General features: G+C 42.9%; 9 non-coding genes and 1 pseudogene across 9 annotated transcripts; 5 read left to right on the forward strand and 5 right to left on the reverse strand.

Annotated features, from left to right (window-relative positions):
• The first annotated feature begins 35,286 nt into the window (after positions 1 to 35,286).
• LOC140306217 (U2 spliceosomal RNA) lies at positions 35,287 to 35,468 on the forward strand. The gene has a single exon (XR_011915566.1). It is a non-coding gene; the product is annotated as a U2 spliceosomal RNA (small nuclear RNA).
• Positions 35,469 to 35,856: 388 nt separating this feature from the next.
• On the forward strand, positions 35,857 to 35,970 carry LOC140306304 (U5 spliceosomal RNA). Its single transcript, XR_011915624.1, has one exon. It is a non-coding gene; the product is annotated as a U5 spliceosomal RNA (small nuclear RNA).
• A 275-nt stretch (positions 35,971 to 36,245) lies between these two features.
• Positions 36,246 to 36,436, forward strand: LOC140306049 (U2 spliceosomal RNA). The gene has a single exon (XR_011915413.1). It is a non-coding gene; the product is annotated as a U2 spliceosomal RNA (small nuclear RNA).
• Positions 36,437 to 36,824: 388 nt separating this feature from the next.
• LOC140306381 (U5 spliceosomal RNA) lies at positions 36,825 to 36,938 on the forward strand. The gene has a single exon (XR_011915695.1). It is a non-coding gene; the product is annotated as a U5 spliceosomal RNA (small nuclear RNA).
• A 275-nt stretch (positions 36,939 to 37,213) lies between these two features.
• Positions 37,214 to 37,401, forward strand: LOC140306176 (U2 spliceosomal RNA). The gene has a single exon (XR_011915529.1). It is a non-coding gene; the product is annotated as a U2 spliceosomal RNA (small nuclear RNA).
• A 4,168-nt stretch (positions 37,402 to 41,569) lies between these two features.
• On the reverse strand, positions 41,570 to 41,757 carry LOC140306115 (U2 spliceosomal RNA). The gene has a single exon (XR_011915474.1). It is a non-coding gene; the product is annotated as a U2 spliceosomal RNA (small nuclear RNA).
• Positions 41,758 to 42,024: 267 nt separating this feature from the next.
• Positions 42,025 to 42,138, reverse strand: LOC140306313 (U5 spliceosomal RNA). The gene has a single exon (XR_011915632.1). It is a non-coding gene; the product is annotated as a U5 spliceosomal RNA (small nuclear RNA).
• A 411-nt stretch (positions 42,139 to 42,549) lies between these two features.
• Positions 42,550 to 42,740, reverse strand: LOC140306078 (U2 spliceosomal RNA). Its single transcript, XR_011915440.1, has one exon. It is a non-coding gene; the product is annotated as a U2 spliceosomal RNA (small nuclear RNA).
• Positions 42,741 to 43,015: 275 nt separating this feature from the next.
• On the reverse strand, positions 43,016 to 43,129 carry LOC140306340 (U5 spliceosomal RNA). Its single transcript, XR_011915657.1, has one exon. It is a non-coding gene; the product is annotated as a U5 spliceosomal RNA (small nuclear RNA).
• A 388-nt stretch (positions 43,130 to 43,517) lies between these two features.
• On the reverse strand, positions 43,518 to 43,693 carry LOC140306209 (U2 spliceosomal RNA; annotated as a pseudogene).
• Between the last annotated feature and the right edge of the window lie 19,317 nt (positions 43,694 to 63,010).

The following is a 63,010-nucleotide window of genomic DNA, read 5'->3' on the forward strand; positions in this document are numbered from 1 at the left end:
GATGGTGTGAGGGTCCTCGTTTGGCTGACGTTCGCTGATATGCTCGCCATGCTCAGAACCAAGTTGAGACGCGTAAGACAACCAAAAGGGACAAGTGTGAAAAGGAGCTGCATTTGGCAACCATGACCATGTATTACGCAGTTGGTGTAAACAGAGGACGAGGCCGAAGTCGAAGACGTGGACGTGTGGGAGAGGAGGTCGAAATGGGCCACGCCAGAGCTATGATCCGAATATTTGTTTTTACTGTGGCCAGACTGGACACTGGAAGAAGGACTGTCCACAGCTGAAAAGTGATGAAATTGGGCAAAAGACTGACTGAGGGTGGGAGGCAGGTTCTGGACGTCACGCGGCAGCGGAGCCTCCACTAATGGGTGATAGCACAAACACACTCACACATTTTTCCTGCTCTGTGTAGTGAAGCAACGCTTGCCGACTGTGATTCACGTAGTAAAGTTTTGCATGCTATTTCCGTCCTAGAGCAAAGATATTTCTCTCAGAATATAGGAACTTATGTTCATCAGTAGTGACGTCAGGGGAGTTTGATTGTCCTCCAAAGTTAAGTGGAAACCACGTTTACTGTATGTCTGCATCAGGCCAGGTTGTGAAGGAGAAAATGACAATGCCCATTGCGTGTTGTCACTGAGCTCTCCTTCAAACACTCATTTTTGTTATCAGAGTTGTGTCCCATTAACCTGATGGGCTGTGATCTCATGTGTAAATTAGGCATTATTTTAACTTCTACACCAGAGGGTGTTAAGGTTATGTTACAGCCTGACAAAGTTTTCACAGCAGTGCAGTTTGATTCATCGGCACTTACATATGCTTATGAGTGGAAACTTCCCAGCTCTCCTTTTTCACAACAACTAGTGGAAGAAGCAAAAGCGTTAGTTTCACCCCTTTCTGATTTCATGCAACCTACTGATTTGCACTGTACATCACACATTTCTTTGGGGCCTGACAATGACTATGAGAAGAAGTGAAAAAATATGTGCGCCTACTTTATTGACTCCAGAGCACTTCGATTTTTTTAATGTTTGTGGTACTCGCCCTCACATTTCCTTGGCCAAACGTACACACAGGCAGTGACAAGGTGTGGGAGAGTTTGTTGCTACATGTCAGAAAGAAATGGAGTGGACCGTTTCACCTGCTGATCCAAATTTGATGTTTTCTGAACGATTGTCAGCATACAAAAAAACATTTTTGAGTACAATGCATTGTCAAAGAACTGTGGACTTAATTCCTACCACAGAATCACATTTTGAAGCATGTTTTTTATCTGAAACAGATTTGTCTTCGATACCCATGTTGGCTGAAGTGCCCAATGATCTTTGGGCTAAGAGCAAATATGATGTGGGGTTGATAAAAGGCTGTGAACCAGTAATTGTCACCCCTAAATCAGACTTTTGTCCATGTAAAAAACAATACCCTTTTAAGCCTGAAGCAATTAAAGGGATTAAACCTGTTTTTCAATCTTTTCAGAAAACAGGCGTTATTGTTCCTTTTGAAAATTCACCTGTGCTTACTCCATTGATTCCTGTTAAAAAGATTAAAGATGCTGGCCAGCCAGATGAATGGCGTTTTGTACAGGACCTCCAAGCGGTGAATGCTGCAGTTCAGCCACATGCTCCTACTGTGCCCAACCCACACACTATTTTGTCTCAAATTACATCAGATGCACAGTTTTTCTCAGTGGTTGACTTGTCGCCAGTGCACCCTGATAGCCCATTTTGGTTTGCTTTTTAGTTTGAAGGGAGATCTTGGACTTTTACCCGGTTATGCCAGGGGTACTGTGAAAGTCCCACTATTTACAATGCTGCCCTCAAAGCTAGTCTGGATTAACTTCAATCAACCACAGGCTCTGCTCTTTTGCAGTATGTGGATGACATCCTTTTATGTAGTCCATCTAAACAACAGTGTGAAAAAGACCAAATGACTCAAATAACTTTCTTGCTTTCAAAATTTTTCCTCTAGTGACGCTGACTTAGAGAGGGATGAAGATAATCATGTTTAATTGTTCATGTTTTGATTGTTTATCATTGGACCCTTTATTACTATGATGCCTCCATTTTAAACTCATGTTGTGTGCAAATGCAGGCTGATGTTTTACAGATAAAGTTATTATTTTCCTTGTTTCTTTTGGGTTGATTAATATAATGGTATTATTATAATCAAAAGGGAGGAATGTAATGGAAAATAATTCTTATATGCATTGTATTGAGTGTTACTATGTATAACCTGCAAATGACCGAGCTGCAAGGTACCACCCTGCCCTGTTTTCTTAAATTCCTCTTTACAATGGTGGGCTTGTTATAATGAGATAGCTGCACTTTAGGGGGGACAGGGTTAGGCTGGTATTTACGAGTGTGTCTGGGTAACCTCAACTGATGGTTGGGGAGGAAAGTTAGAAGAACAATCAATTATACCCAAAAACAGATGACGTGATGAGCGGGCAATATAACTGTGTGTTTTTGCTTCAGTGGTCAGAGCAACTCTGTATTCTGTACTGTGTTGTTCTCTCTTGCAAGATATTATTATTAAAGCCTCTTATCTCCTCACAAGAAAATAACTGACTCCCCAAATGCAAGTGTCAGGACAAATGATCAAACTTCTCCAAGCTTCAGTCTGCAGAGAAGTACAAGACAGGGTTGCTCACTTTCTCCCTCACTTTTTGCTATTTTCATCAAACCTTAAGCAGCTGCTATCAGACAAGATAGAAATATTAAAGACAACCAACCCCAAAATATTGAGCATAAAATAAGTCTTTATGCTGATGATGTATTACTTTTCCTTCAGAACTCACAGACGTCTCTCACTCACACGATCACACTCATAAATAAATTCTCAGCACTTTCTGACTACTCTATCAATTGGTCTAAGACCACAGTTCTGCCCATTAACTGTAGGGTCCAGAATATACCTGCGATCACTTTACAGTCAGGAAATATTAGATATTTAGGCATAAACATTTCCTCCAGGCTCTCAGAGCTAACAAAGCTAATTTATGTGCAATTATTAAAGACAGTAGAGGACAATCTCTCTCGTTGCAAGTCCTTACCTATATCAATTATGGGGAGAGTTACAACCATTAAAATGATGATACTACCAAAAGTTAACTATTTGTTCTCAATGATCCCCATAAAACCAACCTGCTACTTGGTTTAAGTCACTAGATTCATGCATCTCCAAATTTCTGTGGAAAAACAAACCACCACGTATTAGTTTAAAAACCCTACAGAAGACCAAGGACAGTGGTGGATTAGATTTACCTAATTTTCAGCACTATTCCTTAGCCAATAGGTTACGGTATATATCAAAATGGTTTAAACCTAGCCCAATAGATGAACATGGATAAATATAGAACAAGCATTGTGTGATAATCTGGAAATCTCTGACCTGCCACTTATTAGTCAAAACGTAAAAAATCACAAATGTTTCAAAAGCATTAACATCAGCACCTCTCTGACAGCCTGGTGGGAATTTCTTAAAATAACAAAGTCTTCACTTGTCCCGTGTAAGCTTACACCCATCTGGAACAATCCTGACATCCTGCAAAACAAAAAAATGCTAAACTTTACTCTGTGGAAGATCAAAGGAATCAAACATCTGGAACATATAATCCAAAATGGACATTTTATTTCATTTGATGAGCTCATATCACAACATGAGATAGGCAGCAATAAATTCCTAGAATATCAACAACTTAAGTCTATAATAACAAAGAAATATATCCTCCACCAACCAGACTTACAACTCCCGATTAGGGTAGCAGAATTTCTAAGCATCTGCACCCCAAAACTACTATCAAAAATATATAAATTATTGTCTAAGATAGATGACACAATGTCTCTACCGTCCTCAAAATGGGAGGCAGATTTATCCATCAGTTCTAGTCATAGCTTCTGGCCACAAATATGTTTGAACACCTTCAGAATGACTCAAAATCCTAATTTACAGCTCATACAATACAAAATTCTTCATAGAACACACTATACAGGACAAAGGATGTTCAGGATGGGTCTAACACACTCAAACATCTGCTCACATTGCACAGATAACACATCTGATGATTATGCACACGCTTTGTGGTTTTGTGCGCCTGTCCAGAAGTTCTGGCTTGAAGTCTGTGCGGACCTATCAACATGGCTAAAGTGTAGCATTCCTGCATGCCCCACACTGTGCATACTGGGTGACTTAGACAACATCAACGTGGAATTTAGCTTAGCACACATGATCCTCACAGTGTTATGTATAGCAAAGAAAACTATTCTCATGAACTGGAAAGCGAAGAACAATCTGTGTATTAACCAGTTTAAAAATCGCTCTGGGCGGTTGGGTGTGTGCTGGGGGGGGCTGTGTGGCTTCGGGCGTCTGGTGGTCTCTCGGGTCGTGGGGACCGGGTTGGTCATTGCTAGGGGGGACTGTGTGTCGGGCTTGGAGGGCAGTTTTGGGGGCTTGCGGGTTGGGCTGTCTTGCGGTGTGGGGCGGGGTCCCTTAGGGGCCTTGGGGTGGTGGCTGCTGGCTCTGTACCGGGTGACCGGGCCGCTCTGGCGTGGGTGGTGGAGCTGGGCCTTGACCTGGTGGCTTGCTGCTGCCTTGTGCCCGGGGCGGGGCCCTGCCTGTGCCTGGGGGGTCTGGGTTGCCCTGGACATGCCACAGTATGCGTGGGTTGGTGCAGGTCCTGGTGCCGGGCTTGTTGCTCTGGGAACTCCAAGGTGTCCGCAGGTGGTTGTTTTTTTTAGGGTGTTGGGGCGTGCGGTGAGGGGGAGGGGATCGGTGTGGGGGTGTGCTTTTCCCCTGTTGGGAGGGGCCTGGGGGGGCCTGGGTGATGGTGGGTCTCAGGCCCGGGCTGCTGCGACTGGTGTGACCAGGTGATTTGTTTGTTTGTTTGTTTGATTTTTGTTGTTGTTTGTTTGTTTTTGTAGAGGTCCTCCGGGGTGGGGTTGGGTTGAGTGGTGTGGGGCGGGATTGGTTCCTTCTGGGGGTACAGTAGCTCCCGGAATATGGTGACTGCAGGCCCTGAGCCTGATGGACATCAGGCCCTCCTGCCCTGTGTTGGGTCCCAGGTAGCGGGGATGCCTATTGCAGCCAGTATCTGTAAACATAAACAATAAACATTTATAAAACTTCCCTTGGCAAAGCAAATCTGTTTGGCATAAAGGTATTCAGACTACAATTCTGCTGCCAACAACACTAAACCTTTAGGAATCCGAGAATAAGCTTATTTTCACGAGTTCTACACAATTTCGGATTTTGATATAAAATGAATTCCTTCACTCAAACCAAGTTAAAACTGCTTTGTCCTTCATATTTATCCATGTCTAAATAGCTTTAAACAAAAAAGAACGTTGTACTTTTCAGGATAGGAAAGAACAACACTAAACCTTGTCAGGAATCCGAGAATAAGCGTCGTTTGACGAGTTCTACACAATATCGGATTTTGATATAAAATGAATTCCTTCACTCAAACCAAGTTAAAACTGCTTTGTACTTCATATTTATCCATGTCTAAATAGCTTTAAACAAAAACAAACGTAGTACTTTTCAGGATAGGAAACAACAACACTAAATTTTTTCAGGAATCCAAGAATAAGCTTCTTTTCACGAGTTCTACACAATTCCGGATTTTGATATAAAATTAATTCCTTCACTCAAACCAAGTTAAAACTGCTTTGTCCTTCATATTTATCCATGTCTAAATAGCTTTAAACAAAAAAGAACGTTGTACTTTGCAGGATAGGAAAGAACAACACTAAACCTTTAGGAATCCGAGAATAAGCTTATTTTCACGAGTTCTACACAATTTCAGATTTTGTTATAAAATGAATTCCTTCACTCAAACCAAGTTAAAACTGCTTTGTCCTTCATATTTTTGCATGTCTAAATAGGTTTCAGGCATAAAATTCTTCATATTACCCTGTATGTGAAAGAAGCATACTTGTGATGGAGCAATACACTCCTTTTGGGTAACCTAAACTGATGGTTGGGGAGGAAAGTTAGAAGAACAATCAACTATCAACCAAAGACAGATGACGTGATGAGCGGGCAATATAACTGTGTTTTTACTTCAGTGGTCAGAGCAACTCTGTATTCTGTACTGTGTTGTTCTCTCTTTCAAGATATTATTATTAAAGCCTCTTATCTCCTCAGAAGAAAATAACTGACTCTGTGCGTTACTAAATTTCCACCACAATTTTGGCGTCACGAACAGGATCCCTCGACTGGTGTCTCTGGACCGGATCGCAGTGCATGGCCAGCCTGGACTGAAGTAGCTGTTCCAGCCTCATACCTCCAAGGCCTTTTCTGAGAGAGAGGACTGGCAGGTCCTTTTCCTGAATACCAGCGCTGGGATCATTTTTGAAATATGATAGTCTGAGACGATAGGACTGCCTTTTAGTTTTTATTTGAATAAAAGAGGGTTTCCCGGTTGTGTCATTAGTGAGACAGAGATTTCATGGGTAAGTGAAACTTTTGAAGCAGTCCGAAGAAGTGTGAAGTACTCCAAAGAAGTGTGAGTACAGATTAAGGTCCTCTTTGGAGACGTCCTTTGAGTGAAGGAATATATTTCCCCATTCCAAGTCTGAGAATGGGAAACAGTAGATCTCAGACTTTTGACCCTACCGGGGGACCTGAGCATCATGAAATGAAAAAGACATATGGTCCAGAGGTTTTCCACCTGAAGGTTCTTTTAGTATGTTAGAAATAAGAAAATTAGAAGAAAAGTTTTGCAAATATGAGAAAGAGATGAAGCAAAAAAAAGAAAATTAAGTTTAAATAAGAAGTAAGAAAGGTATAGAATTTTGGAAAAAATAAAGTGTATTAAGAGAAAGAAAGGAAAATGTTAAACAAATGCCATGACGGAATGATGATAATAATTTAGTATTAGCTGTGCCGGATCCAGACCTGGACTCCTGCCCTCCACGACACCTGCAACAACAACAGCCAGCCCTGCCACAAGCCTCTGGCTCTCGGGAAGAAGGGACTTCTTCCATCCTCCCTCGGGAAGAAATTCCATCATTCTCACAACATCAGTTACATAGGTCTGATGATGAGGAAAAGGAAGACGTTTGGTTCTCCAGCGTACCTGCCCAAGAACTTTTAACGCAAGTGACAAAAATTCTTTACCCACAATCTGGACTTCAGAGATCTAAACGTGAGAAAAAACAAAACCAGATTCAAACCATGCCTATGGTTAAAGTTGCAGTTCCCACTGGACCATTACTGGTTTATCGACCCTGGACTGAGACTGACATCATGGAAGCATAACAATGCTTACCAGATCCAGAGATTTCTGGACCCCATTTTGCTGACGAGTTGCGAGATTTCTGCGCACAATTCTGCCTGACTGGGGTTGAATTGCGTCGCATATTGGCAAAAAAGTTCAAACCGACCGACCTCGGCAAAATAGAGGCCAGTATGCTACAACTGGATTTGCGACCTACCAACAGTGAACGAGGACATAATGATAACGCTCAATATGAAGCAGCCATCCAAAGACTGTGTCAAGCCATCACCACTCAATTTCCAACCAAAATCAATATGTCCCACATTTACACCTGCAAACAGAAACCTGGTGAAGGGACTGATGATTTTGTACACCGCATCCTTGAGAAAGTCAGCAAGCACAGCGGTCATCAGAGACCAAGGGATTTGGGTAAAGAATCAGGACCATGGGAGAGTATTGCATGCAATGGAATGTCCGACCATAGTTGGTAAAAAGCGGGTAAGAAAAGGTTAAAATACCCGACTGTACACAATCAATAGTGGGAGCGTATGTGTTCGGCTACAAGAAGGTGTGAAAGTCCGACCATGGTTTGTAAAAAGCGGGTAAGAAAAGGTGCGAATGCCCGACAATGTATGATCAAAAGAGGGAGCGGAGGTTTTCGGCTGCAAGAAGGTCTGAATGTCCAACCATAATTTTTTTAAAAACGGGGAAGAAAATAATCGAAAGCCCGACTATACACCATCAAAAGCGGGAGCGGAGGTGTTCAGCTGCAAGAAGGTCTGAATGTCCATCAATAATTGCTAGAAAACATGAAAGAAAATTTTCGAATATCAAACCGCACATGATCATAAGCGGGAGAGGAGGTGTTCAGCTGCAGGAAGGTTTGAATGTCCACTCATAATTCCTGAAAAATGGGTGAAAAAAAAGGTAAGAATGCCCAACCATACATCATCAAAAGCAGGTGTGAATGTTAGATCATAATTTGCAAAAAGCTGATGAGAAAGGGTGAGAATGCCCGACTATACACCTTCAAATGCAGGAGCGGAGGTGTTCGGCTGTAAGGAGGTGTGAATCTCCGACCATAATTGCTGAAAAATGTGTTAGAAAAGGTAAGAATGCCGGAGCATACATCATCAAAAGCGGGAGAGGTGGTGTTCGGCTGCAAGTAGGTGTGAATGTCCAGCCATAATTACTCACAAACGGGTAAGAAAAGGTAGTATTGCCAGACCATACATGATCAAAACAGGGAGCGGAGGTGGTTCGGCTGAGAGAAGGTGTGAATGTCCGACTAAAGTTCAAATATATTAACAAAAGCGGGAGGAGAGGTCTTCGGATGAGAGTGGTTGAGAATTTCCAACCATAATCTATAAAATGCGGTGAAAAAAAAGGTGTGATAGAACACTAAAAGGTGGAGCGGAAGTGTTCGGCTGCAAGAAGGTGTGAATGTCCGACTATATTTGGTGAAAAGCAGGTGAAGCAAGGTCTGAATGCCCAACCTTACATCATGAAAAGCGAGATCAGAGGTGTTTGGCTGAGAGAAGGCCACAGTTTGCGATGCAATAATTAAAGGCCTCATGCCAGATGTCGCCACTGAAGTAAAGAACATTTACGTGGGATGGTGTGAGGGTCCTCGTTTGGCTGACGTTCGCCGATATGCTCGCCATGCTCAGAACCAAGTTGAGACGCGTAAGACAACCAAAAGGGACAAGTGTGAAAAGGAGCTGCATTTGGCAGCCATGACCATGTATTACGCAGTTGGTGTAAACAGAGGACGAGGCCGAAGTCGAAGACGTGGACGTGTGGGAGAGGAGGTCGAAATGGGCCACGCCAGAGCTATGATCCGAATATTTGTTTTTACTGTGGCCAGACTGGACACTGGAAGAAGGACTGTCCACAGCTGAAAAGTGATGAAATTGGGCAAAAGACTGACTGAGGGTGGGAGGCAGGTTCTGGACGTCACGCGTCAGCGGAGCCTCCACTAATGGGTGATAGCACAAACACACTCACACATTTTTCCTGCTCTGTGTAGTGAAGAAACGCTTGCCGACTGTGATTCACGTAGTAAAGTTTTGCATGCTATTTCCGTCCTAGAGCAAAGATATTTCTCTCAGAATATAGGAACTTATGTTCATCAGTAGTGACGTCAGGGGAGTTTGATTGTCCTCCAAAGTTAAGTGGAAACCACGTTTACTGTATGTCTGCATCAGGCCAGGTTGTGAAGGAGAAAATGACAATGCCCATTGCGTGTTGTCACTCCTTCAAACACTCATTTTTGTTATCAGAGTTGTGTCCCATTAACCTGATGGGCTGTGATCTCATGTGTAAATTAGGCATTATTTTAACTTCTACACCAGAGGGTGTTAAGGTTATGTTACAGCCTGACAAAGTTTTCACAGCAGTGCAGTTTGATTCATCGGCACTTACATATGCTTATGAGTGGAAACTTCCCAGCTCTCCTTTTTCACAACAACTAGTGGAAGAAGCAAAAGCGTTAGTTTCACCCCTTTCTGATTTCATGCAACCTACTGATTTGCACTGCACATCACACATTTCTTTGGGGCCTGACAATGACTATGAGAAGAAGTGAAAAAATATGTGCGCCTACTTTATTGGCTGTGTCGCTCACTCCAGAGCACTTCGATTTTTTTAATGTTTGTGGTACTCGCCCTCACATTTCCTTGGCCAAACGTACACACAGGCAGTGACAAGGTGTGGGAGAGTTTGTTGCTACATGTCAGAAAGAAATGGAGTGGACCGTTTCACCTGCTGATCCAAATTTGATGTTTTCTGAACGATTGTCAGCATACAAAAAAACATTTTTGAGTACAATGCATTGTCAAAGAACTGTGGACTTAATTCCTACCACAGAATCACATTTTGAAGCATGTTTTTTATCTGAAACAGATTTGTCTTCGATACCCATGTTGGCTGAAGTGCCCAATGATCTTTGGGCTAAGAGCAAATATGATGTGGGGTTGATAAAAGGCTGTGAACCAGTAATTGTCACCCCTAAATCAGACTTTTGTCCATGTAAAAAACAATACCCTTTTAAGCCTGAAGCAATTAAAGGGATTAAACCTGTTTTTCAATCTTTTCAGAAAACAGGCGTTATTGTTCCTTTTGAAAATTCACCTGTGCTTACTCCATTGATTCCTGTTAAAAAGATTAAAGATGCTGGCCAGCCAGATGAATGGCGTTTTGTACAGGACCTCCAAGCGGTGAATGCTGCAGTTCAGCCACATGCTCCTACTGTGCCCAACCCACACACTATTTTGTCTCAAATTACATCAGATGCACAGTTTTTCTCAGTGGTTGACTTGTCGCCAGTGCACCCTGATAGCCCATTTTGGTTTGCTTTTTAGTTTGAAGGGAGATCTTGGACTTTTACCCGGTTATGCCAGGGGTACTGTGAAAGTCCCACTATTTACAATGCTGCCCTCAAAGCTAGTCTGGATTAACTTCAATCAACCACAGGCTCTGCTCTTTTGCAGTATGTGGATGACATCCGTTTATGTAGTCCATCTAAACAACAGTGTGAAAAAGACAGTGAATCTGTTGAAACATCTTCATTCTTATGGCCATAAAGCCAGCCTTTCTAATTTACAGTTTGTACGGGACGAAGTCACCTTTTTGGGTCATGTGATTTCTAAGGATGGGCGCTCACTTTCTCCTAAACGTGTTGCTGCAGTTCAGATCATTCCTAAACCGGTTACTAAAAAACAGCTTATGTCATTCTTAGGTATAACATCTTACTGCAGGAACTTTATTCCTAACTACTCTTTTCTCGAAGCTCTCTTAGGTGCTCTTATCCATGGTAAAGGCCTCCAGTCAGCTGATCGTGTTCCATGGACTCCTGAGGCTGAATCAGCCTTTAGTCAGCTTAAGCTGGCTCTTCAAACAGCACCAACACTTGGCATTCCAGATCCTCATAAACCTTTCATACAGGCAGTTGATGAGAAGCATGGTTGTATGACATCTGTTCTTATGCAGGAACATGGGGCAGGCAAAGGCCAGTGGCTCATTTCTCAGCAAAACTGGACTCTGTGGCTGCAGGCCTGCCTGGTTGTCTTCGTGTTGTTGCAGCTGCAGAGAAAGCTGTCCTGGCCTCCCAAGATATTGTGGGCTACGCTAATTTGACTGTTTTGGTTCCTCATGCTGTTGCCATTATTCTTCTCGAGCAGAAAACTTCACATCTTTCAACTGCTCGTTGGCTCAGATACACCTCTGTGATATGCCAAATGTCACTGTTAAACGTTGTACTGTTCTGAATCCTGCTACTTTGCTTCCGACTCCTGAGGATGGGGAGCCTCATGACTGTGAAGCTGTTTTGGAACAAGTTTGTACACCCCGACCTGATCTTTTAGAGACTCCTCTTCCAAACTCTGACATGAAAAAATATGTGCGCCTACTTTATTGACTCCAGAGCACTTCGATTTTTTTAATGTTTGTGGTACTCGCCCTCACATTTCCTTGGCCAAACGTACACACTGGCAGTGACAAGGTGTGGGAGAGTTTGTTGCTACATGTCAGAAAGAAATGGAGTGGACTGTTTCACCTGCTGATCCAAATTTGATGTTTTCTGAACGATTGTCAGCATACAAAAAAACATTTTTGAGTACAATGCATTGTCAAAGAACTGTGGACTTAATTCCTACCACAGAATCACATTTTGAAGCATGTTTTTTATCTGAAACAGATTTGTCTTCGATACCCATGTTGGCTGAAGTGCCCAATGATCTTTGGGCTAAGAGCAAATATGATGTGGGGTTGATAAAAGGCTGTGAACCAGTAATTGTCACCCCTAAATCAGACTTTTGTCCATGTAAAAAACAATACCCTTTTAAGCCTGAAGCAATTAAAGGGATTAAACCTGTTTTTCAATCTTTTCAGAAAACAGGCGTTATTGTTCCTTTTGAAAATTCACCTGTGCTTACTCCATTGTTTCCTGTTAAAAAGATTAAAGATGCTGGCCAGCCAGATGAATGGCGTTTTGTACAGGACCTCCAAGCGGTGAATGCTGCAGTTCAGCCACATGCTCCTACTGTGCCCAACCCACACACTATTTTGTCTCAAATTACATCAGATGCACAGTTTTTCTCAGTGGTTGACTTGTCGCCAGTGCACCCTGATAGCCCATTTTGGTTTGCTTTTTAGTTTGAAGGGAGATCTTGGACTTTTACCCGGTTATGCCAGGGGTTCTGTGAAAGTCCCACTATTTACAATGCTGCCCTCAAAGCTAGTCTGGATTAACTTCAATCAACCACAGGCTCTGCTCTTTTGCAGTATGTGGATGACATCCTTTTATGTAGTCCATCTAAACAACAGTGTGAAAAAGACCAAATGACTCAAATAACTTTCTTGCTTTCAAAATTTTTCCTCTAGTGACGCTGACTTAGAGAGGGATGAAGATAATCATGTTTAATTGTTCATGTTGTGATTGTTTATCATTGGACCCTTTATTACTATGATGCCTCCATTTTAAACTCACGTTGTGTGCAAATGCAGGCTGATGTTTTACAGATAAAGTTATTATTTTCCTTGTTTCTTTTGGGTTGATTAATATAATGGTATTATTATAATCAAAAGGGAGGAATGTAATGGAAAATAATTCTTATATGCATTGTATTGAGTGTTACTGTGTATAACCTGCAATTGACCGAGCTGCAAGGTACCACCCTGCCCTGTTTTCTTAAATTCCTCTTTACAATGGTGGGCTTGTTATAATGAGATAGCTGCACTTTAGGGGGGACAGGGTTAGGCTGGTATTTACGAGTGTGTCTGGGTAACCTCAACTGATGGTTGGGGAGGAAAGTTAGAATAACAATCAATTATACCCAAAAACAGATGACGTGATGAGCGGGCAATATAACTGTGTGTTTTTGCTTCAGTGGTCAGAGCAACTCTGTATTCTGTACTGTGTTGTTCTCTCTTGCAAGATATTATTATTAAAGCCTCTTATCTCCTCACAAGAAAATAACTGACTCCCCACTGTTATGTATAGCAAAGAAAACTATTCTCATGAACTGGAAAGCGAAGAACAATCTGTGTATTAACCAGTTTAAAAATCGCTCTGGGCGGTTGGGTGTGCGCTGGGGGGGGCTGTGTGGCTTCGGGCGTCTGGTGGTCTCTCGGGTCGTGGGGACCGGGTTGGTCATTGCTAGGGGGGACTGTGTGTCGGGCTTGGAGGGCAGTTTTGGGGGCTTGCGGGTTGGGCTGTCTTGCGGTGTGGGGCGGGGTCCCTTAGGGGCCTTGGGGTGGTGGCTGCTGGCTCTGTACCGGGTGACCGGGCCGCTCTGGCGTGGGTGGTGGAGCTGGGCCTTGACCTGGTGGCTTGCCGCTGCCTTGTGCCCGGGGCGGGGCCCTGCCTGTGCCTGGAGGGTCTGGGTTGCCCTGGACATGCCACAGTATGCGTGGGTTGGTGCAGGTCCTGGTGCCGGGCTTGTTGCTCTGGGAACTCCAAGGTGTCCGCAGGTGGTTGTTTTTTTTAGGGTGTTGGGGCGTGCGGTGAGGGGGAGGGGATCTGTGTGGGGGTGTGCTTTTCCCCTGTTGGGAGGGGCCTGGGGGGGCCTGGGTGATGGTGGGTCTCAGGCCCGGGCTGCTGCGACTGGTGTGACCAGGTGATTTGTTTGTTTGTTTGTTTGATTTTTGTTGTTGTTTGTTTGTTTTTGTAGAGGTCCTCCGGGGTGGGGTTGGGTTGAGTGGTGTGGGGCGGGATTGGTTCCTTCTGGGGGTACAGTAGCTCCCGGAATATGGTGACTGCAGGCCCTGAGCCTGATGGACATCAGGCCCTCCTGCCCTGTGTTGGGTCCCAGGTAGCGGGGATGCCTATTGCAGCCAGTCTCTGTAAACATAAACAATAAACATTTATAAAACTTCCCTTGGCAAAGCAAATCTGTTTGGCATAAAGGTATTCAGACTAAAATTCTGCTGCCAACAACACTAAACCTTTAGGAATCCGAGAATAAGCTTATTTTCACGAGTTCTACACAATTTCGGATTTTGATATAAAATGAATTCCTTCACTCAAACCAAGTTAAAACTGCTTTGTCCTTCATATTTATCCATGTCTAAATAGCTTTAAACAAAAAAGAACGTTGTACTTTTCAGGATAGGAAAGAACAACACTAAACCTTTTCAGGAATCCGAGAATAAGCGTCGTTTGACGAGTTCTACACAATATCGGATTTTGATATAAAATGAATTCCTTCACTCAAACCAAGTTAAAACTGCTTTGTACTTCATATTTATCCATGTCTAAATAGCTTTAAACAAAAACAAACGTAGTACTTTTCAGGATAGGAAACAACAACACTAATTTTTTTCAGGAATCCAAGAATAAGCTTCTTTTCACGAGTTCTACACAATTCCGGATTTTGATATAAAATTAATTCCTTCACTCAAACCAAGTTAAAACTGCTTTGTCCTTCATATTTATCCATGTCTAAATAGCGTTAAACAAAAAAGAACGTTGTACTTTGCAGGATAGGAAAGAACAACACTAAACCTTTAGGAATCCGAGAATAAGCTTATTTTCACGAGTTCTACACAATTTCAGATTTTGTTATAAAATGAATTCCTTCACTCAAACCAAGTTAAAACTGCTTTGTCCTTCATATTTTTGCATGTCTAAATAGGTTTCAGGCATAAAATTCTTCATATTACCCTGTATGTGAAAGAAGCATACTTGTGATGGAGCAATACACTCCTTTTGGGTAACCTAAACTGATGGTTGGGGAGGAAAGTTAGAAGAACAATCAACTATCAACCAAAGACAGATGACGTGATGAGCGGGCAATATAACTGTGTGTTTTTACTTCAGTGGTCAGAGCAACTCTGTATTCTGTACTGTGTTGTTCTCTCTTTCAAGATATTATTATTAAAGCCTCTTATCTCCTCAGAAGAAAATAACTGACTCTGTGCGTTACTAAATTTCCACCACAATTTTGGCGTCACGAACAGGATCCCTCGACTGGTGTCTCTGGACCGGATCGCAGTGCATGGCCAGCCTGGACTGAAGTAGCTGTTCCAGCCTCATACCTCCAAGGCCTTTTCTGAGAGAGAGGACTGGCAGGTCCTTTTCCTGAATACCAGCGCTGGGATCATTTTTGAAATATGATAGTCTGAGACGATAGGACTGCTTTTTAGTTTTTATTTGAATAAAAGAGGGTTTCCCGGTTGTGTCATTAGTGAGACAGAGATTTCATGGGTAAGTGAAACTTTTGAAGCAGTCCGAAGAAGTGTGAAGTACTCCAAAGAAGTTTGAGTACATATTAAGGTCCTCTTTGGAGACGTCCTTTGAGTGAAGGAATATATTTCCCCATTCCAAGTCTGAGAATGGGAAACAGTAGATCTCAGACTTTTGACCCTACCGGGGGACCTGAGCATGATGAAATGAAAAAGACATATGGTCCAGAGGTTTTCCACCTGAAGGTTCTTTTAGTATGTTAGAAATAAGAAAATTAGAAGAAAAGTTTTGCAAATATGAGAAAGAGATGAAGCAAAAAAAAGAAAATTAAGTTTAAATAAGAAGTAAGAAAGGTATAGAATTTTGGAAAAAATAAAGTGTATTAAGAGAAAGAAAGGAAAATGTTAAACAAATGCCATGACGGAATGATGATAATAATTTAGTATTAGCTGTGCCGGATCCAGACCTGGACTCCTGCCCTCCACGACGCCTGCAACAACAACAGCCAGCCCTGCCACAAGCCTCTGGCTCTCGGGAAGAAGGGACTTCTTCCATCCTCCCTCGGGAAGAAATTCCATCATTCTCACAACATCAGTTACATAGGTCTGATGATGAGGAAAAGGAAGACGTTTGGTTCTCCAGCGTACCTGCCCAAGAACTTTTAACGCAAGTGACAAAAATCCTTTACCCACAATCTGGACTTCAGAGATCTAAACGTGAGAAAAAAACAAAACCAGATTCAAACCATGCCTATGGTTAAAGTTGCAGTTCCCACTGGACCATTACTGGTTTATCGACCCTGGACTGAGACTGACATCATGGAAGCATAACAATGCTTACCAGATCCAGAGATTTCTGGACCCCATTTTGCTGACGAGTTGCGAGATTTCTGCGCACAATTCTGCCTGACTGGGGTTGAATTGCGTCGCATATTGGCAAAAAATTTAAACCGACCGACCTCGGCAAAATAGAGGCCAGTATGCTACAACTGGATTTGCGACCTACCAACAGTGAACGAGGACATAATGATAACGCTCAATATGAAGCAGCCATCCAAAGACTGTGTCAAGCCATCACCACTCAATTTCCAACCAAAATCAATATGTCCCACATTTACACCTGCAAACAGAAACCTGGTGAAGGGACTGATGATTTTGTACACCGCATCCTTGAGAAAGTCAGCAAGCACAGCGGTCATCAGAGACCAAGGGATTTGGGTAAAGAATCAGGACCATGGGAGAGTATTGCATGCAATGGAATGTCCGACCATAGTTGGTAAAAAGCGGGTAAGAAAAGGTTAAAATACCCGACTGTACACAATCAATAGTGGGAGCGTATGTGTTCGGCTACAAGAAGGTGTGAAAGTCCGACCATGGTTTGTAAAAAGCGGGTAAGAAAAGGTGCGAATGCCCGACAATGTATGATCAAAAGAGGGAGCGGAGGTTTTCGGCTGCAAGAAGGTCTGAATGTCCAACCATAATTTTTTTTAAAACGGGGAAGAAAATAATCGAAAGCCCGACTATACACCATCAAAAGCGGGAGCGGAGGTGTTCAGCTGCAAGAAGGTCTGAATGTCCATCAATAATTGCTAGAAAACATGAAAGAAAATTTTCGAATATCAAACCGCACATGATCATAAGCGGGAGAGGAGGTGTTCAGCTGCAGGAAGGTTTGAATGTCCACTCATAATTCCTGAAAAATGGGTGAAAAAAAAGGTAAGAATGCCCAACCATACATCATCAAAAGCAGGTGTGAATGTTAGATCATAATTTGCAAAAAGCTGATGAGAAAGGGTGAGAATGCCCGACTATACACCTTCAAATGCAGGAGCGGAGGTGTTCGGCTGTAAGGAGGTGTGAATCTCCGACCATAATTGCTGAAAAATGTGTTAGAAAAGGTAAGAATGCCGGAGCATACATCATCAAAAGCGGGAGAGGTGGTGTTCGGCTGCAAGTAGGTGTGAATGTCCAGCCATAATTACTCACAAACGGGTAAGAAAAGGTAGTATTGCCAGACCATACATGATCAAAACAGGGAGCGGAGGTGGTTCGGCTGAGAGAAGGTGTGAATGTCCGACTAAAGTTCAAATATATTAACAAAAGCGGGAGGAGAGGTCTTCGGATGAGAGTGGTTGAGAATTTCCAACCATAATCTATAAAATGCGGTGAAAAAAAAGGTGTGATAGAACACTAAAAGGTGGAGCGGAAGTGTTCGGCTGCAAGAAGGTGTGAATGTCCGACTATATTTGGTGAAAAGCAGGTGAAGCAAGGTCTGAATGCCCAACCTTACATCATGAAAAGCGAGATCAGAGGTGTTTGGCTGAGAGAAGGCCACAGTTTGCGATGCAATAATTAAAGGCCTCATGCCAGATGTCGCCACTGAAGTAAAGAACATTTACGTGGGATGGTGTGAGGGTCCTCGTTTGGCTGACGTTCGCCGATATGCTCGCCATGCTCAGAACCAAGTTGAGACGCGTAAGACAACCAAAAGGGACAAGTGTGAAAAGGAGCTGCATTTGGCAGCCATGACCATGTATTACGCAGTTGGTGTAAACAGAGGACGAGGCCGAAGTCGAAGACGTGGACGTGTGGGAGAGGAGGTCGAAATGGGCCACGCCAGAGCTATGATCCGAATATTTGTTTTTACTGTGGCCAGACTGGACACTGGAAGAAGGACTGTCCACAGCTGAAAAGTGATGAAATTGGGCAAAAGACTGACTGAGGGTGGGAGGCAGGTTCTGGACGTCACGCGTCAGCGGAGCCTCCACTAATGGGTGATAGCACAAACACACTCACACATTTTTCCTGCTCTGTGTAGTGAAGAAACGCTTGCCGACTGTGATTCACGTAGTAAAGTTTTGCATGCTATTTCCGTCCTAGAGCAAAGATATTTCTCTCAGAATATAGGAACTTATGTTCATCAGTAGTGACGTCAGGGGAGTTTGATTGTCCTCCAAAGTTAAGTGGAAACCACGTTTACTGTATGTCTGCATCAGGCCAGGTTGTGAAGGAGAAAATGACAATGCCCATTGCGTGTTGTCACTCCTTCAAACACTCATTTTTGTTATCAGAGTTGTGTCCCATTAACCTGATGGGCTGTGATCTCATGTGTAAATTAGGCATTATTTTAACTTCTACACCAGAGGGTGTTAAGGTTATGTTACAGCCTGACAAAGTTTTCACAGCAGTGCAGTTTGATTCATCGGCACTTACATATGCTTATGAGTGGAAACTTCCCAGCTCTCCTTTTTCACAACAACTAGTGGAAGAAGCAAAAGCGTTAGTTTCACCCCTTTCTGATTTCATGCAACCTACTGATTTGCACTGCACATCACACATTTCTTTGGGGCCTGACAATGACTATGAGAAGAAGTGAAAAAATATGTGCGCCTACTTTATTGGCTGTGTCGCTCACTCCAGAGCACTTCGATTTTTTTAATGTTTGTGGTACTCGCCCTCACATTTCCTTGGCCAAACGTACACACAGGCAGTGACAAGGTGTGGGAGAGTTTGTTGCTACATGTCAGAAAGAAATGGAGTGGACCGTTTCACCTGCTGATCCAAATTTGATGTTTTCTGAACGATTGTCAGCATACAAAAAAACATTTTTGAGTACAATGCATTGTCAAAGAACTGTGGACTTAATTTCTACAACAGAATCACATTTTGAAGCATGTTTTTTATCTGAAACAGATTTGTCTTCGATACCCATGTTGGCTGAAGTGCCCAATGATCTTTGGGCTAAGAGCAAATATGATGTGGGGTTGATAAAAGGCTGTGAACCAGTAATTGTCACCCCTAAATCAGACTTTTGTCCATGTAAAAAACAATACCCTTTTAAGCCTGAAGCAATTAAAGGGATTAAACCTGTTTTTCAATCTTTTCAGAAAACAGGCGTTATTGTTCCTTTTGAAAATTCACCTGTGCTTACTCCATTGATTCCTGTTAAAAAGATTAAAGATGCTGGCCAGCCAGATGAATGGCGTTTTGTACAGGACCTCCAAGCGGTGAATGCTGCAGTTCAGCCACATGCTCCTACTGTGCCCAACCCACACACTATTTTGTCTCAAATTACATCAGATGCACAGTTTTTCTCAGTGGTTGACTTGTCGCCAGTGCACCCTGATAGCCCATTTTGGTTTGCTTTTTAGTTTGAAGGGAGATCTTGGACTTTTACCCGGTTATGCCAGGGGTACTGTGAAAGTCCCACTATTTACAATGCTGCCCTCAAAGCTAGTCTGGATTAACTTCAATCAACCACAGGCTCTGCTCTTTTGCAGTATGTGGATGACATCCTTTTATGTAGTCCATCTAAACAACAGTGTGAAAAAGACAGTGAATCTGTTGAAACATCTTCATTCTTATGGCCATAAAGCCAGCCTTTCTAATTTACAGTTTGTACAGGACGAAGTCACCTTTTTGGGTCATGTGATTTCTAAGGATGGGGGCTCACTTTCTCCTAAACGTGTTGCTGCAGTTCAGATCATTCCTAAACCGGTTACTAAAAAACAGCTTATGTCATTCTTAGGTATAACATCTTACTGCAGGAACTTTATTCCTAACTACTCTTTTCTCGAAGCTCTCTTAGGTGCTCTTATCCATGGTAAAGGCCTCCAGTCAGCTGATCGTGTTCCATGGACTCCTGAGGCTGAATCAGCCTTTAGTCAGCTTAAGCTGGCTCTTCAAACAGCACCAACACTTGGCATTCCAGATCCTCATAAACCTTTCATACAGGCAGTTGATGAGAAGCATGGTTGTATGACATCTGTTCTTATGCAGGAACATGGGGCAGGCAAAGGCCAGTGGCTCATTTCTCAGCAAAACTGGACTCTGTGGCTGCAGGCCTGCCTGGTTGTCTTCGTGTTGTTGCAGCTGCAGAGAAAGCTGTCCTGGCCTCCCAAGATATTGTGGGCTACGCTAATTTGACTGTTTTGGTTCCTCATGCTGTTGCCATTATTCTTCTCGAGCAGAAAACTTCACATCTTTCAACTGCTCGTTGGCTCAGATACACCTCTGTGATATGCCAAATGTCACTGTTAAACGTTGTACTGTTCTGAATCCTGCTACTTTGCTTCCGACTCCTGAGGATGGGGAGCCTCATGACTGTGAAGCTGTTTTGGAACAAGTTTGTACACCCCGACCTGATCTTTTAGAGACTCCTCTTCCAAACTCTGACATGAAAAAATATGTGCGCCTACTTTATTGACTCCAGAGCACTTCGATTTTTTTAATGTTTGTGGTACTCGCCCTCACATTTCCTTGGCCAAACGTACACACTGGCAGTGACAAGGTGTGGGAGAGTTTGTTGCTACATGTCAGAAAGAAATGGAGTGGACTGTTTCACCTGCTGATCCAAATTTGATGTTTTCTGAACGATTGTCAGCATACAAAAAAACATTTTTGAGTACAATGCATTGTCAAAGAACTGTGGACTTAATTCCTACCACAGAATCACATTTTGAAGCATGTTTTTTATCTGAAACAGATTTGTCTTCGATACCCATGTTGGCTGAAGTGCCCAATGATCTTTGGGCTAAGAGCAAATATGATGTGGGGTTGATAAAAGGCTGTGAACCAGTAATTGTCACCCCTAAATCAGACTTTTGTCCATGTAAAAAACAATACCCTTTTAAGCCTGAAGCAATTAAAGGGATTAAACCTGTTTTTCAATCTTTTCAGAAAACAGGCGTTATTGTTCCTTTTGAAAATTCACCTGTGCTTACTCCATTGTTTCCTGTTAAAAAGATTAAAGATGCTGGCCAGCCAGATGAATGGCGTTTTGTACAGGACCTCCAAGCGGTGAATGCTGCAGTTCAGCCACATGCTCCTACTGTGCCCAACCCACACACTATTTTGTCTCAAATTACATCAGATGCACAGTTTTTCTCAGTGGTTGACTTGTCGCCAGTGCACCCTGATAGCCCATTTTGGTTTGCTTTTTAGTTTGAAGGGAGATCTTGGACTTTTACCCGGTTATGCCAGGGGTACTGTGAAAGTCCCACTATTTACAATGCTGCCCTCAAAGCTAGTCTGGATTAACTTCAATCAACCACAGGCTCTGCTCTTTTGCAGTATGTGGATGACATCCTTTTATGTAGTCCATCTAAACAACAGTGTGAAAAAGACCAAATGACTCAAATAACTTTCTTGCTTTCAAAATTTTTCCTCTAGTGACGCTGACTTAGAGAGGGATGAAGATAATCATGTTTAATTGTTCATGTTTTGATTGTTTATCATTGGACCCTTTATTACTATGATGCCTCCATTTTAAACTCACGTTGTGTGCAAATGCAGGCTGATGTTTTACAGATAAAGTTATTATTTTCCTTGTTTCTTTTGGGTTGATTAATATAATGGTATTATTATAATCAAAAGGGAGGAATGTAATGGAAAATAATTCTTATATGCATTGTATTGAGTGTTACTGTGTATAACCTGCAAATGACCGAGCTGCAAGGTACCACCCTGCCCTGTTTTCTTAAATTCCTCTTTACAATGGTGGGCTTGTTATAATGAGATAGCTGCACTTTAGGGGGGACAGGGTTAGGCTGGTATTTACGAGTGTGTCTGGGTAACCTCAACTGATGGTTGGGGAGGAAAGTTAGAAGAACAATCAATTATACCCAAAAACAGATGACGTGATGAGCGGGCAATATAACTGTGTGTTTTTGCTTCAGTGGTCAGAGCAACTCTGTATTCTGTACTGTGTTGTTCTCTCTTGCAAGATATTATTATTAAAGCCTCTTATCTCCTCACAAGAAAATAACTGACTCCCCAAATGCAAGTGTCAGGACAAATGATCAAACTTCTCCAAGCTTCAGTCTGCAGAGAAGTACAAGACAGGGTTGCTCACTTTCTCCCTCACTTTTTGCTATTTTCATCAAACCTTAAGCAGCTGCTATCAGACAAGATAGAAATATTAAAGACAACCAACCCCAAAATATTGAGCATAAAATAAGTCTTTATGCTGATGATGTATTACTTTTCCTTCAGAACTCACAGACGTCTCTCACTCACACGATCACACTCATAAATAAATTCTCAGCACTTTCTGACTACTCTATCAATTGGTCTAAGACCACAGTTCTGCCCATTAACTGTAGGGTCCAGAATATACCTGCGATCACTTTACAGTCAGGAAATATTAGATATTTAGGCATAAACATTTCCTCCAGGCTCTCAGAGCTAACAAAGCTAATTTATGTGCAATTATTAAAGACAGTAGAGGACAATCTCTCTCGTTGCAAGTCCTTACCTATATCAATTATGGGGAGAGTTACAACCATTAAAATGATGATACTACCAAAAGTTAACTATTTGTTCTCAATGATCCCCATAAAACCAACCTGCTACTTGGTTTAAGTCACTAGATTCATGCATCTCCAAATTTCTGTGGAAAAACAAACCACCACGTATTAGTTTAAAAACCCTACAGAAGACCAAGGACAGTGGTGGATTAGATTTACCTAATTTTCAGCACTATTCCTTAGCCAATAGGTTACGGTATATATCAAAATGGTTTAAACCTAGCCCAATAGATGAACATGGATAAATATAGAACAAGCATTGTGTGATAATCTGGAAATCTCTGACCTGCCACTTATTAGTCAAAACGTAAAAAATCACAAATGTTTCAAAAGCATTAACATCAGCACCTCTCTGACAGCCTGGTGGGAATTTCTTAAAATAACAAAGTCTTCACTTGTCCCGGGTAAGCTTACACCCATCTGGAACAATCCTGACATCCTGCAAAACAAAAAAATGCTAAACTTTACTCTGTGGAAGATCAAAGGAATCAAACATCTGGAACATATAATCCAAAATGGACATTTTATTTCATTTGATGAGCTCATATCACAACATGAGATAGGCAGCAATAAATTCCTAGAATATCAACAACTTAAGTCTATAATAACAAAGAAATATATCCTCCACCAACCAGACTTACAACTCCCGATTAGGGTAGCAGAATTTCTAAGCATCTGCACCCCAAAACTACTATCAAAAATATATAAATTATTGTCTAAGATAGATGACACAATGTCTCTACCGTCCTCAAAATGGGAGGCAGATTTATCCATCAGTTCTAGTCATAGCTTCTGGCCACAAATATGTTTGAACACCTTCAGAATGACTCAAAATCCTAATTTACAGCTCATACAATACAAAATTCTTCATAGAACACACTATACAGGACAAAGGATGTTCAGGATGGGTCTAACACACTCAAACATCTGCTCACATTGCACAGATAACACATCTGATGATTATGCACACGCTTTGTGGTTTTGTGCGCCTGTCCAGAAGTTCTGGCTTGAAGTCTGTGCGGACCTATCAACATGGCTAAAGTGTAGCATTCCTGCATGCCCCACACTGTGCATACTGGGTGACTTAGACAACATCAACGTGGAATTTAGCTTAGCACACATGATCCTCACAGTGTTATGTATAGCAAAGAAAACTATTCTCATGAACTGGAAAGCGAAGAACAATCTGTGTATTAACCAGTTTAAAAATCGCTCTGGGCGGTTGGGTGTGTGCTGGGGGGGGCTGTGTGGCTTCGGGCGTCTGGTGGTCTCTCGGGTCGTGGGGACTGGGTTGGTCATTGCTAGGGGGGACTGTGTGTCGGGCTTGGAGGGCAGTTTTGGGGGCTTGCGGGTTGGGCTGTCTTGCGGTGTGGGGCGGGGTCCCTTAGGGGCCTTGGGGTGGTGGCTGCTGGCTCTGTACCGGGTGACCGGGCCGCTCTGGCGTGGGTGGTGGAGCTGGGCCTTGACCTGGTGGCTTGCCGCTGCCCTGTGCCCGGGGCGGGGCCCTGCCTGTGCCTGGGGGGTCTGGGTTGCCCTGGACATGCCACAGTATGCGTGGGTTGGTGCAGGTCCTGGTGCCGGGCTTGTTGCTCTGGGAACTCCAAGGTGTCCGCAGGTGGTTGTTTTTTTTAGGGTGTTGGGGCGTGCGGTGAGGGGGAGGGGATCTGTGTGGGGGTGTGCTTTTCCCCTGTTGGGAGGGGCCTGGGGGGGCCTGGGTGATGGTGGGTCTCAGGCCCGGGCTGCTGCGACTGGTGTGACCAGGTGATTTGTTTGTTTGTTTGTTTGATTTTTGTTGTTGTTTGTTTGTTTTTGTAGAGGTCCTCCGGGGTGGGGTTGGGTTGAGTGGTGTGGGGCGGGATTGGTTCCTTCTGGGGGTACAGTAGCTCCCGGAATATGGTGACTGCAGGCCCTGAGCCTGATGGACATCAGGCCCTCCTGCCCTGTGTTGGGTCCCAGGTAGCGGGGATGCCTATTGCAGCCAGTCTCTGTAAACATAAACAATAAACATTTATAAAACTTCCCTTGGCAAAGCAAATCTGTTTGGCATAAAGGTATTCAGACTACAATTCTGCTGCCAACAACACTAAACCTTTAGGAATCCGAGAATAAGCTTATTTTCACGAGTTCTACACAATTTCGGATTTTGATATAAAATGAATTCCTTCACTCAAACCAAGTTAAAACTGCTTTGTCCTTCATATTTATCCATGTCTAAATAGCTTTAAACAAAAAAGAACGTTGTACTTTTCAGGATAGGAAAGAACAACACTAAACCTTTTCAGGAATCCGAGAATAAGCGTCGTTTGACGAGTTCTACACAATATCGGATTTTGATATAAAATGAATTCCTTCACTCAAACCAAGTTAAAACTGCTTTGTACTTCATATTTATCCATGTCTAAATAGCTTTAAACAAAAACAAACGTAGTACTTTTCAGGATAGGAAACAACAACACTAAATTTTTTCAGGAATCCAAGAATAAGCTTCTTTTCACGAGTTCTACACAATTCCGGATTTTGATATAAAATTAATTTTCTTCACTCAAACCAAGTTAAAACTGCTTTGTCCTTCATATTTATCCATGTCTAAATAGCTTTAAACAAAAAAGAACGTTGTACTTTGCAGGATAGGAAAGAACAACACTAAACCTTTAGGAATCCGAGAATAAGCTTATTTTCACGAGTTCTACACAATTTCAGATTTTGTTATAAAATGAATTCCTTCACTCAAACCAAGTTAAAACTGCTTTGTCCTTCATATTTTTGCATGTCTAAATAGGTTTCAGGCATAAAATTCTTCATATTACCCTGTATGTGAAAGAAGCATACTTGTGATGGAGCAATACACTCCTTTTGGGTAACCTAAACTGATGGTTGGGGAGGAAAGTTAGAAGAACAATCAACTATCAACCAAAGACAGATGACGTGATGAGCGGGCAATATAACTGTGTGTTTTTACTTCAGTGGTCAGAGCAACTCTGTATTCTGTACTGTGTTGTTCTCTCTTTCAAGATATTATTATTAAAGCCTCTTATCTCCTCAGAAGAAAATAACTGACTCTGTGCGTTACTAAATTTCCACCACAATTTTGGCGTCACGAACAGGATCCCTCGACTGGTGTCTCTGGACCGGATCGCAGTGCATGGCCAGCCTGGACTGAAGTAGCTGTTCCAGCCTCATACCTCCAAGGCCTTTTCTGAGAGAGAGGACTGGCAGGTCCTTTTCCTGAATACCAGCGCTGGGATCATTTTTGAAATATGATAGTCTGAGACGATAGGACTGCTTTTTAGTTTTTATTTGAATAAAAGAGGGTTTCCCGGTTGTGTCATTAGTGAGACAGAGATTTCATGGGTAAGTGAAACTTTTGAAGCAGTCCGAAGAAGTGTGAAGTACTCCGAAGAAGTGTGAGTACAGATTAAGGTCCTCATTGGAGACGTCCTTTGAGTGAAGGAATATATTTCCCCATTCCAAGTCTGAGAATGGGAAACAGTAGATCTCAGACTTTTGACCCTACCGGGGGACCTGAGCATGATGAAATGAAAAAGACATATGGTCCAGAGGTTTTCCACCTGAAGGTTCTTTTAGTATGTTAGAAATAAGAAAATTAGAAGAAAAGTTTTGCAAATATGAGAAAGAGATGAAGCAAAAAAAAGAAAATTAAGTTTAAATAAGAAGTAAGAAAGGTATAGAATTTTGGAAAAAATAAAGTGTATTAAGAGAAAGAAAGGAAAATGTTAAACAAATGCCATGACGGAATGATGATAATAATTTAGTATTAGCTGTGCCGGATCCAGACCTGGACTCCTGCCCTCCACGACGCCTGCAACAACAACAGCCAGCCCTGCCACAAGCCTCTGGCTCTCGGGAAGAAGGGACTTCTTCCATCCTCCCTCGGGAAGAAATTCCATCATTCTCACAACATCAGTTACATAGGTCTGATGATGAGGAAAAGGAAGACGTTTGGTTCTCCAGCGTACCTGCCCAAGAACTTTTAACGCAAGTGACAAAAATCCTTTACCCACAATCTGGACTTCAGAGATCTAAACGTGAGAAAAAACAAAACCAGATTCAAACCATGCCTATGGTTAAAGTTGCAGTTCCCACTGGACCATTACTGGTTTATCGACCCTGGACTGAGACTGACATCATGGAAGCATAACAATGCTTACCAGATCCAGAGATTTCTGGACCCCATTTTGCTGACGAGTTGCGAGATTTCTGCGCACAATTCTGCCTGACTGGGGTTGAATTGCGTCGCATATTGGCAAAAAAGTTCAAACCGACCGACCTCGGCAAAATAGAGGCCAGTATGCTACAACTGGATTTGCGACCTACCAACAGTGAACGAGGACATAATGATAACGCTCAATATGAAGCAGCCATCCAAAGACTGTGTCAAGCCATCACCACTCAATTTCCAACCAAAATCAATATGTCCCACATTTACACCTGCAAACAGAAACCTGGTGAAGGGACTGATGATTTTGTACACCGCATCCTTGAGAAAGTCAGCAAGCACAGCGGTCATCAGAGACCAAGGGATTTGGGTAATGAATCAGGACCATGGGAGAGTATTGCATGCAATGGAATGTCCGACTATAGTTGGTAAAAAGCGGGTAAGAAAAGGTTAAAATACCCGACTGTACACAATCAATAGTGGGAGCGTATGTGTTCGGCTACAAGAAGGTGTGAAAGTCCGACCATGGTTTGTAAAAAGCGGGTAAGAAAAGGTGCGAATGCCCGACAATGTATGATCAAAAGAGGGAGCGGAGGTTTTCGGCTGCAAGAAGGTCTGAATGTCCAACCATAATTTTTTTAAAAACGGGGAAGAAAATAATCGAAAGCCCGACTATACACCATCAAAAGCGGGAGCGGAGGTGTTCAGCTGCAAGAAGGTCTGAATGTCCATCAATAATTGCTAGAAAACATGAAAGAAAATTTTCGAATATCAAACCGCACATGATCATAAGCGGGAGAGGAGGTGTTCAGCTGCAGGAAGGTTTGAATGTCCACCCATAATTCCTGAAAAATGGGTGAAAAAAAAGGTAAGAATGCCCAACCATACATCACCAAAAGCAGGTGTGAATGTTAGATCATAATTTGCAAAAAGCTGATGAGAAAGGGTGAGAATGCCCGACTATACACCTTCAAATGCAGGAGCGGAGGTGTTCGGCTGTAAGGAGGTGTGAATCTCCGACCATAATTGCTGAAAAATGTGTTAGAAAAGGTAAGAATGCCGGAGCATACATCATCAAAAGCGGGAGAGGTGGTGTTCGGCTGCAAGTAGGTGTGAATGTCCAGCCATAATTACTCACAAACGGGTAAGAAAAGGTAGTATTGCCAGACCATACATGATCAAAACAGGGAGCGGAGGTGGTTCGGCTGAGAGAAGGTGTGAATGTCCGACTAAAGTTCAAATATATTAACAAAAGCGGGAGGAGAGGTCTTCGGATGAGAGTGGTTGAGAATTTTCAACCATAATCTATAAAATGCGGTGAAAAAAAAGGTGTGATAGAACACTAAAAGGTGGAGCGGAAGTGTTCGGCTGCAAGAAGGTGTGAATGTCCGACTATATTTGGTGAAAAGCAGGTGAAGCAAGGTCTGAATGCCCAACCTTACATCATGAAAAGCGAGATCAGAGGTGTTTGGCTGAGAGAAGGCCACAGTTTGCGATGCAATAATTAAAGGCCTCATGCCAGGTGTCGCCACTGAAGTAAAGAACATTTACGTGGGATGGTGTGAGGGTCCTCGTTTGGCTGACGTTCGCCGATATGCTCGCCATGCTCAGAACCAAGTTGAGACGCGTAAGACAACCAAAAGGGACAAGTGTGAAAAGGAGCTGCATTTGGCAGCCATGACCATGTATTACGCAGTTGGTGTAAACAGAGGACGAGGCCGAAGTCGAAGACGTGGACGTGTGGGAGAGGAGGTCGAAATGGGCCACGCCAGAGCTATGATCCGAATATTTGTTTTTACTGTGGCCAGACTGGACACTGGAAGAAGGACTGTCCACAGCTGAAAAGTGATGAAATTGGGCAAAAGACTGACTGAGGGTGGGAGGCAGGTTCTGGACGTCACGCGTCAGCGGAGCCTCCACTAATGGGTGATAGCACAAACACACTCACACATTTTTCCTGCTCTGTGTAGTGAAGAAACGCTTGCCGACTGTGATTCACGTAGTAAAGTTTTGCATGCTATTTCCGTCCTAGAGCAAAGATATTTCTCTCAGAATATAGGAACTTATGTTGATCAGTAGTGACGTCAATGGAGTTTGATTGTCCTCCAAAGTTAAGTGGAAACCACGTTTACTGTATGTCTGCATCAGGCCAGGTTGTGAAGGAGAAAATGACAATGCCCATTGCGTGTTGTCACTCCTTCAAACACTCATTTTTGTAATCAGAGTTGTGTCCCATTAACCTGATGGGCTGTGATCTCATGTGTAAATTAGGCATTATTTTAACTTCTACACCAGAGGGTGTTAAGGTTATGTTACAGCCTGACAAAGTTTTCACAGCAGTGCAGTTTGATTCATCGGCACTTACATATGCTTATGAGTGGAAACTTCCCAGCTCTCCTTTTTCACAACAACTAGTGGAAGAAGCAAAAGCGTTAGTTTCACCCCTTTCTGATTTCATGCAACCTACTGATTTGCACTGCACATCACACATTTCTTTGGGGCCTGACAATGACTATGAGAAGAAGTGAAAAAATATGTGCGCCTACTTTATTGGCTGTGTCGCTCACTCCAGAGCACTTCGATTTTTTTAATGTTTGTGGTACTCGCCCTCACATTTCCTTGGCCAAACGTACACACAGGCAGTGACAAGGTGTGGGAGAGTTTGTTGCTACATGTCAGAAAGAAATGGAGTGGACCGTTTCACCTGCTGATCCAAATTTGATGTTTTCTGAACGATTGTCAGCATACAAAAAAACATTTTTGAGTACAATGCATTGTCAAAGAACTGTGGACTTAATTCCTACCACAGAATCACATTTTGAAGCATGTTTTTTATCTGAAACAGATTTGTCTTCGATACCCATGTTGGCTGAAGTGCCCAATGATCTTTGGGCTAAGAGCAAATATGATATGGGGTTGATAAAAGGCTGTGAACCAGTAATTGTCACCCCTAAATCAGACTTTTGTCCATGTAAAAAACAATACCCTTTTAAGCCTGAAGCAATTAAAGGGATTAAACCTGTTTTTCAATCTTTTCAGAAAACAGGCGTTATTGTTCCTTTTGAAAATTCACCTGTGCTTACTCCATTGATTCCTGTTAAAAAGATTAAAGATGCTGGCCAGCCAGATGAATGGCGTTTTGTACAGGACCTCAAAGCAGTGAATGCTGCAGTTCAGCCACATGCTCCTACTGTGCCCAACCCACACACTATTTTGTCTCAAATTACATCAGATGCAGAGTTTTTCTCAGTGGTTGACTTGTCGCCAGTGCACCCTGATAGCCCATTTTGGTTTGCTTTTTAGTTTGAAGGGAGATCTTGGACTTTTACCCGGTTATGCCAGGGGTACTGTGAAAGTCCCACTATTTACAATGCTGCCCTCAAAGCTAGTCTGGATTAACTTCAATCAACCACAGGCTCTGCTCTTTTGCAGTATGTGGATGACATCCTTTTATGTAGTCCATCTAAACAACAGTGTGAAAAAGACAGTGAATCTGTTGAAACATCTTCATTCTTATGGCCATAAAGCCAGCCTTTCTAATTTACAGTTTGTACAGGACGAAGTCACCTTTTTGGGTCATGTGATTTCTAAGGATGGGCGCTCACTTTCTCCTAAACGTGTTGCTGCAGTTCAGATCATTCCTAAACCGGTTACTAAAAAACAGCTTATGTCATTCTTAGGTATAACATCTTACTGCAGGAACTTTATTCCTAACTACTCTTTTCTCGAAGCTCTCTTAGGTGCTCTTATCCATGGTAAAGGCCTCCAGTCAGCTGATCGTGTTCCATGGACTCCTGAGGCTGAATCAGCCTTTAGTCAGCTTAAGCTGGCTCTTCAAACAGCACCAACACTTGGCATTCCAGATCCTCATAAACCTTTCATACAGGCAGTTGATGAGAAGCATGGTTGTATGACATCTGTTCTTATGCAGGAACATGGGGCAGGCAAAGGCCAGTGGCTCATTTCTCAGCAAAACTGGACTCTGTGGCTGCAGGCCTGCCTGGTTGTCTTCGTGTTGTTGCAGCTGCAGAGAAAGCTGTCCTGGCCTCCCAAGATATTGTGGGCTACGCTAATTTGACTGTTTTGGTTCCTCATGCTGTTGCCATTATTCTTCTCGAGCAGAAAACTTCACATCTTTCAACTGCTCGTTGGCTCAGATACACCTCTGTGATATGCCAAATGTCACTGTTAAACGTTGTACTGTTCTGAATCCTGCTACTTTGCTTCCGACTCCTGAGGATGGGGAGCCTCATGACTGTGAAGCTGTTTTGGAACAAGTTTGTACACCCCGACCTGATCTTTTAGAGACTCCTCTTCCAAACTCTGACATGATTCTTTTTGTAGATGGATCAGCTTTGCGTGATCCAGCCACAGGTACTAACTGTGTTTGGTTTGCAGTATGTTCTTCACATGACACTTTGTTGTCTGGTTCTCTTCCTAAACATTTCTCTGCTCAAACTACTGAGCTTATTGCACTTACTGAAGCTTGTAAGTTGGCAGCTGGTAAGTCTGTCACTATTTACACAGATTCCAGATATGCTTTTGGTGTTGTTCATGACTTTGGTGCGCTGTGGAAACACAGGCATTTCCTTAAATCAGATGGTAAAACTATTCTGAACTCCAAGCAGGTTTCTGATCTTCTTGATGCGATCCTTTTGCCTACAGCAATCTCGGTCTGTAAGTGTGCGGCTCACACTAACTCAGACGATCCTGTTGCTTGTGGCAATGCCAGAGCTGATGCTGCAGCTAAGCAAGCAGCTAAATCTTTTCCTGTTTTCTCTTCCCTCTCTTTGCAGGCAGAAGACTCCCTCACAGATCTCCATGCTTTGCAAACTTTTGCCTCTGCAGATGAAATTTGGTCCTCTGGACGCATTTGGTCCTCTGTGGGTGCAACTCATATGGATGGTGTTTGGATGGGACCTAATGGTAAACCCTGTCTACCTAAACATTTTTTTCCTCATTTTTCAAAATTGACACATGGGTTGGACCATGTGTCAAAAGGGGGGATGCTGAATGCACTCACTGCTCAGTGGTTCACAAAAGGGTTCAGTTCATATGCGCAAAAATACTGTCAGTCATGTATGGTTTGTGCCACACATAATGTAGGAAAGGCATTACACACATCGCAAGTTGCACACCCTCCACCAGAGAAACCTTTTGAACATTTGATGATGGATTTTGTTGAACTCACACCAGCTGAAGGAAAGAAATATGCACTAGTAATAGTGGACGTGTTTAGTAAATGGGTTGAAGTTTTCCCTGCAAAACATGCAAACAGTAATGCAGTGACTAAAGCACTGCTAAACAGAAATCATTCCTAGATGGGGCATTCCAGAGAAGATCAGCAGTGATAATGGCACACATTTTGTAAACACTGCATTGACTGAGGTTGGTAAATTCCTGGGAATAACCTTGCGCACACATTGTGCTTATCATCCACAGAGTGGAGGTGCTGTGGAAAGAGAAAATGGTACATTAAAGTCCAAGTTAGCCAAATGTTGTGAAGAAACAGGTCTGCCATGGACAAAAGCATTACCTATTGTGCTTACCTACATGAGAATGAGAATCAGAGCTCAAGTGAATCTCAGCCCATTTGAAATTTTATTTGGCAGACCTCCTAACCTGGGATTGGGACCTGTAACCAGACCCCTCCCTTCCACAACTGTTTGTGATGATGCTATGTTGTCTTACTGTCGAAACCTTTCCACTGTTCTATCTCAAGTTTCACAGAAAGTAAAAGCAGCCCTTCCAGCCACAGAAAACACACCACTCCAACCAGATGACAGGTGGAGTGTTACTACTGCAAATCCTGTAGCATTTGTGCCATCAGGGTTTTTTGCTTGACCTGTTGAATAAATATAGTTATTTCTGCATTTTCATAACGTATATCAGTTAAGTCTGGCCTGGGTAAAACACTGATGGTTATTTCTGACATGCAATCATGAGGCTTTCCATCTGTGGGGTAGGTAGCAGTGTGGATGGATTAAGTGTAGCACATCTCTTGACAACAAGGTGTGGCTGTGAAAGAAGAACTGTTATGTAGGAGAGATGTCTGGTAAAGATATTTTGTTAAGTAACCATATCACAGCCACTGCATGAGGTACCTTAAGTGTTAATGGGTGAAATAACACCATTATTGTTGATGCCTGCACTGCCAATGGCTTCTGGCCATTGATTCAAAAGTACGATCTCGTCCCTTTTTCCCCCTTTCAGTGGACACTGGCCCCTAATTACCGCAATTCAGCAGGGGGTCTTTCATTAGGAGTACTGGACTCCCCCGTGCACGGTTTCAGCTCCGACCCTGGAAAGCGGAAAAAACGTTGAGATCTGGTTTGAGGACCCAATTGTTGAGAAAAGTCTCTCAATGAGACTCAGAGTTGCTGGAGTCAGTTAATGCAAATGTTTAATCTTGCAGCAAGTTCAAGAATGTGTGTGTGTATGGGTGTATGTGTGCGAACGTGTGTGAGTTTGTGTGTGTGAGAGTTTAAAGAACCTGTTATCAACAGGCAGGTCTTAACTAGTATGGCACAGGTCCAGCCTGTCTCATCTTTTTTGGAAGGTCCAGCGCTCGGCCGTAACCCTTCTGTCTGTTTGGACTCTCACATACATTCGGTTAATCATAGAAAAACGAGAACAAAACTTTTTAGCCCCTTAAATTCATAAAACAGACATGGTGCAGTTATTTCCATTCTAGAAAATAAGAGTAATCACCACCATTCCTATAAATTCTGGATATTCTAACAATCTGAATCTTTTTTAAATGTTCGATGAAGCCCTTTGCTGTTCTGTTTAGAGACTCAGCTGATCATAAACCAAGTTTTGCTCTTGAACCAAGCTTCTAAACTCTTCACCTTTTTCATTTCTCAGTTAGTATTCACTTTAAAACTGATTAAAAGAAAAATTAAATGAATGCGTATCAACAAATGTGGGATCTAAACTCTAGTGCTTTCTCTAAAATAATTTCCTTTCTCAATTCAGAAATGTGTGTGTGTAAGTCACAACACCCGTGACACCAAAACGGCTTTCTTTTCTCTCTTTTCTCTACACTCTGCACTGTGAGCACACACACCAAATCAGAAAGGCTTTTTTCTCTCTTTTCTACATTATGGACTGTGGGGACACAAAACCGCTCTCTCTCTTTTTTTTTTTGATTGTGTGCCAGGGCGTTGTCTCACGTATTAGATTATGCTTAAGATACGAATGGGTTTATCAGTCACATCAGAATCCATACATACTGATCCTCCCGTAATAAAATGGTCGGATCTTATCAAACACACTTTGTTTCTTGTTACAAGTCAGCGAAACAGCGTATACACGTCAAGACACTGAATCAAGTTTGCCACAAGAACTCATAAGTTTGGCAGTATTGCTCTGCCGTCAGCAATCATACACCCATTTTATTTTCATGAGACATGTGCAGGCACCTGTTCATCTACTGTTCTATCACTATGAATTAGTTTATCTATTATCAATAAGGATACTTCTACAACTACTATCAAAGTATGTCCGGACTTCTTATGTTGTCAGTTGCTATATATGAATAAGTGGGTTGCTACTGAAAAGCATTAAGCATGTCACACAGCCCAAACATATAACATTTCAGGACACACCACACAGTTAACAACCACAGTGAAGCGTGTCAAAGCCCAAACATGTAACATTCAACAGGACACTTACACAACACATTCAAATCAAACAGTCAGACAACATACAAGAACATATACCCCAGCCGGCATTGCTCCCTGCCTATTTTCCTACAACTCACTATGTGTGCGCACACCTTTATTCACAAACTCTTCAACTTATACTCTTTTACCGAAGCTGCTACAGCTCGATTGGCCAAATACCCTTAGATCCTATTTCGGTGAATTTGACATCTGCCTTGTATGTAACAGATTAGCGGTTTAGCAGTTTTAATTTAGTTTGAGTGAAGGAATTCATTTTATAGCAAAATCCGAAATCGTGAAGAACTCATGAAAGTAAGCTTATTCTCGGATTCCTGAAACTTTAGATTTGCTCTTTCTTTTACTGCAAAGTACAACGTTGAGCAGCACTAATGAGTTGTTTCTATTTTTGGCAGGCTTTACCTTTGCGGATGAAGCCCTTTCTGTCTGTGCAAAAGAAATCTTGTTACTGTGCAGAGTGACTTCTCTGAGTAGAGTCGCCTTACTTGTTGCGACTGTGCCGATGTTCGAAGCTGGAGTGCAAAGTTGTTGCTTGAATGGTGCTCGCTGGAGCGTGTGGTAGTGTAAAGTTATACCATTTAAAAGGGCTGAAGAGTGCTCAGTGCAGCGGGTGGGCGGAGGTGCAAAGTGACACTGTGGCCATAAAAAGAACACCGCTACAAGTGCGCATTGTGCCAGGAAGGGCCCTCGGACGGGAACCAGTGGACAGTTATCGCTTCTCGGCCTTTTGGCTAAGATCAAGTGTAGTATCTGTTATTATCAGTTTAATGTCTGATATGTCCTCTATGCGAGGACTACATATTAAATGGATTTTTATCAATAGGATTTGAAAAAGGAGCTTACTCCAAGCATCGACCCGGTACTGCAGTGCCGCTGGGAACAGTGCGCTCTCCTCTGCTCTTGTGAAAAAGCAAACAGCGGTGCAGGATGGAAGTTTCTTTTAATCTGCTGAGAAAAGAGAGTGAATGCGAAGCAGACTTTAACACGGCTCTGGGAGCGAGCCGAGTGCGGGCTAACCGGGAGAATTGCTTGAAAGAAACGCGACACCGAATGAGCAGTCAAAACAAAGCCTCAATACGGTGTTCCCGTGTTGTTTGTGGCTGCCTTGTCTTTTGCACAGAGTAAAAGACAAGGCAGCCATCGAATAGGGCCCGATTGTTCCTACTTGGTCAGCCGAGGAGCAAGGGGGGGGAGCAAGCGTCTCAACCAAGCAAAGCTCACCATGGGGAAGGTGGCTATGCCAACTAGCCTGATGCCCTGCTCCCGCAGTGATGGATAATCGTACACTGGTTTCTCTTCATAATGTACAAGTCTTTCGCCTTTTACTAAAGACTCCCGTGGAGAGCAGCACTAATGAATTTTTCCTATTTTTGGCAGGCTTTACCTTTGCGGGTGAAGCCCTTAATGTCTGTGCAAAAGAAATCTTGTTACTGTGCAGAGTGACTTCTCTGAGTAGAGTCGCCTTACTTGTTGCGACTGTGCCGATGTTGCTTGAATGGTGCTCGCTGGAGCGTGCGGTAGTGTAAAGTTATACCATTTAAAAGGGTTGAAGAGTGCTCAGTGCAGCGGGTGGGCGGAGGTGCAAAGTGACACTATGGCCATAAAAAGAACACCGCTACAAGTGCGCATTGTGCCAGGAAGGGCCCTCGGACGTGAACCAATGGACAGTTATCGCTTCTCGGCCTTTTGGTTAAGATCAAGTGTAGTATCTGTTCTTATCAGTTTAATGTCTGATATGTCCTCTATGCGAGGACTACATATTAAATGGATTTTTATCAATAGGAGTTGAAAAAGGAGCTTGCTCCGTTCACTCCAAGCATCGACCCGGTACTGCAGTGCCGCTGGGAACGGTGCGCTCTCCTCTGCTCTTGTGAAAAAGCAAGCAGCGGTGCAGGATGGAAGTTTCTTTTAATCTGCTGAGAAAAGAGAGTGAATGCGAAGCAGACTTTAACACGGCTCTGGGAGCGAGCCGAGTGCGGGCTAACCGGGAGAATTGCTTGAAAGAAACGCGACACCGAATGAGCAGTCAGAACAAAGCCTCAATACGGTGTTCCCGTGTCGTTTGTGGCTGCCTTGTCTTTGGCACAGAGTAAAAGACAAGGCAGCCATCGAATAGGGCCCGATTGTTCCTACTTGGTCAGCCGAGGAGCAAGGGGGGGGAGCAAGCGTCTCAACCAAGCAAAGCTCACCATGGGGAAGGTGGCTATGCCAACTAGCCTGATGCCCTGCTCCCGCAGTGATGGATAATCGTACTCTGGTTTCTCTTCATAACGTACAAGTCCTTCGCCTTTTACTAAAGAATTCTGTGGAGAGCAGCACTAATGAATTGTTTCTATTTTTGGCAGGCTTTACCTTTGGGGGTGAAGCCCTTTCTGTCTGTGCAAAAGAAATCTTGTTACTGTGCAGAGTGACTTCTCTGAGGAGAGTCGCCTTACTTGTTGCGACTGTGCCGATGTTGCTTGAATGGTGCTCGCTGGAGCGTGCGGTAGTGTAAAGTTATACCATTTAAAAGGGTTGAAGAGTGCTCAGTGCAGCGGGTGGGCGGAGGTGCAAAGTGACACTATGGCCATAAAACGAACACCGCTACAAGTGCGCATTGTGCCAGGAAGGGCCCTCGGACGTGAACCAGTGGACAGATATTGCTTCTCGGCCTTTTGGCTAAGATCAAGTGTAGTATCTGTTCTTATCAGTTTAATATGTGATATGTCTATGCAAGGACTACATATTAAATGGATTTTTATCAATAGGAGTTGAAAAAGGAGCTTACTCCGTTCACTCCAAGCATCGACCCGGTACTGCAGTGCCGCTGGGAACGGTGCGCTCTCCTCTGCTCTTGTGAAAAAGGAAACAGCGGTGCAGGATGGAAGTTTCTTTTAATCTGCTGAGAAAAGAGAGTGAATGCGAAGCAGACTTTAACACGGCTCTGGGAGCGAGCCGAGTGCGGGCTAACCAGGAGAATTGCTTGAAAGAAACGCGACACCGAATGAGCGGTCAGAACAAAGCCTCAATACGGTGTTCCTGTGGTGTTTTTATAAAATGCGGTGTAAAAAAAAGTGTGAATGCCCCATAGAAAACTAAAAGGTGGAGCGGAAGTGTTCGGCTGCAAGAAGGTGTGAATGTCCGACTATATTTGGTGAAAAGCAGGTGAGGCAAGGTCTGAATGCCCAACCTTACATCATCAAAAGCGAGATCAGAGGTTTTTGGCTGCAAGAAGGCCATAGTTTGCCAAAAGCGGGTAAGGTGCGAATGATCGGCTAAATATCAACAAAAGTGGGGGCGGAGGTCTTCGGATGCAAGTGGGTGTGAATATCCCACCATACAAGTATGGTGGAGAGGAAGCTGTGAATGGCCGACCATAGTTTGCAAAAAGCGGGTGAGAAAAGGTGCGAATGTCCAACCATACATGATCAAAACAGGGAGCGGAGGTGTTTGGCTGCGACAAGGTGTGAATGTCCACCCATAATTAATGAAAAGCGGGCAACAAGTAGGTTCGAATGCCCAACCATACATCATCAAAAGCAGGAGTGGATGTGTTCGGCTACAAGAAGGTTTGAATGTCCGAGCATAGTTTGTAAAAAGCGGGTAAGAAAAGGTTCGAATGCCCGAACATACACCATCAAAAGAGGGAGCGGAGGTGTTCCGCTGTAAGACGGTTTGAATGTCCGACCATAGTTGGTAAAAAGTGGGTATGAAAAGGTTCGAATGCCCAAATTCGGCTGCAAAAAACTGTGTTCGGCTGCAAAAAGGTGTGAATGTTCGACTAAATTTTGTAAAAAGCGGGTAAGACAAGGTGCGAATGCCTGACAATGTATGATCAAAAGCGGGAGCGGAGGTGTTCAGCTGCAAGAAGGTCTAAATGTCCATTTTTAATTGCTAGAAAACATGAAAGAAAATTTTCGAAAATCAATCCGCACATGATCATAAGTGGGAGAGGAGGTGTTCAGCTGCAAGAAGGTGTGAATGTCCTACCATAATTGCTGAAAAATGTGTTAGAAACGGTAAGAATGCCGGACCATACATCATCAAAAGCTAGAGAGGTGGTGTTCGGCTGCAAGTAGGTGTGAATGTCTGACTAAAGTTCAAATATATTAACAAAAGCGGGAGGAGAGGTCTTCGGATGAGTGGTTGAGAATTTCCAACCATAATCTATAAAATGCGGTGAAAAAAAAGGTGTGATAGATACCTAAAAGGTGGAGCGGAAGTGTTCGGCTGCAAGAAGGTGTGAATGTTATATATATAGTTGGTGAAAAGCAGGAAAAGCAAGGTCTGAATGCCCAATCTTACATCATCAAAAGCGAGATCAGAGGTGTTTGGCGGCAAGAAAACGGGTAAGGTGTGAATGACCGACTAAATATCAACAAAAGTGGGGGCGGAGGTCTTCGGATGCAAGTGGGTGTGAATATCCCACCATACAAGTATGGTGGAGAGGAAGCTGTGAATGGCCGACCATAGTTTGCAAAAAGCGGGTGAGAAAAGGTGCGAATGTCCAACCATACATGATCAAAACAGGGAGCGGAGGTGTTTGGCTGCGACAAGGTGTGAATGTCCACCCATAATTAATGAAAAGCGGGCAACAAGTAGGTTCGAATGCCCAACCATACATCAACAAAATCAGGAGTGAATGTGTTTGGCTACAAGAAGGTTTGAATGTCCGAGCATAGTTTGTAAAAAGCGGGTAAGAAAAGGTGCGAATGCCCGACAAAGTATGATCAAAAGAGGGAGTGGAGGTTTTCGGCTACAAGAAGGTTTGAATGTACGACCATAGTTTGTAAAAAGCGGGTAAGAAAAGGTGCGAATGCCCGAACATACACCATCAAAAGAGGGAGCGGAGGTGTTCCACTGAAAGACGGTGTGAATGTCCGACCATAGTTGGTAAAAAGCGGGTAAGAAAAGGTTCGAATGCCCGAATATATACCATCAAAAGCGGAAGCGGAGGTGTTCGGTTGTAAGAAGTTGTGAACGTCCGAATTTAGTCGAACACCTTTTTGCAGCCGAACACAGTTTTTTGCAGCCGAATTTGGGCATTCGAACCTTTTCATACCCACTTTTTACCAACTATGGTCAGACATTCACACCGTCTTACAGCGGAACACCTCCGCTCCCTCTTTTGATGGTGTATGTTCGGGCATTCGAACCTTTTCTTACCCGCTTTTTACAAACTATGCTCGGACATTCAAACCTTCTTGTAGCCGAACACATCCACTCCTGCTTTTGATGATGTATGGTTGGGCATTCGAACCTACTTGTTGCCCGCTTTTCATTAATTATGGGTGGACATTCACACCTTGTCGGAGCCAAACACCTCCGCTCCCTGTTTTGATCAATTATGGTTTGACATTCGCACCTTTTCTCACCCGCTTTTTGCAAACTATGGTCGGCCATTCACAGCTTCCTCTCCACCATACTTGTATGGTGGGATATTCACACCCACTTGCATCCGAAGACCTCCGCCCCCACTTTTGTTGATATTTAGTCGGTCATTCACACCTTACCCGTTTTCTTGCCGCCAAACACCTCTGATCTCGCTTTTGATGATGTAAGATTGGGCATTCAGACCTTGCTTTTCCTGCTTTTCACCAACTATATATATAACATTCACACCTTCTAGCAGCCGAACACTTCCGCTCCACCTTTTAGGTATCTATCACACCTTTTTTTTCACCGCATTTTATAGATTATGGTTGGAAATTCTCAACCACTCATCCGAAGACCTCTCCTCCCGCTTTTGTTAATATATTTGAACTTTCGTCAGACATTCACACCTACTTGCAGCCGAACACCACCTCTCTAGCTTTTGATGATGTATGGTCCGGCATTCTTACCGTTTCTAACACATTTTTCAGCAATTATGGTAGGACATTCACACCTTCTTGCAGCTCAACACCTCCTCTCCCACTTATGATCATGTGCGGATTGATTTTCGAAAATTTTCTTTCATGTTTTCTAGCAATTAAAAATGGACATTTAGACCTTCTTGCAGCTGAACACCTCCGCTCCCGCTTTTGATCATACATTGTCAGGCATTCGCACCTTGTCTTACCCGCTTTTTACAAAATTTAGTCGAACATTCACACCTTTTTGCAGCCGAACACAGTTTTTTGCAGCCGAATTTGGGCATTCGAACCTTTTCATACCCACTTTTTACCAACTATGGTCGGACATTCACACCGTCTTACAGCGGAACACCTCCGCTCCCTCTTTTGATGGTGTATGTTCGGGCATTCGAACCTTTTCTTACCCGCTTTTTACAAACTATGCTCGGACATTCAAACCTTCTTGTAGCCGAACACATCCACTCCTGCTTTTGATGATGTATGGTTGGGCATTCGAACCTACTTGTTGCCCGCTTTTCATTAATTATGGGTGGACATTCACACCTTGTCGCAGCCAAACACCTCCGCTCCCTGTTTTGATCATGTATGGTTGGACATTCGCACCTTTTCTCACCCGCTTTTTGCAAACTATGGTCGGCCATTCACAGCTTCCTCTCCACCATACTTGTATGGTGGGATATTCACACCCACTTGCATCCGAAGACCTCCGCCCCCACTTTTGTTGATATTTAGCCGATCATTCGCACCTTACCCGCTTTTGGCAAACTATGGCCTTCTTGCAGCCAAAAACCTCTGATCTCGCTTTTGATGATGTAAGGTTGGGCATTCAGACCTTGCTTCACCTGCTTTTCACCAAATATAGTCGGACATTCACACCTTCTTGCAGCCGAACACTTCCGCTCCACCTTTTAGTTTTCTATGGGGCATTCACACCTTTTTTTACACCGCATTTTATAAAAACACCACAGGAACACCGTATTGAGGCTTTGTTCTGACCGCTCATTCGGTGTCGCGTTTCTTTCAAGCAATTCTCCTGGTTAGCCCGCACTCGGCTCGCTCCCAGAGCCGTGTTAAAGTCTGCTTCGCATTCACTCTCTTTTCTCAGCAGATTAAAAGAAACTTCCATCCTGCACCGCTGTTTGCTTTTTCACAAGAGCAGAGGAGAGCGCACCGTTCCCAGCGGCACTGCAGTACCGGGTCGATGCTTGGAGTGAACGGAGCAAGCTCCTTTTTCAACTCCTATTGATAAAAATCCATTTAATATGTAGTCCTTGCATAGACATATCACATATTAAACTGATAAGAACAGATACTACACTTGATCTTAGCCAAAAGGCCGAGAAGCAATATCTGTCCACTGGTTCACGTCCGAGGGCCCTTCCTGGCACAATGCGCACTTGTAGCGGTGTTCGTTTTATGGCCATAGTGTCACTTTGCACCTCCGCTGCACTGAGCACTCTTCAACCCTTTTAAATGGTATAACTTTACACTACCGCACGCTCCAGCGAGCACCATTCAAGCAACATCTGCACAGTCGCAGCAAGTAAGGCGACTCTCCTCAGAGAAGTCACTCTGCACAGTAACAAGATTTCTTTTGCACAGACAGAAAGGGCTTCACCCCCAAAGGTAAAGCCTGCCAAAAATAGAAACAATTCATTAGTGCTGCTCTCCACAGAAGTCTTTAGTAAAAGGCGAAGGACTTGTACGTTATGAAGAGAAACCAGAGTACGATTATCCATCACTGCGGGAGCAGGGCATCAGGCTAGTTGGCATAGCCACCTTCCCCATGGTGAGCTTTGCTTGGTTGAGACGCTTGCTCCCCCCCCTTGCTCCTCGGCTGACCAAGTAGGAACAATCGGGCCCTATTCGATGGCTGCCTTGTCTTTTACTCTGTGCCAAAGACAAGGCAGCCACAAACAACACGGGAACACCGTATTGAGGCTTTGTTCTGACTGCTCATTCGGTGTCGCGTTTCTTTCAAGCAATTCTCCCGGTTAGCCCGCACTCGGCTCGCTCCCAGAGCCGTGTTAAAGTCTGCTTCGCATTCACTCTCTTTTCTCAGCAGATTAAAAGAAAGTTTCATCTTAGGCTCCCTGAAACTTCCATCCTGCACCGCTGCTTGCTTTTTCACAAGAGCAGAGGAGAGCGCACCGTTCCCAGCGGCACTGCAGTACCGGGTCGATGCTTGGAGTGAACGGAGCAAGCTCCTTTTTCAACTCCTATTGATAAAAATCCATTTAATATGTAGTCCTCGCATAGAGGACATATCAGACATTAAAATGATAAGAACAGACACTACACTTGATCTTAGCCAAAAGGCCGAGAAGCGATAACTGTCCACTGGTTCACGTCCGAGGGCCCTTCCTGGCACAATGCGCACTTGTAGCGGTGTTCTTTTTATGGCCATAGTGTCACTTTGCACCTCCGCCCACCCGCTGCACTGAGCACTCTTCAACCCTTTTAAATGGTATAACTTTACACTACCGCACGCTCCAGCGAGCACCATTCAAGCAACATCGGCACAGTCGCAACAAGTAAGGCGACTCTACTCAGAGAAGTCACTCTGCACAGTAACAAGATTTCTTTTGCACAGACAGAAAGGGCTTCACCCGCAAAGGTAAAGCCTGCCAAAAATAGGAACAATTCATTAGTGCTGCTCTCCACGGGAGTCTTTAGTAAAAGGCGAAAGACTTGTACATTATGAAGAGAAACCAGTGTACTATTATCCATCACTGCGGGAGCAGGGCATCAGGCTAGTTGGCATAGCCACCTTCCCCATGGTGAGCTTTGCTTGGTTGAGACGCTTGCTCCCCCCCCTTGCTCCTCGGCTGACCAAGTAGGAACAATCGGGCCCTATTCGATGGCTGCCTTGTCTTTTACTCTGTGCAAAAGACAAGGCAGCAACAAACAACACGGGAACACCGTATTGAGGCTTTGTTCTGACTGCTCATTCGGTGTCGCGTTTCTTTCAAGCAATTCTCCCGGTTAGCCCGCACTCGGCTCGCTCCCAGAGCCGTGTTAAAGTCTGCTTCGCATTCACTCTCTTTTCTCAGCAGATTAAAAGAAACTTCCATCCTGCACCGCTGTTTGCTTTTTCACAAGAGCAGAGGAGAGCGCACTGCAGTACCGGGTCAATGCTTGGAGTGAATGGAGTAAGCTCCTTTTTCAACTCCTATTGATAAAAATCCATTTAATATGTAGTCCTCGCATAGAGGACATATCAGACATTAAACTGATAAGAACAGATACTACACTTGATCTTAGCCAAAAGGCCGAGAAGCGATAACTGTCCACTGGTTCCCGTCCGAGGGCCCTTCCTGGCACAATGCGCACTTGTAGCGGTGTTCTTTTTATGGCCATAGTGTCACTTTGCACCTCCGCCCACCCGCTGCACTGAGCACTCTTCAGCCCTTTTAAATGGTATAACTTTACACTACCACACGCTCCAGCGAGCACCATTCAAGCAACAACTTTGCACTCCAGCTTCGAACATCGGCACAGTCGCAACAAGTAAGGCGACTCTACTCAGAGAAGTCACTCTGCACAGTAACAAGATTTCTTTTGCACAGACAGAAAGGGCTTCATCCACAAAGGTAAAGCCTGCCAAAAATAGAAACAACTCATTAGTGCTGCTCAACGTTGTACTTTGCAGTAAAAGAAAGAGCAAATCTAAAGTTTCAGGAATCCGAGAATAAGCTTACTTTCATGAGTTCTTCACGATTTCGGATTTTGCTATAAAATGAATTCCTTCACTCAAACTAAATTAAAACTGCTAAACCGCTAATCTGTTACATACAAGGCAGATGTCAAATTCACCGAAATAGGATCTAAGGGTATTGGGCCAATCGAGCTGTGGCAGCTTCGGTAAAAGAGTATAAGTTGAAGAGTTTGTGAATAAAGGTGTGCGCACACATAGTGAGTTGTAGGAAAATAGGCAGGGAGCAATGCCGGCTGGGGTATATGTTCTTGTATGTTGTCTGACTGTTTGATTTGAATGTGTTGTGTAAGTGTCCTGTTGAATGTTACATGTTTGGGCTTTGACACGCTTCACTGTGGTTGTTAACTGTGTGGTGTGTCCTGAAATGTTATATGTTTGGGCTGTGTGACATGCTTAATGCTTTTCAGTAGCAACCCACTTATTCATATATAGCAACTGACAACATAAGAAGTCCGGACATACTTTGATAGTAGTTGTAGAAGTATCCTTATTGATAATAGATAAACTAATTCATAGTGATAGAACAGTAGATGAACAGGTGCCTGCACATGTCTCATGAAAATAAAATGGGTGTATGATTGCTGACGGCAGAGCAATACTGCCAAACTTATGAGTTCTTGTGGCAAACTTGATTCAGTGTCTTGACGTGTATACGCTGTTTCGCTGACTTGTCACAAGAAACAAAGTGTGTTTGATAAGATCCGACCATTTTATTACGGGAGGATCAGTATGTATGGATTCTGATGCGACTGATAAACCCATTCGTATCTTAAGCATAATCTAATACGTGAGACAACGCCCTGGCACACAATCAAAAAAAAAAAGAGAGAGAGCGGTTTTGTGTCCCCACAGTCCATAATGTAGAAAAGAGAGAAAAAAGCCTTTCTGATTTGGTGTGTGTGCTCACAGTGCAGAGTGTAGAGAAAAGAGAGAAAAGAAAGCCGTTTTGGTGTCACGGGTGTTGTGACTTACACACACACATTTCTGAATTGAGAAAGGAAATTATTTTAGAGAAAGCACTAGAGTTTAGATCCCACATTTGTTGATACGCATTCATTTAATTTTTCTTTTAATCAGTTTTAAAGTGAATACTAACTGAGAAATGAAAAAGGTGAAGAGTTTAGAAGCTTGGTTCAAGAGCAAAACTTGGTTTATGATCAGCTGAGTCTCTAAACAGAACAGCAAAGGGCTTCATCGAACATTTAAAAAAGATTCAGATTGTTAGAATATCCAGAATTTATAGGAATGGTGGTGATTACTCTTATTTTCTAGAATGGAAATAACTGCACCATGTCTGTTTTATGAATTTAAGGGGCTAAAAAGTTTTGTTCTCGTTTTTCTATGATTAACCGAATGTATGTGAGAGTCCAAACAGACAGAAGGGTTACGGCCGAGCGCTGGACCTTCCAAAAAAGATGAGACAGGCTGGACCTGTGCCATACTAGTTAAGACCTGCCTGTTGATAACAGGTTCTTTAAACTCTCACACACACAAACTCACACACGTTCGCACACATACACCCATACACACACACATTCTTGAACTTGCTGCAAGATTAAACATTTGCATTAACTGACTCCAGCAACTCTGAGTCTCATTGAGAGACTTTTCTCAACAATTGGGTCCTCAAACCAGATCTCAACGTTTTTTCCGCTTTCCAGGGTCGGAGCTGAAACCGTGCACGGGGGAGTCCAGTACTCCTAATGAAAGACCCCCTGCTGAATTGCGGTAATTAGGGGCCAGTGTCCACTGAAAGGGGGAAAAAGGGACGAGATCGTACTTTTGAATCAATGGCCAGAAGCCATTGGCAGTGCAGGCATCAACAATAATGGTGTTATTTCACCCATTAACACTTAAGGTACCTCATGCAGTGGCTGTGATATGGTTACTTAACAAAATATCTTTACCAGACATCTCTCCTACATAACAGTTCTTCTTTCACAGCCACACCTTGTTGTCAAGAGATGTGCTACACTTAATCCATCCACACTGCTACCTACCCCACAGATGGAAAGCCTCATGATTGCATGTCAGAAATAACCATCAGTGTTTTACCCAGGCCAGACTTAACTGATATACGTTATGAAAATGCAGAAATAACTATATTTATTCAACAGGTCAAGCAAAAAACCCTGATGGCACAAATGCTACAGGATTTGCAGTAGTAACACTCCACCTGTCATCTGGTTGGAGTGGTGTGTTTTCTGTGGCTGGAAGGGCTGCTTTTACTTTCTGTGAAACTTGAGATAGAACAGTGGAAAGGTTTCGACAGTAAGACAACATAGCATCATCACAAACAGTTGTGGAAGGGAGGGGTCTGGTTACAGGTCCCAATCCCAGGTTAGGAGGTCTGCCAAATAAAATTTCAAATGGGCTGAGATTCACTTGAGCTCTGATTCTCATTCTCATGTAGGTAAGCACAATAGGTAATGCTTTTGTCCATGGCAGACCTGTTTCTTCACAACATTTGGCTAACTTGGACTTTAATGTACCATTTTCTCTTTCCACAGCACCTCCACTCTGTGGATGATAAGCACAATGTGTGCGCAAGGTTATTCCCAGGAATTTACCAACCTCAGTCAATGCAGTGTTTACAAAATGTGTGCCATTATCACTGCTGATCTTCTCTGGAATGCCCCATCTAGGAATGATTTCTGTTTAGCAGTGCTTTAGTCACTGCATTACTGTTTGCATGTTTTGCAGGGAAAACTTCAACCCATTTACTAAACACGTCCACTATTACTAGTGCATATTTCTTTCCTTCAGCTGGTGTGAGTTCAACAAAATCCATCATCAAATGTTCAAAAGGTTTCTCTGGTGGAGGGTGTGCAACTTGCGATGTGTGTAATGCCTTTCCTACATTATGTGTGGCACAAACCATACATGACTGACAGTATTTTTGCGCATATGAACTGAACCCTTTTGTGAACCACTGAGCAGTGAGTGCATTCAGCATCCCCCCTTTTGACACATGGTCCAACCCATGTGTCAATTTTGAAAAATGAGGAAAAAAATGTTTAGGTAGACAGGGTTTACCATTAGGTCCCATCCAAACACCATCCATATGAGTTGCACCCACAGAGGACCAAATGCGTCCAGAGGACCAAATTTCATCTGCAGAGGCAAAAGTTTGCAAAGCATGGAGATCTGTGAGGGAGTCTTCTGCCTGCAAAGAGAGGGAAGAGAAAACAGGAAAAGATTTAGCTGCTTGCTTAGCTGCAGCATCAGCTCTGGCATTGCCACAAGCAACAGGATCGTCTGAGTTAGTGTGAGCCGCACACTTACAGACCGAGATTGCTGTAGGCAAAAGGATCGCATCAAGAAGATCAGAAACCTGCTTGGAGTTCAGAATAGTTTTACCATCTGATTTAAGGAAATGCCTGTGTTTCCACAGCGCACCAAAGTCATGAACAACACCAAAAGCATATCTGGAATCTGTGTAAATAGTGACAGACTTACCAGCTGCCAACTTACAAGCTTCAGTAAGTGCAATAAGCTCAGTAGTTTGAGCAGAGAAATGTTTAGGAAGAGAACCAGACAACAAAGTGTCATGTGAAGAACATACTGCAAACCAAACACAGTTAGTACCTGTGGCTGGATCACGCAAAGCTGATCCATCTACAAAAAGAATCATGTCAGAGTTTGGAAGAGGAGTCTCTAAAAGATCAGGTCGGGGTGTACAAACTTGTTCCAAAACAGCTTCACAGTCATGAGGCTCCCCATCCTCAGGAGTCGGAAGCAAAGTAGCAGGATTCAGAACAGTACAACGTTTAACAGTGACATTTGGCATATCACAGAGGTGTATCTGAGCCAACGAGCAGTTGAAAGATGTGAAGTTTTCTGCTCGAGAAGAATAATGGCAACAGCATGAGGAACCAAAACAGTCAAATTAGCGTAGCCCACAATATCTTGGGAGGCCAGGACAGCTTTCTCTGCAGCTGCAACAACACGAAGACAACCAGGCAGGCCTGCAGCCACAGAGTCCAGTTTTGCTGAGAAATGAGCCACTGGCCTTTGCCTGCCCCATGTTCCTGCATAAGAACAGATGTCATACAACCATGCTTCTCATCAACTGCCTGTATGAAAGGTTTATGAGGATCTGGAATGCCAAGTGTTGGTGCTGTTTGAAGAGCCAGCTTAAGCTGACTAAAGGCTGATTCAGCCTCAGGAGTCCATGGAACACGATCAGCTGACTGGAGGCCTTTACCATGGATAAGAGCACCTAAGAGAGCTTCGAGAAAAGAGTAGTTAGGAATAAAGTTCCTGCAGTAAGATGTTATACCTAAGAATGACATAAGCTGTTTTTTAGTAACCGGTTTAGGAATGATCTGAACTGCAGCAACACGTTTAGGAGAAAGTGAGCGCCCATCCTTAGAAATCACATGACCCAAAAAGGTGACTTCGTCCTGTACAAACTGTAAATTAGAAAGGCTGGCTTTATGGCCATAAGAATGAAGATGTTTCAACAGATTCACTGTCTTTTTCACACTGTTGTTTAGATGGACTACATAAACGGATGTCATCCACATACTGCAAAAGAGCAGAGCCTGTGGTTGATTGAAGTTAATCCAGACTAGCTTTGAGGGCAGCATTGTAAATAGTGGGACTTTCACAGTACCCCTGGCATAACCGGGTAAAAGTCCAAGATCTCCCTTCAAACTAAAAAGCAAACCAAAATGGGCTATCAGGGTGCACTGGCGACAAGTCAACCACTGAGAAAAACTGTGCATCTGATGTAATTTGAGACAAAATAGTGTGTGGGTTGGGCACAGTAGGAGCATGTGGCTGAACTGCAGCATTCACCGCTTGGAGGTCCTGTACAAAACGCCATTCATCTGGCTGGCCAGCATCTTTAATCTTTTTAACAGGAATCAATGGAGTAAGCACAGGTGAATTTTAAAAAGGAACAATAACGCCTGTTTTCTGAAAAGATTGAAAAACAGGTTTAATCCCTTTAATTGCTTCAGGCTTAAAAGGGTATTGTTTTTTACATGGACAAAAGTCTGATTTAGGGGTGACAATTACTGGTTCACAGCCTTTTATCAACCCCACATCATATTTGCTCTTAGCCCAAAGATCATTGGGCACTTCAGCCAACATGGGTATCGAAGACAAATCTGTTTCAGATAAAAAACATGCTTCAAAATGTGATTCTGTGGTAGGAATTAAGTCCACAGTTCTTTGACAATGCATTGTACTCAAAAATGTTTTTTTGTATGCTGACAATCGTTCAGAAAACATCAAATTTGGATCAGCAGGTGAAACGGTCCACTCCATTTCTTTCTGACATGTAGCAACAAACTCTCCCACACCTTGTCACTGCCTGTGTGTACGTTTGGCCAAGGAAATGTGAGGGCGAGTACCACAAACATTAAAAAAATCGAAGTGCTCTGGAGTGAGCGACACAGCCAATAAAGTAGGCGCACATATTTTTTCACTTCTTCTCATAGTCATTGTCAGGCCCCAAAGAAATGTGTGATGTGCAGTGCAAATCAGTAGGTTGCATGAAATCAGAAAGGGGTGAAACTAACGCTTTTGCTTCTTCCACTAGTTGTTGTGAAAAAGGAGAGCTGGGAAGTTTCCACTCATAAGCATATGTAAGTGCCGATGAATCAAACTGCACTGCTGTGAAAACTTTGTCAGGCTGTAACATAACCTTAACACCCTCTGGTGTAGAAGTTAAAATAATGCCTAATTTACACATGAGATCACAGCCCATCAGGTTAATGGGACACAACTCTGATAACAAAAATGAGTGTTTGAAGGAGTGACAACACGCAATGGGCATTGTCATTTTCTCCTTCACAACCTGGCCTGATGCAGACATACAGTAAACGTGGTTTCCACTTAACTTTGGAGGACAATCAAACTCCCCTGACGTCACTACTGATGAACATAAGTTCCTATATTCTGAGAGAAATATCTTTGCTCTAGGACGGAAATAGCATGCAAAACTTTACTACGTGAATCACAGTCGGCAAGCGTTTCTTCACTACACAGAGCAGGAAAAATGTGTGAGTGTGTTTGTGCTATCACCCATTAGTGGAGGCTCCGCTGACGCGTGACGTCCAGAACCTGCGTCCCACCCTCAGTCAGTCTTTTGCCCAATTTCATCACTTTTCAGCTGTGGACAGTCCTTCTTCCAGTGTCCAGTCTGGCCACAGTAAAAACAAATATTCGGATCATAGCTCTGGCGTGGCCCATTTCGACCTCCTCTCCCATACGTCCACGTCTTCGACTTCGGCCTCGTCCTCTGTTTACACCAACTGCGTAATACATGGTCATGGCTGCCAAATGCAGCTCCTTTTCACACTTGTCCCTTTTGGTTGTCTTACGCGTCTCAACTTGGTTCTGAGCATGGCGAGCATATCGGCGAACGTCAGCCAAACGAGGACCCTCACACCATCCCACGTAAATGTTCTTTACTTCAGTGGCGACATCTGGCATGAGGCCTTTAATTATTGCATCGCAAACTGTGGCCTTCTCTCAGCCAAACACCTCTGATCTCGCTTTTCATGATGTAAGGTTGGGCATTCAGACCTTGCTTCACCTGCTTTTCACCAAATATAGTCGGACATTCACACCTTCTTGCAGCCGAACACTTCCGCTCCACCTTTTAGTGTTCTATCACACCTTTTTTTTCACCGCATTTTATAGATTATGGTTGGAAATTCTCAACCACTCTCATCCGAAGACCTCTCCTCCCGCTTTTGTTAATATATTTGAACTTTAGTCGGACATTCACACCTTCTCTCAGCCGAACCACCTCCGCTCCCTGTTTTGATCATGTATGGTCTGGCAATACTACCTTTTCTTACCCGTTTGTGAGTAATTATGGCTGGACATTCACACCTACTTGCAGCCGAACACCACCTCTCCCGCTTTTGATGATGTATGCTCCGGCATTCTTACCTTTTCTAACACATTTTTCAGCAATTATGGTCGGAGATTCACACCTCCTTACAGCCGAACACCTCCGCTCCTGCATTTGAAGGTGTATAGTCGGGCATTCTCACCCTTTCTCATCAGCTTTTTGCAAATTATGATCTAACATTCACACCTGCTTTTGATGATGTATGGTTGGGCATTCTTACCTTTTTTTTCACCCATTTTTCAGGAATTATGGGTGGACATTCAAACCTTCCTGCAGCTGAACACCTCCTCTCCCGCTTATGATCATGTGCGGTTTGATATTCGAAAATTTTCTTTCATGTTTTCTAGCAATTATTGATGGACATTCAGACCTTCTTGCAGCTGAACACCTCCGCTCCCGCTTTTGATGGTGTATAGTCGGGCTTTCGATTATTTTCTTCCCCGTTTTTAAAAAAATTATGGTTGGACATTCAGACCTTCTTGCAGCCGAACACCACCTCTCCCGCTTTTGATGATGTATGCTCCGGCATTCTTACCTTTTCTAACACATTTTTCAGCAATTATGGTCGGAGATTCACACCTCCTTACAGCCGAACACCTCCGCTCCTGCATTTGAAGGTGTATAGTCGGGCATTCTCACCCTTTCTCATCAGCTTTTTGCAAATTATGATCTAACATTCACACCTGCTTTTGATGATGTATGGTTGGGCATTCTTACCTTTTTTTTCACCCATTTTTCAGGAATTATGGGTGGACATTCAAACCTTCCTGCAGCTGAACACCTCCTCTCCCGCTTATGATCATGTGCGGTTTGATATTCGAAAATTTTCTTTCATGTTTTCTAGCAATTATTGATGGACATTCAGACCTTCTTGCAGCTGAACACCTCCGCTCCCGCTTTTGATGGTGTATAGTCGGGCTTTCGATTATTTTCTTCCCCGTTTTTAAAAAAATTATGGTTGGACATTCAGACCTTCTTGCAGCCGAAAACCTCCGCTCCCTCTTTTGATCATACATTGTCGGGCATTCGCACCTTTTCTTACCCGCTTTTTACAAACCATGGTCGGACTTTCACACCTTCTTGTAGCCGAACACATACGCTCCCACTATTGATTGTGTACAGTCGGGTATTTTAACCTTTTCTTACCCGCTTTTTACCAACTATGGTCGGACATTCCATTGCATGCAATACTCTCCCATGGTCCTGATTCATTACCCAAATCCCTTGGTCTCTGATGACCGCTGTGCTTGCTGACTTTCTCAAGGATGCGGTGTACAAAATCATCAGTCCCTTCACCAGGTTTCTGTTTGCAGGTGTAAATGTGGGACATATTGATTTTGGTTGGAAATTGAGTGGTGATGGCTTGACACAGTCTTTGGATGGCTGCTTCATATTGAGCGTTATCATTATGTCCTCGTTCACTGTTGGTAGGTCGCAAATCCAGTTGTAGCATACTGGCCTCTATTTTGCCGAGGTCGGTCGGTTTGAACTTTTTTGCCAATATGCGACGCAATTCAACCCCAGTCAGGCAGAATTGTGCGCAGAAATCTCGCAACTCGTCAGCAAAATGGGGTCCAGAAATCTCTGGATCTGGTAAGCATTGTTATGCTTCCATGATGTCAGTCTCAGTCCAGGGTCGATAAACCAGTAATGGTCCAGTGGGAACTGCAACTTTAACCATAGGCATGGTTTGAATCTGGTTTTGTTTTTTCTCACGTTTAGATCTCTGAAGTCCTGATTGTGGGTAAAGGATTTTTGTCACTTGCGTTAAAAGTTCTTGGGCAGGTACGCTGGAGAACCAAACGTCTTCCTTTTCCTCATCATCAGACCTATGTAACTGATGTTGTGAGAATGATGGAATTTCTTCCCGAGGGAGGATGGAAGAAGTCCCTTCTTCCCGAGAGCCAGAGGCTTGTGGCAGGGCTGGCTGTTGTTGTTGCAGGCGTCGTGGAGGGCAGGAGTCCAGGTCTGGATCCGGCACAGCTAATACTAAATTATTATCATCATTCCGTCATGGCATTTGTTTAACATTTTCCTTTCTTTCTCTTAATACACTTTATTTTTTCCAAAATTCTATACCTTTCTTACTTCTTATTTAAACTTAATTTTCTTTTTTTTGCTTCATCTCTTTCTCATATTTGCAAAACTTTTCTTCTAATTTTCTTATTTCTAACATACTAAAAGAACCTTCAGGTGGAAAACCTCTGGACCATATGTCTTTTTCATTTCATCATGCTCAGGTCCCCCGGTAGGGTCAAAAGTCTGAGATCTACTGTTTCCCATTCTCAGACTTGGAATGGGGAAATATATTCCTTCACTCAAAGGATGTCTCCAATGAGGACCTTAATCTGTACTCACACTTCTTCGGAGTACTTCACACTTCTTCGGACTGCTTCAAAAGTTTCACTTACCCATGAAATCTCTGTCTCACTAATGACACAACCGGGAAACCCTCTTTTATTCAAATAAAAACTAAAAAGCAGTCCTATCGTCTCAGACTATCATATTTCAAAAATTATCCCAGCGCTGGTATTCAGGAAAAGGACCTGCCAGTCCTCTCTCTCAGAAAAGGCCTTGGAGGTATGAGGCTGGAACAGCTACTTCAGTCCAGGCTGGCCATGCACTGCGATCCGGTCCAGAGACACCAGTCGAGGGATCCTGTTCGTGACGCCAAAATTGTGGTGGAAATTTAGTAACGCACAGAGTCAGTTATTTTCTTCTGAGGAGATAAGAGGCTTTAATAATAATATCTTGAAAGAGAGAACAACACAGTACAGAATACAGAGTTGCTCTGACCACTGAAGTAAAAACACACAGTTATATTGCCCGCTCATCACGTCATCTGTCTTTGGTTGATAGTTGATTGTTCTTCTAACTTTCCTCCCCAACCATCAGTTTAGGTTACCCAAAAGGAGTGTATTGCTCCATCACAAGTATGCTTCTTTCACATACAGGGTAATATGAAGAATTTTATGCCTGAAACCTATTTAGACATGCAAAAATATGAAGGACAAAGCAGTTTTAACATGGTTTGAGTGAAGGAATTCATTTTATAACAAAATCTGAAATTGTGTAGAACTCGTGAAAATAAGCTTATTCTCGGATTCCTAAAGGTTTAGTGTTGTTCTTTCCTATCCTGCAAAGTACAACGTTCTTTTTTGTTTAAAGCTATTTAGACATGGATAAATATGAAGGACAAAGCAGTTTTAACTTGGTTTGAGTGAAGGAATTAATTTTATATCAAAATCCGGAATTGTGTAGAACTCGTGAAAAGAAGCTTATTCTTGGATTCCTGAAAAAATTTAGTGTTGTTGTTTCCTATCCTGAAAAGTACTACGTTTGTTTTTGTTTAAAGCTATTTAGACATGGATAAATATGAAGTACAAAGCAGTTTTAACTTGGTTTGAGTGAAGGAATTCATTTTATATCAAAATCCGATATTGTGTAGAACTCGTCAAACGACGCTTATTCTCGGATTCCTGAAAAGGTTTAGTGTTGTTCTTTCCTATCCTGAAAAGTACAACGTTCTTTTTTGTTTAAAGCTATTTAGACATGGATAAATATGAAGGACAAAGCAGTTTTAACTTGGTTTGAGTGAAGGAATTAATTTTATATCAAAATCCGAAATTGTGTAGAACTCGTGAAAATAAGCTTATTCTCGGATTCCTAAAGGTTTAGTGTTGTTGGCAGCAGAATTGTAGTCTGAATACCTTTATGCCAAACAGAGTTGCTTTGCCAAGGGAAGTTTTATAAATGTTTATTGTTTATGTTTACAGAGACTGGCTGCAATAGGCATCCCCGCTACCTGGGACCCAACACAGGGCAGGAGGGCCTGATGTCCATCAGGCTCAGGGCCTGCAGTCACCATATTCCGGGAGCTACTGTACCCCCAGAAGGAACCAATCCCGCCCCACACCACTCAACCCAACCCCACCCCGGAGGACCTCTACAAAAACAAACAAACAACAACAAAAATCAAACAAACAAACAAACAAATCACCCGGTCACACCAGTCGCAGCAGCCCGGGCCTGAGACCCACCATCACCCAGGCCCCCCCAGGCCCCTCCCAACAGGGGAAAAGCACACCCCCACACAGATCCCCTCCCCCTCACCGCACGCCCCAACACCCTAAAAAAAACAACCACCTGCGGACACCTTGGAGTTCCCAGAGCAACAAGCCCGGCACCAGGACCTGCACCAACCCACGCATACTGTGGCATGTCCAGGGCAACCCAGACCCCCCAGGCACAGGCAGGGCCCCGCCCCGGGCACAGGGCAGCGGCAAGCCACCAGGTCAAGGCCCAGCTCCACCACCCACGCCAGAGCGGCCCGGTCACCCGGTACAGAGCCAGCAGCCACCACCCCAAGGCCCCTAAGGGACCCCGCCCCACACCGCAAGACAGCCCAACCCGCAAGCCCCCAAAACTGCCCTCCAAGCCCGACACACAGTCCCCCCTAGCAATGACCAACCCGGTCCCCACGACCCGAGAGACCACCAGACGCCCGAAGCCACACAGCCCCCCCCAGCACACACCCAACCGCCCAGAGCGATTTTTAAACTGGTTAATACACAGATTGTTCTTCGCTTTCCAGTTCATGAGAATAGTTTTCTTTGCTATACATAACACTGTGAGGATCATGTGTGCTAAGCTAAATTCCACGTTGATGTTGTCTAAGTCACCCAGTATGCACAGTGTGGGGCATGCAGGAATGCTACACTTTAGCCATGTTGATAGGTCCGCACAGACTTCAAGCCAGAACTTCTGGACAGGCGCACAAAACCACAAAGCGTGTGCATAATCATCAGATGTGTTATCTGTGCAATGTGAGCAGATGTTTGTTAGACCCATCCTGAACATCCTTTAAGCTGTATAGTGTGTTCTATGAAGAATTTTGTATTGTATGAGCTGTAAATTAGGATTTTGAGTCATTCTGAAGGTGTTCAAACATATTTGTGGCCAGATGCTATGACTAGAACTGATGGATAAATCTGCCTCCCATTTTGAGGACGGTAGAGACATTGTGTCATCTATCTTAGACAATAATTTATATATTTTTGATAGTAGTTTTGGGGTGCAGATGCTTAGAAATTCTGCTACCCTAATCGGGAGTTGTAAGTCTGGTTGGTGGAGGATATATTTCTTTGTTATTATAGACTTAAGTTGTTGATATTCTAGGAATTTATTGCTGCCTATCTCATGTTGTGATATGAGCTCATCAAATGAAATAAAATGTCCATTTTGGATTATATGTTCCAGATGTTTGATTCCTTTGATCTTCCACAGAGTAAAGTTTAGCATTTTTTTGTTTTGCAGGATGTCAGGATTGTTCCAGATGGGTGTAAGCTTACACGGGACAAGTGAAGACTTTGTTATTTTAAGAAATTCCCACCAGGCTGTCAGAGAGGTGCTGATGTTAATGCTTTTGAAACATTTGTGATTTTTTACGTTTTGACTAATAAGTGGCAGGTCAGAGATTTCCAGATTATCACACAATGCTTGTTCTATATTTATCCATGTTCATCTATTGGGCTAGGTTTAAACCATTTTGATATATACCGTAACCTATTGGCTAAGGAATAGTGCTGAAAATTAGGTAAATCTAATCCACCACTGTCCTTGGTCTTCTGTAGGGTTTTTAAACTAATACGTGGTGGTTTGTTTTTCCACAGAAATTTGGAGATGCATGAATCTAGTGACTTAAACCAAGTAGCAGGTTGGTTTTATGGGGATCATTGAGAACAAATAGTTAACTTTTGGTAGTATCATCATTTTAACGGTTGTAACTCTCCCCATAATTGATATAGGTAAGGACTTGCAACGAGAGAGATTGTCCTCTACTGTCTTTAATAATTGCACATAATTTAGCTTTGTTAGCTCTGAGAGCCTGGAGGAAATGTTTATGCCTAAATATCTAATATTTCCTGACTGTAAAGTGATCGCAGGTATATTCTGGACCCTACAGTTAATGGGCAGAACTGTGGTCTTAGACCAATTGATAGAGTAGTCAGAAAGTGCTGAGAATTTATTTATGAGTGTGATCGTGTGAGTGAGAGACGTCTGTTCTGAGTTCTGAAGGAAAAGTAATACATCATCAGCATAAAGACTTATTTTATGCTCAATATTTTGGGGTTGGTTGTCTTTAATATTTCTATCTTGTCTGATAGCAGCTGCTTAAGGTTTGATGAAAATAGCAAAAAGTGAGGGAGAAAGTGAGCAACCCTGTCTTGTACTTCTCTGCAGACTGAAGCTTGGAGAAGTTTGATCATTTGTCCTGACACTTGCATTTGGGGAGTCAGTTATTTTCTTGTGAGGAGATAAGAGGCTTTAATAATAATATCTTGCAAGAGAGAACAACACAGTACAGAATACAGAGTTTCTCTGACCACTGAAGCAAAAACACACAGTTATATTGCCCGCTCATCACGTCATCTGTTTTTGGGTATAATTGATTGTTCTTCTAACTTTCCTCCCCAACCATCAGTTGAGGTTACCCAGACACACTCGTAAATACCAGCCTAACCCTGTCCCCCCTAAAGTGCAGCTATCTCATTATAACAAGCCCACCATTGTAAAGAGGAATTTAAGAAAACAGGGCAGGGTGGTACCTTGCAGCTCGGTCATTTGCAGGTTATACACAGTAACACTCAATACAATGCATATAAGAATTATTTTCCATTACATTCCTCCCTTTTGATTATAATAATACCATTATATTAATCAACCCAAAAGAAACAAGGAAAATAATAACTTTATCTGTAAAACATCAGCCTGCATTTGCACACAACGTGAGTTTAAAATGGAGGCATCATAGTAATAAAGGGTCCAATGATAAACAATCAAAACATGAACAATTAAACATGATTATCTTCATCCCTCTCTAAGTCAGCGTCACTAGAGGAAAAATTCTGAAAGCAAGAAAGTTATTTGAGTCATTTGGTCTTTTTCACACTGTTGTTTAGATGGACTACATAAAAGGATGTCATCCACATACTGCAAAAGAGCAGAGCCTGTGGTTGATTGAAGTTAATCCAGACTAGCTTTGAGGGCAGCATTGTAAATAGTGGGACTTTCACAGTACCCCTGGCATAACCGGGTAAAAGTCCAAGATCTCCCTTCAAACTAAAAAGCAAACCAAAATGGGCTATCAGGGTGCACTGGCGACAAGTCAACCACTGAGAAAAACTGTGCATCTGATGTAATTTGAGACAAAATAGTGTGTGGGTTGGGCACAGTAGGAGCATGTGGCTGAACTGCAGCATTCACCGCTTGGAGGTCCTGTACAAAACGCCATTCATCTGGCTGGCCAGCATCTTTAATCTTTTTAACAGGAAACAATGGAGTAAGCACAGGTGAATTTTCAAAAGGAACAATAACGCCTGTTTTCTGAAAAGATTGAAAAACAGGTTTAATCCCTTTAATTGCTTCAGGCTTAAAAGGGTATTGTTTTTTACATGGACAAAAGTCTGATTTAGGGGTGACAATTACTGGTTCACAGCCTTTTATCAACCCCACATCATATTTGCTCTTAGCCCAAAGATCATTGGGCACTTCAGCCAACATGGGTATCGAAGACAAATCTGTTTCAGATAAAAAACATGCTTCAAAATGTGATTCTGTGGTAGGAATTAAGTCCACAGTTCTTTGACAATGCATTGTACTCAAAAATGTTTTTTTGTATGCTGACAATCGTTCAGAAAACATCAAATTTGGATCAGCAGGTGAAACGGTCCACTCCATTTCTTTCTGACATGTAGCAACAAACTCTCCCACACCTTGTCACTGCCTGTGTGTACGTTTGGCCAAGGAAATGTGAGGGCGAGTACCACAAACATTAAAAAAATCGAAGTGCTCTGGAGTCAATAAAGTAGGCGCACATATTTTTTCACTTCTTCTCATAGTCATTGTCAGGCCCCAAAGAAATGTGTGATGTACAGTGCAAATCAGTAGGTTGCATGAAATCAGAAAGGGGTGAAACTAACGCTTTTGCTTCTTCCACTAGTTGTTGTGAAAAAGGAGAGCTGGGAAGTTTCCACTCATAAGCATATGTAAGTGCCGATGAATCAAACTGCACTGCTGTGAAAACTTTGTCAGGCTGTAACATAACCTTAACACCCTCTGGTGTAGAAGTTAAAATAATGCCTAATTTACACATGAGATCACAGCCCATCAGGTTAATGGGACACAACTCTGATAACAAAAATGAGTGTTTGAAGGAGAGCTCAGTGACAACACGCAATGGGCATTGTCATTTTCTCCTTCACAACCTGGCCTGATGCAGACATACAGTAAACGTGGTTTCCACTTAACTTTGGAGGACAATCAAACTCCCCTGACGTCACTACTGATGAACATAAGTTCCTATATTCTGAGAGAAATATCTTTGCTCTAGGACGGAAATAGCATGCAAAACTTTACTACGTGAATCACAGTCGGCAAGCGTTGCTTCACTACACAGAGCAGGAAAAATGTGTGAGTGTGTTTGTGCTATCACCCATTAGTGGAGGCTCCGCTGCCGCGTGACGTCCAGAACCTGCCTCCCACCCTCAGTCAGTCTTTTGCCCAATTTCATCACTTTTCAGCTGTGGACAGTCCTTCTTCCAGTGTCCAGTCTGGCCACAGTAAAAACAAATATTCGGATCATAGCTCTGGCGTGGCCCATTTCGACCTCCTCTCCCACACGTCCACGTCTTCGACTTCGGCCTCGTCCTCTGTTTACACCAACTGCGTAATACATGGTCTTGGTTGCAGCTCCTTTTCACACTTGTCCCTTTTGGTTGTCTTACGCGTCTCAACTTGGTTCTGAGCATGGCGAGCATATCAGCGAACGTCAGCCAAACGAGGACCCTCACACCATCCCACGTAAATGTTCTTTACTTCAGTGACGACATCTATATAATATTGTCTGGGTCCCGTTAAAACATGTATTTTTCCCATCTAATTCCTTGTTTGCTTTAAAACAAGTATTCCCCATTTTCTATCCCTTCAGTAGCCAACCAGTTTGTATGGAGTACACTGGAGCAACTTGACTGATCAGTAAAACACTGCTTTTGTTGTCACCGCAAGGCTTCCCCCGTCGGTTGTTTCACTGAGACACTACTGAGTAACTACAACTCAACACAGTTTATACACATAACATTCATATACATACTAACAAACAAACAAACAATAATTTATCGCAATTTTCTCATCTCTGTTTGAACGTACACCCAGGTAAATATTCCTGTAGTCTTCTCATACCGACTATGGACCCATTCATTGTTTAACTTCACTGTTTTGCAAATCCTAATTGAATATTACACATTGACATTGAACTTTACTGGATAAGCAGGTCTTCATTGCATTCAGCAGCCTATATGTGAGCATCTATGTGTAAGCTGTTCTTCTTTGCATTTATCAGCAGCAAGCAATTCTTCACTGCACATGTATATGTAAATAGTAAAACAATTCCAATGTGTTAGCGAAACCTTCTATATCACAGTGGTTTCTAAGATCTATTTTAAGTTCTTTGCCATCAGTGAGATGACATAGTTTACAAAGTGTGTCAAATTATCACTGAAGATCTTTTCAGGAATTTCAAATCTAGAAATGAGTTATTTTACGCGTGATTTTGCTACTGAGAGTGCATCTGCTTGTGCACATGGAAATATTTCAGACCATTTGGTAAAAACCTCTGTTGTCACTGAGCAGAATCGTTTCCCTTAACATTAATTTAGTTCAATGAAATCTACACAATAATGAAATAATGAAATCCAAACAAATATGTTGAAAAAGATACACTGGCTTAGGGAATTATCTTCGTTTTGGTCTTAGATTGCCCTGTGGAATGTATTTTGCACATATTTGACCTGCTAGACAAAAATGTATTCATTTATTTATTCTAAAAAAAAAAATTCAATAATTAGTAAAACCATATGCTGTAAAAACCTTGTTCATTATTGCTTCCATCCCTCCTGTTGAGACATGACATGGTGCGTGGCTCAATACTGCAGCATATTTAAACAAATTCTTTGGCAGTATGGTTTTCCTTCCGGTCATTCATACGAGTCTATTGTAGATGGCAATTGAATAACATCTAATAATGCTAAAATATTTGTAGTTTATACATTTAGCTGTGGATGTCAACATACCTGTTTTTCCAATGCTGTGTTAACACATGTACAGTTGAGAAGGCATACTGACTGTCAGTGTAAACGTTAACAACCTTTTTGTTATTTAATTTACAAGCTTCAGTTAAAGCTACCAATTCGACTGCTTGAACAGAGTAATTTTTTGGTAGTGGTTGTTTTAAGAAAACTTCAGTTTCTGTTACTACTGCAAATCCTGTAGCATTTGTGCCATCAGGGTTTTTTGCTTGACCTGTTGAATAAATATAGTTATTTCTGCATTTTCATAACGTATATCAGTTAAGTCTGGCCTGGGTAAAACACTGATGGTTATTTCTGACATGCAATCATGAGGCTTTCCATCTGTGGGGTAGGTAGCAGTGTGACAACAAGGTGTGGCTGTGAAAGAAGAACTGTTATGTAGGAGAGATGTCTGGTAAAGATATTTTGTTAAGTAACCATATCACAGCCACTGCATGAGGTACCTTAAGTGTTAATGGGTGAAATAACACCATTATTGTTGATGCCTGCACTGCCAATGGCTTCTGGCCATTGATTCAAAAGTACGATCTCGTCCCTTTTTCCCCCTTTCAGTGGACACTGGCCCCTAATTACCGCAATTTAGCAGGGGGTCTTTCATTAGGAGTACTGGACTCCCCCGTGCACGGTTTCAGCTCCGACCCTGGAAAGCGGAAAAAACGTTGAGATCTGGTTTGAGGACCCAATTGTTGAGAAAAGTCTCTCAATGAGACTCAGAGTTGCTGGAGTCAGTTAATGCAAATGTTTAATCTTGCAGCAAGTTCAAGAATGTGTGTGTGTATGGGTGTATGTGTGCAAACGTGTGTGAGTTTGTGTGTGTGAGAGTTTAAAGAACCTGTTATCCACAGGCAGGTCTTAACTAGTATGGCACAGGTCCAGCCTGTCTCATCTTTTTTGGAAGGTCCAGCGCTCGGCCGTAACCCTTCTGTCTGTTTGGACTCTCACATACATTCGGTTAATCATAGAAAAACGAGAACAAAACTTTTTAGCCCCTTAAATTCATAAAACAGACATGGTGCAGTTATTTCCATTCTAGAAAATAAGAGTAATCACCACCATTCCTATAAATTCTGGATATTCTAACAATCTGAATCTTTTTTAAATGTTCGATGAAGCCCTTTGCTGTTCTGTTTAGAGACTCAGCTGATCATAAACCAAGTTTTGCTCTTGAACCAAGCTTCTAAACTCTTCACCTTTTTCATTTCTCAGTTAGTATTCACTTTAAAACTGATTAAAAGAAAAATTAAATGAATGCCTATCAACAAATGTGGGATCTAAACTCTAGTGCTTTCTCTAAAATAATTTCCTTTCTCAATTCAGAAATGTGTGTGTGTAAGTCACAACACCCGTGACACCAAAACGTCTTTCTTTTCTCTCTTTTCTCTACACTCTGCACTGTGAGCACACACACCAAATCAGAAAGGCTTTTTTCTCTCTTTTCTACATTATGGACTGTGGGGACACAAAACCACTCTCTCTCTTTTTTTTTTTGATTGTGTGCCAGGGCGTTGTCTCACGTATTAGATTATGCTTAAGATACGAATGGGTTTATCAGTCACATCAGAATCCATACATACTGATCCTCCCGTAATAAAATGGTCGGATCTTATCAAACACACTTTGTTTCTTGTGACAAGTCAGCGAAACAGCCTATACACGTCAAGACACTGAATCAAGTTTGCCACAAGAACTCATAAGTTTGGCAGTATTGCTCTGCCGTCAGCAATCATACACCCATTTTATTTTCATGAGACATGTGCAGGCACCTGTTCATCTACTGTTCTATCACTATGAATTAGTTTATCTATTATCAATAAGGATACTTCTACAACTACTATCAAAGTATGTCCGGACTTCTTATGTT

Source organism: Leuresthes tenuis, unplaced genomic scaffold (assembly GCF_036924035.1).
Source record: "Leuresthes tenuis unplaced genomic scaffold, fLeuTen1.0.hap1 SCAF_4, whole genome shotgun sequence".
Classification (NCBI taxonomy): Eukaryota; Metazoa; Chordata; class Actinopteri; order Atheriniformes; family Atherinopsidae; genus Leuresthes; species Leuresthes tenuis.